This window comes from Xenopus laevis, chromosome 8S (genome assembly GCF_017654675.1).
Source record: "Xenopus laevis strain J_2021 chromosome 8S, Xenopus_laevis_v10.1, whole genome shotgun sequence".
Lineage (NCBI taxonomy): Eukaryota > Metazoa > Chordata > Amphibia > Anura > Pipidae > Xenopus > Xenopus laevis.
In genome coordinates, this window is record NC_054386.1 from 533,160 (window position 1) to 592,320 (window position 59,161).

Below are 59,161 nucleotides of genomic sequence, written 5' to 3' on the forward strand. Positions count from 1 at the left end.
TATATATATTTAAGTAAATATTTCCCTTTAGATCTCTTGCCTTAAACCACCATTTAGTGATGGTCTGTGTGCTGCCTCAGAGATCACCTGACCAGAAATACTGTAGCTCTAACTGTAACAGGAAGAGATCAGCTGATCAGAAATACTGCAGCTCTAACTGTAACAGGAAGAGATCACCTGACCAGAAATACTGCAGCTCTAACTGTAACAGGAAGAGATCACCTGACCAGAAATACTGCAGCTCTAACTGTAACAGGAAGAGATCACCTGACCAGAAATACTGCAGCTCTAACTGTAACAGGAAGAGGAAGAGATCACCTGACCAGAAATACTGCAGCTCTAACTGTAACAGGAAGAGATCACCTGACCAGAAATACTGCAGCTCTAACTGTAACAGGAAGGGATCACCTGACCAGAAATACTGCAGCTCTAACTGTAACAGGAAGAAGTGTATGAAATTGGTTTATTTACATGAAGCAAGGTTTTACATATGAGCTGTATATTTCTATAGAGACCTACATTGTTTGGGGGGTATAGTTTGAGGTGTATGTAAAGGCATAGCTTTAATTTTTATGTTAGAAGTGACTTCTTTCTGTTGCCAAATTTGGAGATTTACCAGTTCCTCTCTAACAGGCCTTTGAGTAGATAAGAAATAACCGCTGTCTCTGTTTGTCTTACTTTCTCTCATTACCTGTAATAATTTTCCTTTCTGTGCAGGTGGAGTTTCTGGGAGAAGAAGGAACAGGGTTGGGCCCTACCCTTGAGTTTTATGCCCTGGTGGCAGCAGAGTTCCAGAAAACAGATTTAGGAATCTGGTTATGTGATGATGAATTTCCCGATGACGAGTCACGGCAGGTAATAAGAACAAATACCAGTTCAACACCAGCATAGAATAATGAAGAATGCTGAGGGGTAGGTGGGATATAACATGTCCTGGGTACAAAACACAGCTCACATGAATACTAGTGGCTGTTGTGGGTTGTCCTGAGCATGAGGCAGTGGAAAAATCTTTGAATTATTTTCATGTCTGTGTTTGATTTTTTGATTGTAAATATTCTGCTTGCAAACACTTAACTGTGCTTTGTTTCACAGGTGGATCTAGGTGGTGGTTTGAAGCCCCCTGGTTACTATGTGCAGCGTTCCTGTGGCCTCTTCATTGCTCCCTACCCACAAGATAGTGAGGAACTAGACCGAGTCACTAGACTTTGCCATTTCCTTGGTGTTTTCCTTGCAAAGTGCATCCAGGACAATAGATTAGTGGACTTGCCCATTTCAAAGCCATTTTTTAAGCTTATGTGTATGGGCGATATTAAGAGCAACATGAGCAAGCTTTTGTATGCCTCTCTGGGGGAGGAGAGTGAGCACTGCACGGAGAGTCAGTCGGAGGCCTCTACGGAGGATGGGCACGATGCCCTTTCAGTAGGAAGCTTTGAGGAAGACTGCAAATCTGAATTCATCTTAGACCCACCCAAACCAAAACCGCCAGCCTGGTTTCAGGGTATTTTAACATGGGAGGACTTTGAGCTAATAAACCCACACCGTGCTCACTTCCTTAGGGACATTAGGGAGCTGGCAGTTAAAAGGAGACAGATTCTGGGGAACCGTTGCTTATCTGAGGATGAGAAGAACACTCAGCTTCAGGAACTTATGCTAAAGAATCCCTCTGGATCTGGGCCACCTGTCAGCATTGAGGATTTAGGGTAAGACTTGGCTGTTGCTTATGGTAAGTACAGTGGGTCACTTATTACTGACCCGGAGTTGGATTGCAGCCAGGGCACTATCTGCATACATTTGTGCATAAACTAAATACAATAATTTGAATATCGGTGAACAACCCTCTGAGCCCCAAGTTCACAAGGAACATGCCATGTATAATGAACAAGATGAGCCTATGTTAAAAGTATACCCCAAACCCTACTATCAATCAATCCAAATCAGCTTAAAATATCATGTGAATAATTACACTTACTAAAAATTAGAGAATAAACACCTTGTGAACAAAAAAACTCAAACGTTCCCGCATACACAATTGAACTGGCTACAAGAACACACCGATTCAGACTGTATCCCAGTATAAAAGTGCACCATACACTAGAAATATCATCCTGAAACTAAAATAATCATTACTGTCTCAATATTTCGAAAAATGGAATGAATGAGATCAATTCATTAAGTATTGACTGAAGTACAGCACCGCAAATCTTGATAAAAATGCCTTTATTGGAACACTGGTAGGACCTGGATAAGCTTTTATCTACAGAAAAGATTTGTGGAGCTGTACTTCAATCAATATTTGTAAGAGGATTGGAATGTGGCCAGTCAGGGTACCTGCACCGGGACCCACAAATTTAAACCATTTTGGGAGCTGATTTTACCAATTAATTCATGAAGTCCCTTAGGGCTCAAAGTGCCCAAACGATGGATCCAATGCAATTCAGTTTGTAATGAACTTAGGGTTCAGAGGGTTGATATTATTGAGACTAATATTCAAATTGTATTTAGTTATATATTTATGCACAGTATGCTGGGAGATTTTATCTGAAGTGTTTTCTCATTTCAGTGATTAGGTGTATGACTAGTGATCACTATTAGAGTTGTCAGTTAGTTTTGTATTGTAAGTTTAAACTTTTACATAGTGGGGAGTAAATATTACTTATTTATAGGGTCGCTATTCATTTTTTATGAATTTTGTAATATAGTTTTAAGGGATTGATGAATTGGTGTTTGTTTCACTTTTATGCACATGCACAAGCATCTATAGGTTGCAAGTTATCAGTTCATTTTAGGGATCTGGGACTTTGTATTTAAAATTTCTAGTATTATATTTTTGATCATTTAAATCAAAATATCACAGGGTTAAACAGTGCACAATATCTGACACAGCATTGTATTAAATCAGGATTTACTGGTAACATGTACTTGATATACAGAAATTGAAGGCGGAGTCATATTTAGAACAAACTTAAATTGAACGGTGGGGCTGAAGACAAAAATTCATGTTAGTTTATTTGTTGTCGTTATGGTAACCCGTGTAGTTAACTAATATGATCAAGGAAGTTCGGAGAAGTTTGTTAGCGTTAAAATGAGGAAAAGTATATATGTTACTGGTTATTTGAGTTTTTTATGGATCTATATGTATCGAGCCGTACATTCACAATGTTTATAGCTAGCTGTAATTGAGATTGCTACATTATTGCTAGGTAATTTATTTTTGTGATTCTTGTTATTTAGGTAATGTTATTTATGTGACTATTGTTATTTAGGTAATGTTATTTTTGTGATTCTTGTTATTTAGGTAATGTTATTTTTGTGATTCTTGTCACAATGGCAGCTCTGTGTAAGGTGTAAAGCTTTCATGGGAACACATAAGATCACTATTGTAACAAAGTCAGAGTTTGCTTTTATGTTTTTTGTGTATAGTTTTATCAGTATAGTTTAATAAAGTTTGTATAATAGTCGCTTTTTAGTGACACTTTAGTAACGTCATCCACTTTTCTTTTCCCGCCAGTGTGTATTTGGCATTTTTGTTGTGTGTAAGAGCACTTTGAGAAAAGCTACATTGCAACCCAAAACATTAGTCTCCCGGTAATGAACCAAAATATTTATACATTTTGCCCTTTAAGACCTGTAAATGTGGACCTTTTTTTGATATATCTTTATATCTTTTTTAGGCAGCTACATGTAGGAGCAATTTGCCTTCCCTTGTGCTTTAAGTCGTTCTTCATTTAGTGCATTTAATCATATTCTGGTTAGAGGATTTTAAAGGAACAGTTCAGTGTGAAAATAAAAACTGTGTAAATAAATAGGCTGTGCAAAATAAAAAATGTTTCTAATATAGTTAGTTAGACAAAAATGTAATGTATAAAGGCTGGAGTGAGTGGATGTGTAACATAATAGCCTGAACACTACTTCCTGCTTTTCAGCTCTCTAACTCTGAGTTAGTCAGTGACTATAACAACAGTTATGTCCCATGTGCCCCTCACTCAAGTCTCTGATTGGTTACTGCCTGTTAACCAATCAGTGGAAAGCAAGAGAGCTGAAAAGCAGGAAGTAGTGTTCTGGCTATTATGTTACACATCCACTCACGACAAGAAGTTCACCGGCACACAGGTAATGCAAGCAGGTTATACCTAGTGTTTATTGCAGCATGCTGATCTCTACCTTTCAGGAGGGCCAGGGTGTGCGAGTACTTCTTGGATTGTTCTATGATTGACACATCCACTCACTCCAGCCTTTATACATTACATTTTTGCCTAACTAACTATATTAGATACAGTTTTTATTTTGCACAACCTATTTATTTACACAGTTTTTATTTGTACACTGAACAATTATCTTAAAGGAGAAGGAAAGCTACGGAGGCATTTTATTGCCAATAGATTAGCTGCAATAGTACAAGCTAGAATGCTATATTTATTCTGTAGAAAGCTTTACCATACCTGAGTAAAAAGCTCTAGAAACTCTCTGTTTGTTTAGGATAGGAGCTGCAGTATTAATGTGGTGTGACATCACTTCCTGCCTGAGTCTCTCCCTGCTCTGGGCTCAGATTACAGTAGAGAAGGGAGGGGTGGGGGAAGAGGAGCAAACTGAGCATGCTCACGCCCGGGGCAATGAGGTTTAAGCTGAAAACAGGAAGTCTGATACAGAAGCCCATGAGTACACAATAGAAGGAAAGAAATGTGCTGTTTCTTTTGACAGAGGACTCAGAGCAACATTACTTTGGGGGTTTACTGGTATATTTAGATGGACCTTTCTGATAAGGCTTACTTAGTTTTAACCTTTCCTTCTGCTTTAAATGTGTAATCTTTGTGCTTTGTTATTAGACTCAATTTCCAGTTCTGTCCATCTTCACGGGTTTATGGTTTCTCTGCAGTTGATCTGAAGCCAAATGGAGAGGATGAGGTAAGCGGATATATTTTCTGCTGTGAGTTACATGGACACTGTCATTTGTTTTTGTTTCCCGTCCAGTCATGATATATAACACAGGCCCATAATTGCATTTATATGGATGTCGAATTTCTGAGCTTTGCCAATAGGTGGGTCATGCAGTAAATGTCAGCCCTGTCTAAGTTGGAAGATAAAGGTTGCAAGCTGTTTGTTTCAGGCTAGTTCAGGTATGGGATCCATTATCCAGAAAGCTTCAAATTACAGAAAGGCTGACTCCATTTTATTAAAATAATCCAAATTGGAAAAAACTATTTTCTTTTTCTGTGTAATAATAAAACAGTAGATTGTACTTGATCCCAACTAAGATATAATTAATCCTTATTGGAAGCAAAAGCAGCTTGTTTTTTTAGTAGATTTAAGGAATAAAGATCCCTTATCTGGAAAACCCCAGGTCCTGAGCATTGTGGATAACAGGTCCCATACCTGTAGTCAAATATAATCTCAACACCATAAGGTCCCAAATCCCTACAGTCCGCTTGATATCCATTGTTTGTTACCTTCAGACCCATACAACTTGCTTACTATATTCACTTCATACCGGACTTCCAAATGCCAGTTTTGGCAACTTGTCATAAACTAGGAATTATGGGGTTATGTAATTAAAGGCTGAAAGATCTAACAACTGATCAGCAGGTAGCATTTACTGTCTGACTGTTTAAAATCCAGCATCTTAATGGTTGCTATGGGTTAATGCTACTGTGCAATCTTTGTGTCTATATATATATATATATATATATATATATATATATATATATATATATATATATATATACATATACATATAAATATATAGCACAGAGGTTAGTTCTCATATAAACAAATGTCTTTTTCTGATTTACTGACTTGTATCATGTTGTTTGCAGATGGTGACAATAGACAATGCAGAGGAGTATGTTGATCTTATGTTTGATTTCTGCATGCAGACTGGTGTGCAAAAGCAAATGGAAGCATTTAGAAGTAAGTATTGAAGCGACACTAATAAACAGTTATAAACAGTGCTTCTTACTTTGATAATCACCTGACTAGTTAGTGCACCAGCAGAGTCCCGACCATTACAGAAGGCAACTCGGAACAATCTGCTGCCTGCCCACCTGCCCGCTGGTCTGGAAATCACTTGGGTTGTGAAATTGTGTCCAAGTGCTAGTCTTAAAGGAACAGTAACACCAAAAAATGAAAGTGCTTTAAAGTCATGAAAAGATCATGTACTGTTGCCCTGCACTGGTAAAACTGATGTGTTTGCTTCAGAAACACTACTATAGTTCATATAAACAAGCTGCTGTGGAGCAATGGCGGAAATTGAAAAACGGCTATATGGCACAGGTTAACTAATGGATAACAGATAACACCATTAGACAGACAGAGCTTATTTGCTATCTGCTGTGTAACCTGAGCCTTTTCTCCTTTAAATGGCTGTCCCCATGGCTACACAGTAGCTTATTTATATAAACAATAGTAGTGTTTCTTAAGCAAACACAGCAGCTTTACCAGTGCAGGGCAATTGCATTATTAATTACTTTAAAACACTTTTATTTTTTGACGTTACTGTTCCTTTAAAGAAGGCTAACTGCCATCTAATCAGATCTGGAAGATGAGTAAGCTGCCCTAGAAAGTACTGTAATAAGACAATATAACTTGTATATTAGTGTTTTACAGTCATTTTATTCTCCTTTAAAATTCATTTGTATAGGTAAATCTGCTTAGGGAATCCTATTTACCTGCATATCTTTATATATCATCAGTTCCTATAGGAACAGTCATCCTACTGTGAAAACCCTCTTCCACAAAATGTCTCTGCAACCCACAAAGATAGGAGTATTTGTAAGCAGTTTATTGTTTGGAAGTGCCACTACATATATTCTGTTTTCTTGACTTAGGTGGCTTTAATAAAGTGTTCCCTATGGAGAAATTAGGCTCCTTCAGCCCTGAAGAAGTCCAAATGATACTGTGTGGAAACCAGTCTCCCTCTTGGTCCGCTGAGGACATCATCAGTTACACAGAACCAAAGTTAGGGTATACGCGCGAGAGGTAAGGCATAACCACTGCACTGTTCAGTGTATATATCAGAAAGGCACAAGATGGGGCTTGGGGAACAATCCGTTGTGATCCAACTGTCATTTTACTGCTGTTACAGTCTTGGTTTCCTTCGATTTGTGAGAGTCCTGTGTGGCATGTCATCAGATGAGAGGAAAGCGTTCCTGCAGTTTACAACTGGGTGCTCCACGTTGCCTCCTGGAGGACTGGCCAATCTGCATCCACGTCTTACAGTCGTGCGCAAGGTACATGCTTACAAAGAAACCCAAGAGTCAAACACATATTCCTTATCATGGGAAACCTGTATATACTATATTTTCTTGGTTTCCACTATAATCTACCTAAACTGGCCTCTTTGTCTTTGGGTGCATGCACAGTACAGAACTAGACCTGACATTTCTCTACTCCGCATGCACTCAGCTACAATGTGTGGCACTTAAAGGGGAAGGAAACCTAGTCGGTGCAAACCCCCCACCCGCCCTCCCGTTTGTTGCCCACCCTCCAGGGGGGAGGAAGGAGGGTGGGCAACAAACGGGAGGGGGTTGGCGGTTTGCGCCGACAAGGTTTCCTTCCCCTTTAATATTCACATAATGTTAATGATAATGTTAACATTAAAAAAAAAACACCATTATTTGTCAGAGAAACACACTGGTCATATAATTGCTGAGGATGAAGAGAAACTGATGTCTGTCTCTAAAACTAGGGATGCACCAAATCCAGGGTTCAGTTCGGTTTTTAGCTTTTTTCAGCAGGATTCAGATTCGGTCAAATCCTTGTGGCTGGCTGAACCAAATCCGAATCCTAATTTGCATATGTAAATAAGATGCGGGAAGGGAAATCACATGACTTTTCATCAAAAAACAATTAAAATGTTTTCCCACTTTTTCCTTTCCCGCTCTTAGTATTAGATAAAGGCAATGCAAAAGCCCAATGATGCAGGAGCCAACTGTGTGGTTACTTTGCTGCAAATCATATATTGTTGTTGTTTGGCAGGTTGATGCCACAGATTGCAGCTACCCATCTGTAAATACATGCGTGCATTACCTGAAGCTGCCCGACTATTCCTCCGAGGAAATCATGAGAGACCGCCTGCTTGCTGCTACCATGGAGAAAGGATTCCACCTGAACTGAAGGCTGCCCAAGGCTTGTGGGACAAAATGGGTTTTTTTGTTTGTTTTTTTAAACTAGCGGCACTCCCTATGTCACTTGTGTTTGTGTGCTGAGACCTGGCCTTTCTTCTTCTTACTCCCTCTCGTGAGGATCTGAAGGAGGGAACGGGTGTAATGCCTTTTAATTTCTTTCTCTTAGCTGCTAATGATGAAATGGTCTCTTAAGGCATGAGTGACCCCCCAAAAAACCCCTTTGCCTCTAGACCCCTTCTGCCCATGAAAGCAGTTGGGCGCAGAACAGAGGCATCTTTCTGTTAGGGGTCCCGCTTGTTAAAGTGTAGCGTCTGTTGTAAGAACATAACACACTACGTCGCCATTCCCCCCCCCCCATCTCTTGCATCTGGCTCCTCATTTGGCTTTAAATGAACTCACCAGAAAGCTGGTTTCTTGGATTGTGGAGCATTAATGGATATCCCAATTCATTCCCTTAGCCTCGCCCTCATTTTGGTTTCCTTTTTATGGGGCTGCACTACTTCCTCTCCCTGTTATTTTTGCATTTCCCTCCTCCCTGAGTCCATTAATATACTCAAGCTGCTTATTTTAGTTCTAATGGATCTAATGATTCCTCCTCCTTCGTTTGGATTTGTTCCTTCTATGCATTTTGAAATGAAGTATTTGTGCAAAGTGCAAATAAAGCGATTATGATATGAGCCCCACATAAATGAATATATATATATATATATATATATATATATATATATATATATATATATATATATATATATATACACCAGTGCAAGGGGATTTAACCCTTCAGTGTCAAGGGTAACTTGCAGTGTAGGAAGCTGCACTTAAGGGGTTGAAAACAAGTTTTGCTCTCTGGTTGTATTTTCTTTGTATATTATAAACATTTATTTAACTTGTTGCAGTTTGAAGTAAAAAAAGAAAAGTAAAAAAAAACAATAATAAAGAAATTGAGAAACAAAGTTGTAGTTTTGAAATATTTACTCCTGACATAGTTATTGTAGCACTGATGGTACCAAATTGTGCCCCTTAAAGGGGGAATAAAGCCCCTCTTAACCTCCTGAGATTTCCCCCACCCCTCCATGATGCATTCATTTAAAAAAAAAAAAACCCTTTAAAAAATATCTGACCCTTAAATGCAGAGAAGTGCAGCGGAGCTCCCGGTCACCATCTTCTGTCGCTTCGTATTGTCTTCAAGTCTCTTCATCATCATGAAGCCTGAGAGAGCGTGTGCAATTCGGCCAAGTCAGGAATCTGTTGGCGTTGAGACCCGAAGACAATACGAAGCGACAGAAGATGGTGACCAGGAGCTCCGCTGCACTTCTCTGCATCTACGTTAAAGGGATCCTGTCATGTTTGAAAAACATGTTTTTTTCAAACACATCAGTTAATAGTGCTACTCCAGCAGAATTCTGCGCTGAAATCCATTTCTCAAAAGAGCAAACAGATTTTTTTATATTCAATTTTGAAATCTGACATGGGGCTAGACATATTGTCAGTTTCCCAGCTTCCCCCAGTCATGTGACTTGTGCCTGCACTTTAGGAGAGAAATGCTTTCTCTAGACTGGCCCTCCCTGTCAGTGCAGAACGCCTGGGTTAAGTATCCACCTCCGGAGGCAGGACAGAAGAATAGAAAAAACTTCAGCTCCACCCTCCCTATATATAGCCATGCTCCTCCTGTATCCTACAGTTTTTTTCTTCTGTCCTGCTGGAGGTTAGGACAGTCGTTTTTTTTTTTTTTTTTTTTTTTCTTCATTTGTTTTTTTGTTATGATTGTCTTTTTTTCTCAGGCAAGAAGGGTAATTCTGTCCATAGACAGTTCCAAATCACCACAAACTACTCTAACAGCAGTGAGTAGGATGGTGCATTCAGGCGCAGTCAAATCTCTCAGAGATGAATACTGTCTGCCTGCATCAGGGGCAATGCAGGAAGAGAAGGGCGCACTGCATACTACACACCTCAAGGACTGTGCTCAGCACAAACTTGGGACCGCGCCAAAAAACTCTAAGTCCCCACGAGTCTTACCGGATTAGCAGGCACGTACACCGCAGCCGCATTTCCGGATTGTAATTGGCGCCAAAGCGTCTTGCGCAGCAGACGCGGCCGCCATCTTGGATTCACTGGGCGCGCTGATCACAGCAGCGGATCACTTTGGGCCACATTCAGGCGAATATTCAGGTTAGAGGCTCTATTAAGAGCGCTACTGATAATTAACGGGGGCATTTGGAGGAAATGAGGGGTAAATAACCCATCTCACCCTCCTATTAACCGTATGTGTTTTCCCTTATCTCAGGCCTCTATGTATACTAGGGCACAGGCCTTCACATACTAGGCTGGATCTGGAGGGGATACTTGGGTCATTATACGGCATAACAGCGCTAGGTGACCATGTATAATTTCATGATACTTAGTTTTCAGTCACTAAGTAGTTTTTGTTTTTCTCATACAGATAACACAAATACCTTAAAATGGATATAAATACAGCGCTTGAGGACATTAGAAAGGACATGTCCAGTACAGCAACACCTAAAACTAGAAAGCCTACTGAGCGGAAAGCTCACACCCAAAGCAGAAAATGCAAAGTCTGCAAACATACATTACGGAAAGGGGAACAAGGTACATGCTTGGATTGTTTACAACCACCACTTTCGGCTCCAACATTATCTCCACAAATACTGTCTCAAGATATACAAGATAGTCCTCATATAGATCAGCAAATCCTTCCACATCCTCCAAACCTCCTCAGTTAGAGGAGCTATTTGACTGGATTAAATCTACTATCCAATCATCCATCAGTCAGACTTCTCTGCCTAGTAAGAAACGCAAAGCGCAATTATCTCTAGACACTGACTCATCAGAGTCACATGAGAACACTGACCAAGATAGCGAACCAGAACTGGGAGAGCTTTCGATTAGTGATAGATCATCCGATGACTCAGACTCGGAACATCAGTACCGCTCTATCGCAGGCCCAGACATAGCTAAGCGTCTGTTACGAGAAATGTTAGCCACACTCGAAATTAAAGATGAGACGACCACCGCATCAAAAGCAGATAGAGTTTTGGGTGTTCAGCCTCGGAAGTCGAGAGCTTTCCCTGTGTTTAAATCCGTGTCTCAAGTCATCGAAAATGAATGGTCAAGACCAGGTCACCGTTTTTCACTAACTCAGAGGTTCCAAAGTACTTATCCCATACCAGAAGAACAACAGAAGCTTTGGGACAAAGCTCCCAAGGTAGATTCTGCTATTGCTCGCCTCTCCAGAAATACCACACTTCCAACTGAGGAAGCTGCATTTAAGGAACCCATGGATAAAAAAATGGAGGTCTCCTTGAGGAAGGGTTTCACACATTCTACCGCATTGCTTCGACCAGCAATAGCGGCCGCTGGACTAGCACGCACATCTAGGTTCTGGTGTCAGGAACTGCTCAAAACTCCCAAATCGCAGGAGGAACTGCAGGAAGAACTATTTCGTATCAGTTCAGCACTAGCTTTTTTGTCAGACGCTGCAATGGATACAGTGAAACTAGCAGCCAAGGCCAGCATGGACAACGTTGTTGCCAGGAGGGCCCTGTGGTTACGCCATTGGTATGGTGACACAGCATCCAAAACTAAATTACTTTATCTACGTTTCACGGGAGATACACTTTTTGGACCGGATCTCAAGCAGATCATAACGGAGGTTACGGGAGGGAAGAGCACTTTCCTACCATCTGGGAAAAGACCTAGGCCTGACCAACAAGGTAGACCATACAATAGGCAATGGGGGTCCCACAGTCGCTCCTTTCACCCCTTTAGAAACACTTCGTTTCGCCCCAACCAAACCAGTGGAGAATCCAAAAAAGGCAGACCATCCTGGTCCAACCAATCCAGGCAGACCAGAAAGCCAGGTCCCCCAAAAACAACTTCCACCTGACTCACACACCACTCGCACAGGAGGGGTAGGAGGTCGCCTTCAAACATTCTTACCAATCTGGCAAACTCACACTCAGGACAGTTGGGTACTAACTATCATCAAAGAAGGCTATCGCATTCCATTCAACGACCTCCCTCCTCGCTCATTCAAACGGTCCACCAACACCAACTGCGGGCTCTCATCTCTGTCGTCACAGACTTGCTCGATCAAGGAGTCATCACCAAAATTCCTCCTCCAGAGAGGTTCAAAGGTTTTTACTCCAATTTGTTTCTGGTCACAAAAAAAGAAGGAACTTTCCGACCAGTCCTCAATTTGAAACCTCTCAACATTTTCATATCCAAGCAAAAATTCCGCATGGAATCAATTCGTTCAGTTCTGATGTCAATGACAGCAAACTGTTACATGACAAAAATAGACCTTCGAGACGCCTACTTACACATCCCCATCAGGGAACAATCTCAACAGTACTTAAGATTCACGATCCTAGAAGACCATTACCAGTTCAGGGCACTTCCATTCGGACTGTGCACAGCACCAAGGGTGTTCACCAAAATACTCAGTCCCCTCGTGGCACACCTCAGGCGCATGGGGATTACACTTACCGTGTATCTGGACGATCTTCTCATCCGCTCCACGTTATACAAACAAAGTCAGAAGGACACCCTTCTATGTGTCAGCGTACTCCAGCAACACGGTTGGCTCATACATCAGACAAAGAGCCAGCTCATTCCAACACAACGCATTCAATTTTTGGGGATGTGGCTGGACTCCTCGTCACAGACAATCTCTCTCACGGAGGAGAAGATCCATACCATCATTTCCAATGCACAACAAGTCTGCTGTCAGCAGACGGTCACGTCAAAGTGTTGCCTGACATTGTTGGGGTACATGGTAGCAGCCCTGGAAGCACTTCCTTTCGGCAGATTCCACATGAGGGAGTTCCAAAATCATTTCCTCCGCTGTTGGAACAAGGATCACTTCGATCTCACACAGCAGATTCCTGTGACCAGTCCTGTCAGACAGTCCTTACGATGGTGGACATCACCTCAGACCCTCAGCAAAGGGAGATCCTGGGTCTTACACCAATGGACTGTAGTGACCACCGATGCCAGCCTCAAGGGCTGGGGTGCAACTCTTCCACCCCACAATTGCCAAGGTGTCTGGTCTCCAAGGGAGACCGCCCTCCCAATAAATGTGCTAGAAATAAGAGCGATAAGAAATGCTGTCCAACATTGGTCAAACGAGCTGCATGGCCTCCCTCTCAGGATCCAATCAGACAATGCCACGGCCGTGGCCTACCTAAACAAACAAGGGGGCACACGCAGCGACAGAGCCATGCGCGAGATATCTCACATACTCGCGTGGGCGGAACTGAATGTTCCAGCCATATCAGCAGTCTTCATTCCGGGAGTTCTCAACTGGGAAGCGGAGTACCTCAGCCGCCAACGGATAGACCAGGGAGAGTGGGCCCTACACCCAGAGGTGTTCGAGGTAGTCACATCCCGATGGGGCCGACCAGACATAGACATTTTGGCGTCAAAACACAATTTCAAGGTACCTACTTACTGCGCCAGGTCTCACGATCCGGGAGCAGCGTTTGTGGACGCCTTAGTCATTCCTTGGAATTTCAGGATAGTCTATGCATTCCCCCCAATTGTACTGTTGCCAAGGGTAATCCAGAAAATCAGAAGGGAGGGCGCATTGACGATCCTCATTGCTCCAGACTGGCCGAGGAGAGCGTGGTATTCAGAACATGTCAAAATGTCAGTAGCTCCTCCTTGGAGACTACCTCTTCGGCCAGACCTTCTCCTTCAAGGTCCAATCAGACACGAAAACCTATCCATTCTGCATTTAACGGCATGGCTATTGAATCCGAGATTTGGAGGGCTAAAGGGTTTTCACAACGGGCCACGGACATTTTCATGAAGGCCAGAAAGCCAGCCACCACTAAAGCCTACTATAAGACTTGGAGGAGGTTCATGTTGTGGTGTGATTCTAAAACTTTACACTGGCACCAGACTTCCATTCAGATGATAGTGAAATTTCTGACTCAAGGTTTTCAGTTAGGGTTATCGCTAGCAACTCTAAAAGGCCAGATTTCAGCCCTTTCCTTACTTCTCCAACACCAGTGGGCAAAGGAACCTGACATCATTCAGTTTCTGCAGGGGGTTTGCAAGGTCAGGCCAGCCTACAGGGACCCCACACCACCCTGGGACCTTACTACTGTACTTACTGCACTTCAGGGTCCCCCTTTTGAGCCACTGGCATCCTGCCCACTGAAGTTCCTTACTTGGAAAATGACATTTTTGTTGGCCGTTACATCAGCAAAGCGGGTATCGGACATGGCAGCCCTTTCCCGTAAAGAACCATGGTTAATCTTGCATCAGGATAGGGCAGTGTTCAGGACGATTCCTTCATTCACTCCAAAAGTGGTATCTGCTTTCCATATTAATGAAGAAATTAATTTACCATCCCTTTGCCCCAACCCGGCTAATGCCAAAGAGAAAGCCCTGCACAAGTTGGACGTGGTTAGGGCAATCCGATACTACTTAGACAGATCAAAGGCATATAGGAAGGCCGATAGTTTTCTAGTCACTCATGGGGTCAACAAGGGATCTCCGGCCACGAAACGCACTATAGCTAGATGGCTAGTGGAGACCATAAATTGTGCATATGATCTTAGTAACAAGCCTAGGCCATTTCGAGTTAGGGCTCATTCTACTAGAGCCTTGAGTACTTCCTGGGCTCTGTTTAATTCTGCTTCCCCGGAACAAATTTGTAAAGCAGCCACTTGGGCCTCATTGTCCACGTTTGCTAAATTTTACAGACCACATGTCTTCCATTCTGCACCTGCTGCCTTTGGTAGAAAAGTTTTACAGGCAGCAGTACAGCAGTAGTGATTTTTTCCCGCCCTAGTTATGGGACAGCTTTTGAACGTCCCCAGGCGTTCTGCACTGACAGGGAGGGCCAGTCTAGAGAAAGAGGGATTTTACTTACCGAAAAATCTTTTTCTAGCTGGCCCGAACTGTCAGTGCAGTAAGCCCCACCCTTCTGTTAAGGTTACACAAGTGCATAGTTCTGGTGTAGTTTTTTCTATTGATACGTTATTACGTTCTGTTGTATGTGTTCTTGTATGTTGCATGCATCTCCTCTGTTTATTCCTAACTAAGCTGACCGACGAAACTGCAGGATACAGGAGGAGCATGGCTATATATAGGGAGGGTGGAGCTGAAGATTTTTCTATTCTTCTGTCCTGCCTCCGGAGGTGGATACTTAACCCAGGCGTTCTGCACTGACAGTTCGGGCCAGCTAGAAAACGATTTTTCGGTAAGTAAAATCCCACTTTCTGGCAGGCTGCTGTTTTTCCTTCTCGATGTAACTGAATGTGTCTCAGTGGGACATGGGATTTTACTATTGAGTGTTGTTCTTAGATCTACCAGGCAGCTGTTATCTTGTGTTAGGGAGCTGCTATCTGGTTACCTTCCCATTGTTCTTTTGTTTGGCTGCTGGGGGGGGGGGAAAAGGGAGGTGGTGATATCACTCCAACTTGCAGTACAGCAGTAAAGAGTGATTGAAGTTTATCAGAGCACAAGTCACATGACTTAGGGCAGCTGGGAAATTGACAATATGTCTAGCCCCATGTCAGATTTCAAAATTGAATATAGTGCTTCAAAGCTGCACATTGTACTTGTCAGTGGGCTCTGATTGGCTGTTGAGAAGCTAAGCTTAGGGCTCGTCACTAATTATCCAGCAGCACAAAATGAGCTTCCCTGGCTGTAATATAAGCTGATGCTACAGGTTTGCTGATTATTCAATTCTGATGCTAATTGCACTGGTTTCTGTGCTGCCATGTAGTAATTATGTGTATTAATGACTAATCAGCCTTATATTGTGACATTTCTATTCTATGTGTACTGTATATTGTGAGTGGCTCCCTAAGCTCAGTAAGTGACAGCAGCACAGAGCATGTGAATCAGTGAATCAGCAGAAAAGAAGATGGGGAGCTACTGGGGCATCTTTGGAGACACAGATCTTTACTGCTAAAGGGCTGTGGTTGCCTTGGGCTGGTACAGAAGCACAAAACATCATGTACAACATTTCTGGCTACTTCTTTAGTTAAGCCACATTCACTTTTAGGGTTTAGTTCTCCTTTAATAGTATCTCATCCCAAATGATTTGCACTTTGTCCAGGTTAAACAAAATCTGTAAGGCCCAACGAGTGAAGGAGTTGATGAATGACAGGCAGATATACATCATATCACTGCAGAAAGCTTTTGTCCGACATGTACTGATAGAACCGTTAATAAAAGAAAAGAGGGTTTAGTATGATTTTTGGTATACAGTGTGTGTCTGGTATTGTTTGTGCAATTTGGCCCAACGAGTGGAAGAAAAGAACGGCAGCCGCGCTCCTATTTCCCTCTGCACAATCACTGCATCAAACACTGAGCTAAGGCTCAGGCTAGAACTCACTGCAGCTCCGTGCAGGAAAAATCCATATTCACTAAAGGATTCATCCATTTGACACTTATTTAATTAAAGTTGAATACTAAATTAAAGTTGAATACTAAATTAAAGTTGAATACTAAATTAACTTTTACTATGACATACAGAGGGATATTCTGAGACCATGTGCAACTGTCTTCTGTCATTTGCTTTTTATTCAGCAGCTCTCCAGTTTGTCTGCTTGCTGGGGTCCAAATTACTTGGACCATGAATAGAAGAGGACCTAAACAGAAAGAGGAGTAATAAAAAGTAACACTATTAATATATTTGTAGTTGGAAAGAGTAAAAAAAAAAAAAAGCAAATAATTAAAAATCTATAAAAAAAATAATAAAGACCAATTAAAAAGTTCCTTAAAATTAGCCATTCTACTAAAACAGAAGCACAACTTGCAATTGGTCACCTTAAATACCTTTTCTCATGATTGGACACAGCTGCCTATGAAGTTCAAGGCTTAACGAACTTATCCAACCAATTTGGCGTTGCCAGCAGGGTTGCTTCGCCAATCAGGTGAGTTGAGGCTGTCGTCTCAGGCGGCAGCGCCCCACTAGGTACCAGAGGTGGCAAAAATGCTGCTCCTGATACTTTAAGAGGGAATTTCCGGGGGAGGGGCCAGGATCGCCCCTGGTTGCCAGTAATCAGTATTGAGCAGTTACATGAATTCAAATTAGCAAAATGACAAGGGTTCCCACATTTTTGCAAAGCCAGTTTTTCACATTTGATTTAATTTCATACAACTGAATTCTGCTTCACAAAAATCTTTGTTCAGAAAACAGCCCAGTTCTCAGATGTCCCTGGGAAATGAAAGACATATATCACTGATATCTTTTTTGTTGAGAGTGGAGTCAATTGTTATGCAGCTGAGAGGGGTTCCCAAACTTTTTCACATGACTGGATGTTAGAACAACTGAACTGAAAAGAAGTGTTTGAAGGTGAACATCCCCTTTACATCAACTAAAAAGTAATTGAAAGAGGAAATAAAGGAAAAAGAATTGTTTTGCCTCCAGTAAAGTTTCATTTTAAAGGAGACATTTGGTGTAAAGAAATACGAATGTGTAAATAAAAAGGAATGTACCAGTGCGTTATACTCCTTTTAGATATAGAAGAATTGTGCTTGAAAAGGTAGTGTTTCAGGCTGATTTATTGAATATTTCTGCTAAAAATCCTAATAATTCCTTCTCTTCCACTTGCTGCTCCCTGAATTCCCAGGCTGTGCACTCGGCTCACTGCACTGTAGGACAGGAACCAATCAGCAGCTAGCAGGACCTGATAGGGAACTGAAGCCTGTCTGTGCTTGTGTGACTGCAGGGCTGTGATTGGCTGTGCTTGTGCCAGGGACACGCCCACCCCTCATTTGAAACCCAGACAGGGACCAGAGAAGATGTATAGGGAGCTCCAATAAAGGGGCTAATATTAATGTTCAGCTCAATGTAAAAGCAACTCCGTATATTACTTATAATTGGCTACACAATGAGGCTTTTTTCATTGACCCTATAAATGCCAGTTGGGATGAAACACAAGGAACTGATTATTATTATTACAGAGGAAAAAAGTGTAAAACGTTGAATTATGGGATTAAAGTGGAGCCAATGGGGGAGATGATTGTGGATATGAAGAGCATTGGGTGGGGAAGGAGCTGTAGGATAATAGGATGTAACTGATGCTGCTCCTCACGAATGGCTTTTCCCTCTGAATTGGAATGTCAAGCGATTACCCGTTAAACCGTCAGTGGAGCCGCTAGTGAGGGCGGAAGTCATCTGACCAGAGATCGTTTCCTGTAGGCGCTCAACTGTCACCATTTCACGCGGAACTCCGTCACTGCTAAAGTTGTAGGCGGGGCGGGGGTCACGTGACGCACATTGCCTTTGTGACGTCAGCTCGCGAGGCCCGCGCATGCGTCCTGGCGCTGTCAGTAGGAGGCGGTGTGTGAGGCCGGTGTTTCCCAGAGTGCCCCGCGGAGCTTACCGGACCCCGGGGGGAAGTTCAGAAATAAAACAAAATGGCGACCGGCAGGAGGAGACTTGTGATCAATTAATAGAAGGGACGGTGGCGGAGGGCTCCCTCCGGGGGGCCGAGAATTAGCGGCCGCTTCTCTCCTGACTGACCCGCCGCGCAGTCTCGTGTCCCAGAGGGAAGGGCAATTTGTAGCGCGCGGGATGGAGGAGGTACCGGCGGCCTCTCCGGCCCAGGAGTCTGATGTTTCCCCCGGCCGCCCCCCTCACTACACCGTCCCGGGGATCCTGCACTACATCCAGCACGAGTGGGCCCGCTTCGACATGGACAGAGCCCACTGGGACGTGGAGAAGGCCGAGCTGCAGGTAACCGAGCCCGGAGCGACTGTAGCGACTACTGGGCGGCGTCTCCTACACTTCCGCCTCCTCATTCACCGACTCATTCCCTCTGCTCTCTCTCCTGGACTACTCACTCCTCTACTCACTCCTCTCTACTCACTCCTCTCTACTCACTCCTCTCTACTCACTCCTCTCTACTCACTCCTCTACTCACTCCTCTACTCACTCCTCTACTCACTCCTCTACTCACTCCTCTACTCACTCCTCTACTCACTCCTCTACTCACTCCTCTACTCACTTCTCTACTCACTCCTCTCTACTCACTCCTCTCTACTCACTCCTCTCTACTCACTCCTCTCTACTCACTCCTCTCATGTCACCATCTTGTCTGGGGCGAGGGGCTGGGAGTGAGGTGTGTGAGGGGACTGACTGAGTGAGTGAGGGAGGGGAGAGTGTGAGTGAGTGAGCGGAGAGTGAGGGGAGGGGACTGAGTGTGAGGGGTCTGAGTGAGTGAGGGGAGAGAGTGAGGGAGGGGTGTGTGTGATGGGAGAGTGTGAGTGAGGGGACTGAGTGAGTGAGGGGACTGAGTGAGGTGAGGGGACTGAGTGAGGGAGGGGAGAGGTGTGAGTGTGAGGGGAGGGGTGTGAGTGAGGGGACTGAGTGAGGGGAGAGTGTGAGTGAGCTGAACTACTCCCAGCAGAAGTACAGGGCGACTGACTGTAAAGACTGTGACTCGTGTCATTCCCAATTGCTGTTCATTCTCTGAGCTGCCATTTATTTGCCTCATTCCAGCAGCTGCCAGTGCTCCCAGTATTAGTGGGCTTGTAGGGTGACAGAGAAGAGTGTGAGCTCTGCAGGGGCAGAGTGGTAAATAAATGCACCTGCTGTTTGATCTCTGCTACAGGCAGACGTTGTACATATAAGTATTTATATTAGTCTAAGGTGCAACTTTATTCACTTGATACAACTATTGTTACACTGCTAAACACACACACACATATATATATATAAACTGATTGACTTGTATCCACCCGTTAGCATTAACTCATCTCATTGTATCCGTTCCTGCATCTTCTGCCCTTCCTTTTATTAAACACAAAGTCATTACGTTCTGTCAATACAAATTCTATTCCAATTTTATCTAGTGACCTGAATAGAAGTGTGTGATTGTGAAAAACACATATAATGTGCTTCTTTCTCTCCCACTTGCTAATATCATAGTATTGATTGCTGCCAATATGCCTTTTATTGTGCTTCCTAATAGTGTCTGTGTGTGTGTGTGTGTGTGTGTGTGTGTGTCTGTGTCTGTGTGTGTGTGTGTGTGTGTGTCTGTGTGTGTGTGTGTGTGGAGCTGCCACTATGTTTCCAATGGTATATAAAGCAACATTAGGTTTGTTTGTGGAATCTGAAATAGCCTGATGGTATTTAGCCAATGTGACTGACACATTAACACACAGCTTGGCAGAATTTCTATCAATCTAGAATTTGTCATATTTTACATTATATAATGCAACCTGTTTTATGTAGGAGCTGGCCTCATGCTCTGAGCTTCTTAAGTCTTCCCATAGTTTGGCTAATATGGAGCAATTGTGTTCTAACCACAATCTCCTCACTTTGTGTCACTTTGTGTCACTTTGTGTCACTTTGTGTCACTTTGTGTCACTTTGTGTCACTTTGTGTCACTTTGTGTCACTTTGTGTCACTTTGTGTCACTTTGTGTCACTTTGTGTTCTTTTGATACTACAAAGATTCATTTGCAAAAGGTGACCACTTCTGATCAAGCCTTAAAGAGGTGGTTCACCTTTAAGTTAACTTTTAGTATGTTATAGAATGGCCAATTCTAAGCAACTTTTCAATTGGTCTTCGTTATTTATTTTTAATTATTTGCCACCTTATTCTGACTCTTTCCAACTTTTAAATGTGTATCACTGACCCATCTTAAACTACTTTCTATTACTCCTCTTTCTCTTCAGGCCTCTCCTATTCATATTCCAGTTTCTTATTCAAACAATGCATGGTTACTAGGGGAATTACAACCATAGCAACTAGATTGATGCAATGGCAAAACAGAGTTGCTGAATAAAAAGCTAAATAGCTCAAAAACCACATTTTAAATCATGAAAACCAATTGCAAATTGTCTCAGAATATCACTCTCTACGTCATACTAAAAATAAACTTGGCTGAACAACTCCTTTAAAGGGATCCTGTCATGGGAAACATTTTTTTTGAAAATGAATCAGTTAATAGTGCTGCTCCAGCAGAATTCTGCACTGAAATCCATTTCTCAAAAGAGCAAACAGATTTTTTTATATTCAATTTTGAAATCTGACATGGGGCTAGACATATTGTCAATTTCCCAGCTGCCCCTGGTCATGTGACTTGTGCTCTGATAAACTTCAGTCACTCTTTACTGCTGTACTGCAAGTTGGACTGATATCACCCCCTCCCTTTCCCCCCAGCAGCCAAATAAAAGAACAATGGGAAGGTAACCAGATAACAGCTCCCTAACACAAGATAACAGCTGCCTGGTAGATCTAAGAACAACACTCAATAGTAAAATCCAGGTCCCACTGAGACACATTCAGTTACATTGAGAAGGAAAAACAGCAGCCTGCCAGAAAGCATTTCTCTCCTAAAGTGCAGGCACAAGTCACATGACCAGGGGCAGCTGGGAAATTGACAAAATGTCTAGCCCCATGTCAGATTTTAAAACTGAATATAAAAAAATCTGTTTGCTCTTTTGAGAAATGGATTTCAGTGCAGAATTCTGCTGGAGCAGCACTATTAACTGATGTGTTTTGAAAAAAACATGTTTTCCGATGACAGGATCCCTGTAAGCAATTCTAGCTTTGACTTCCACCTGAATCTCTAATAACTTTGTATGTAAATTTCCCTGAGGCTCCGACAAGAAACCACTGTAGTTGTTGCCATTTTGTGATGAAGTGAAAGTGTTGACCAGGAGGCCAGTGATATAGACCAGTAACACTTGTGTTATAATGTGATACGGGGCAGTCACAAGAGCTGCAGCGAAACCTTCCCCTGCTCCCGACTTGTAGGGAAAGAACTGGTCAACAAGAAGGTTTTGTACGTTTATCTCCGTCAGGCAAGTTCGATTGAGTTTCTTGACTGACAGTTGATGAAATGGTTATTCAGAGAGGCATATTTAAAAAACACAAGGTTTCATCTTTTTGTGCAATCCAGTCAGCATTAACTTTAAATGCATTGCTTTAATATGCGCTAGTGCTTCCCCCCCCCATTGCATTGTTTGGTTGCAATAGTTTTCATAGATGTAAGTGTTTTATCTCTGCAGACACTGGTGCATTTCTCTGAATTATTCACTCATTGGCTGCAAAGGTCTCTTGTCTGACGACACTTACGGCTTCTCCCACTATTTACTGGATATCACATTGCAGAAATACACGGCCCTAACTAGTGTCATCTCCTGAAATTAATTGTAACATCAGCAAGTGAGATCCCCTCGCTCAACTACTAGTGGCTCAGGCTTCAGTCCTCCCTAACAAACTAGATCACCTTCCATGTCTGAATGAAATAAATATCCAGGAGACTGAAATGATCTATAAAGCCATGTCTGTACTGTACGGAAACTCACAGGTACACTCACCAACCTCCTCTTTATTTCTCCCCACAATCATCACCTTTATGAATTATATACATTATATACAATGACAACATTTTGATGCTGTGAGAAAACCCAGAGCAAATGATTTTATTTACACACAAGCACATTTAAATATCTTTCAAGCACAGGATACACAGTAGATAACAGATAAGTACTACTATAGTTTATATAAACAAGCTGCTGTGTAGCCATGGGGACAGCCATTCAAGCACAGGATACACAGTAGATAACAGATAAGTACTACTATAGTTTATAGAAACAAGCTGCTGTGTAGTCATGGGGGCAGCCATTCAAGCACAGGATACACAGTAGATAACAGATAAGTACTACTATAGTTTATATAAACACTCTGCTGTGTAGCCATGGGGGCAGCCATTCAAGCACAGGATACACAGTAGATAACAGATAAGTACTACTATAGGTTATATAAACAAGCTGATGTGTAGCCATGGGGGCAGCCATTCAAGCACAGGATACACAGTAGATAACAGATAAGTACTGCTATAGTTTATATAAACAAGCTGCTGTGTAGCCATGGGGGCAGCTATTCAAGCACGGGATACACAGTAGATAACAGATAAGTACTGCTATAGTTTATATAAACACTCTGCTGTGTAGCCATGGGGGCAGCCATTCAAGCACAGGATACACAGTAGATAACAGATAAGTACTACTATAGGTTATATAAACAAGCTGATGTGTAGCCATGGGGGCAGCCATTCAAGCACAGGATACACAGTAGATAACAGATAAGTACTGCTATAGTTTATATAAACAAGCTGCTGTGTAGCCATGGGGGCAGCCATTCAAGCACAGGATACACAGTAGATAACAGATAAGTACTGCTATAGTTTATATAAACACTCTGCTGTGTAGCCATGGGGGCAGCCATTCAAGCACAGGATACACAGTAGATAACAGATAAGTACTACTATAGTTTATATAAACAAGCTGCTGTGTAGCCATGGGGGCAGCCATTCAAGCACAGGATACACAGTAGATAACAGATAAGTACTACTATAGTTTATAGAAACAAGCTGATGTGTAGCCATGGGGGCAGCCATTCATGCACAGGATGCACAATCAATTACAGATGAGCTCTGCAGTATGTAATGTGATTCTTCAGAACATGTTATCGGCCGTGTACCCTGGGCCTTTTCTCCTTTTCCAGCTTTGAATGGCTGCCCCCCTGGCAACACAGCAGCTTGTGTTTATAAAGTATAGTTGTTTTTCTGAAGCAAACACAACCGTTTTACAAGTGCACCACAACAGTACTTTATATTTTCATTACTTTAAAAGACTTACATTTTTTTGGAGTTACTGTTCCTTTAAATATTTTTCATTGTGGAGTAATCTCAGCATATAGGTTTTCATCCCAGAAGCGGCAGTTGCTTTGGCAGTAAAAGAACTGTTGTTTCTTGACAAACTCAAATCCCCTTGCTGCCAGATACCATTACAAAACCCTATTCACACGTTCGGAACGGTATAAGCTGAGCCTGTGCTCAGGGCCGATTTGTAGAGCCGGAACATATGGCTTGTTTTGTTTCCCAACATTCCTGCAACGTTGGAATCATCATGGCGGACGTGCTGTAGCTCTTACACTGCTTCATTTCTGCGCTGCCAGCAATACATGTGTAGAACTCTCGCAGAGAACTGCACAAGTTCATATACCAATACACCAGCTGTAAATTCAGTGTATATGGCAGTAACTGGCAGTACGCCGCTGACTGAGGAACATCACTGATACAAACCTCCATTGCAGAAACATTCCCTTCCAATATAAACTATAGGCATTGCTTTCATTTAATGCACATCTGAAGCAACAACTGGAGTACGTTAAACATATTAAATGGAGGCTGTGACTTGAGATACAACTAGATCTTCTTACAGACAACCTGTTGTAATTGTTGCACATTAAAAAAAAAAAATGGAGGTGTCTTCACTACACTGGAATAAGTCGCCACCGTAATGACATGAATAAAGCAATACATATAATTGTGAACGTTCTCATTCATCCAGGTCATGGTATATCTATAGAAATAAGTCCAATCACAGCAAGTCCAGTTGATTTATTTCTATAGATAAAGTAATATTATACTTTGTTTTTCTATATTCAAGAACTTCATTGACATTCATTCATGTGTGTGTCGTTTAGCAATGAAAGCAGAAATGGCAGTGTATACTGCTCTCTTGTGTTACACTCCTCTTCACTGCTTTATATTAAATCATTTATATGTCCACTCATTATATCTGCTACATGTCCATGTTTGAAATCTTTTAGAAATCGTCTGGCCCATTATACAGGCTCATTTCCAAATGCAAGTACACGTATGGGACCTGTTATCCAGAATACTTGGCACCTGGGGTTTTCCAGATAGCAGATCTTTCTATAAGTCTGCTAGAAAAACATTTAAATATTAAATACACACAATAATATTGTTTTGCTTTAAATAAGGGTGCATTTTACCTTCATTTGGATCAAGTACAAGCTACTGATTTATTATTACAGAGATAAAGGAAATCATTTTGAGAAATCTGTATTATTTGAATAAAATGAAGTCTATGGAAGACTGCCTTTATGTAATTTGGAGCTTTCTGGATAATGGATCCCATACCTGTACTTACTATTAAATCTAGTATCTCTGTGAGACCTGAGTGCCACCAGCCGCACAGTGGCCTTTCCTCATGGCAGTTGTCTTTCTCACTCATAAGCCAAACAGGCTGGAGCTGCTGTAGGTGGCAGTTGTGTTACGGCAATATGGCAGTTATGAAGGCAGCAGCTGGGAGCCAAGATGACATGAGATGACATGAATGGCGACTGAGGGGAGGAACACAGCTGTTATAGGACAGCTCTACTTGTGAGAATTTACACAAGCTGTAAGCAAGCAAACGCTGGCCATACCTTAAAGGACAACTGCATTATTTGTGCAGCAAAGCAGACACACTGATGGGCCCAGGCTAAACAATCTTGTATGTGTTCCACTACACCAGTCTCACTTTGCTCTAATCTGTGTTAGGGGCCTGGGAGAGGCTGCGTTTAATAGCCTATAGCAGTTACACTACTCCTTCTTTACTGGGAGCCCTGGTCAAATATTCTTTTTGCCAATTGATTGAAGCATCTGTGCTGTAAGTTCCTACAGCAGACACTCCAATTTATGTTTTCAAGGAAAACATAGTATAGTGGGACTGCCTTACAGAAACAGTGTAAAAATAAAAACTGTGTAAATAAATAGGCTGTGCAAAATAAAAAATGTTTCTAATATAGTTAGTTAGGCAAAAATGTAATGTATAAAGGCTGGAGTGAGTGGATGTGTAACATAATAGCCAGAACACTACTTCCTGCTTTTCAGCTCTCTAACTCTGAGTTAGTCAGTGACTATAAGGGGGGCCACATGGGACATAACTGTTCAGTGAGTTTGTAATTGATCCTCAGCATTCAGCTCAGATTCAAAAGCAACAGTTATGTCCCATGTGCCCGTCCCTCAAGTCTCTGATTGGTTACTGCCTGGTAACCAATCAGTGGAAAGCAAGAGAGCTGAAAAGCAGAAAGTAGTGTTCTGGCTATTATGTTAGTTAGGCAAAAATGTAATGTATAAAGGCTGGAGTAAGTGAATGTGTAACATAATAGCCAGAACACTACTTCCTGTTTTTCAGCTCTCTTGCTTTCCACTGATTGGTTACCAGGCAGTAACCAATCAGAGACTTGAGGGGGGGCACATGGGACATAACTGTTGCTTTTGAATCTGAGCTGAATGCTGAGGATCAATTACAAACTCACTGAACAGTTATGTCCCATGTGGCTTCCCTTATAGTCGCTGACTAACTCAGAGTTAGAGAGCTGAAAAGCAGGAAGTAGTGTTCTGGCTATTATGTTACACATCCACTCACTCCAGCCTTTATACATTACATTTTTGCCTAACTAACTATATTAGATACATTATCTATTTACCCATTTTTTATTTTTACACTGAACTGTTCCTTTAAGGCAGTGGTCCCCAACCAGTAGCTCGCGAGCAACATGTTGCTCTCCAACCCCTTGGATGTTGCTCTCAGTGGCCTCAAAGCAGATGCTTATTTTTGAATTCCAGACTTCTAGGCAAGTTTTAGTTGTATAAAAACCAGGTGTACTGCCAAACAGATCCTCAATGTAGGTTGATATTCCACATAGGGGCTACTAAATGGCCAATCACAGCCCTTATTTAGCATCCAGGAACATTTTTCATGCTTGCGTTGCTCCCCAACTCCTTTTACTTCTGAATGTTGCTCACGGGTTCTAAAGGTTGGGGATCCCTGCTTTAAGGCATAAGCTGGTATTTGAGAAATGAAATGTTTGGCCTGTGTATGCACTACTCTTGCATTCCTTTGCAATTGACTTTACTATGAACTGTTAATGATAAACCACAAACACAACAGCTTAGTCTTTTTAAGATCAATAGGTCGGCAGTTGTATTTGCTTGTAAGAGGAATGTTACAGCCAAGGCTATACACACACATATAAAAATATGGCAAAAAGGAATAACCTATAAACCCGGAAGGCTGTACTCCTCCTTTATGTGTGGCTTATAAGGGAAAACCTATTGTAAACATAGTATATATTTTGCCTTTACTGTTCTAGCATTCTTTCATAATATTCCTATAATAATAATAATAATAATATTCCTGTAAGTCTGGTTTGTGACTGTTGTTGCAGTGATGTATGTGGGAGGCATGTACCTCTGCTTCTGCCGTCTGATCATCTTTATCATCTTTGTGTTGAGGTCAGTGTTGGGGCCTGTTTGTGCAAGTGTTGCCTACTGCGTTTCATGCATGCACTCATGCAAACTGTATACTTTTCTTCTATTTCTAAGTAAATAAGCACAAAACAAAAACGGTGGTACCGTGTTAGCCAGTAGGAAAAATAACAAATAAAAAAACAAACTAATACAAAAAGTATTGTAGAAGTGATACCTATAGCATTGCCTGACGAAGGGGCCTTGGTGCTCTGAAAGCTTGCAATGTATTTTTATTGTTAGCCAATATAGATATCACTTCTACAATACTTTTTGTTTGTTTTTTTATTTGTAATAAAATAAGGAATAGGTTTAGTGTGTGCATGTTGTTTATAGAAGTGAGCTACTGTGTAACCATGCAGCTCAGCCATGATACTCTGACTGTTTGCATTCTCCCCTCTTATTTTTTTCCCCAGTTAAGGTGTTGACCAAGCATTGTTTGGTGTGTTGAAATATTGATTGGATATTTAATAGGACGTTACTAAGTTATCTGTTCATTTACGGCTACATGATGGGGAAATGGTCCAACCATGCGATTGCCCTGTTGCGTGTCCAGGACTGCATGCATGTGCAGTATAGTCAGGTGATCATACACACGTGCATACATACATTGCATACGTACCTGTATTACATGTGTGCATGAGTCAATATTTTTTCTATCTGCTCTGATGTTTTATATGATTTGTCACGGGATACTGTACTAGGGCAGCTTTAGCTTCTTCTTTAAAAGGGTGGTTAACCTTAAGGTCACTTTTAATATGTTCTACAATAGCCAATTCTACAATAGCCAATTCTAAGCATCTTTTCAAGTTGTCTTCATTATCTATTTTTTAAAGTTTGTGAATTATTTGCGTTCTTCTAACTCTTTCCAGCTTTCAAATGGGGGTCACCGACCCTATCTAAAAACAAATGCCCTGTAAAGCTACAAATGTATTGTTATTGCTAATTGTATTGCTCATCTTCCCTCTTGTTCCTATTCCAGTCTCTTATTCAAGTCAGTTCAGGGTTGCTAGCATTATTCAGACCCTAGCAATCCGATTGCTGAAATTACAAACTGGAGAGATGTTGAATAAATGGCTAAATAACTCAAAAACCACAAAGAATAAAAATAAAAACCAAGTGTAAATTGTCTCACAATATCACAATGTTCATGTGCATCACACTAAAGGTGAAACCAACCCATTTAAAGGAGCAGCAGAAAAATAACAAGTAGTGGGCTAGAAATGACACCCCTTATTAGATACAGTATGTGCTTTATTGTACTAGCCCAAGGCTACAACCGCCCTTTCAGCAGTTAAGAACTGTGCTTTCCAAGTGTATCCTCTTATTGGCCATTTTATACATTTACAGTAGATAAATGCATGTTGCATTTGGAATTTTCAAATATGTAGAAGGTTAAAGGTAAAATAAAGACTTTTATTGAATTATTAAGACGTCTGTTGTTCACACTTTCTGTGTGCTGTATATTTTGTTGTTGTTTTTGCAATGGGTAGAATCTTGTAACAAGGGTATATAGTAGTAGCCACTGTTGTTCAGCTACAGTTCCATATCAGCTTGAAGCAACTCCCATCTCACCCTAATTACACAACTGACTTGCCCACAGTAACGAGGTTATAGAGAGAACGTTCCTGATGTATTCAGGAAAAATTCTGAATCCTAATGTAGCCAGAGGAGCCTTTAAATAGAGCAGCAGTCACCAAGTGGCAGCCCTGAGGATAGTTTTCAGTATTGGCTTGACACATGGAATCCAACATTCCTCTTCTAATTTCTGACCTGGTTGCCTCTGGGGAACCTTCTTTCATTTTCTTGCTGCCTTTTTTTAGCATTGTCATCCGAAGCTGCATTTCTGTCCCAAGCTTATCCCTGGCTCTGTATGTCTTGTGCCTGATCCCTACATTTGTCAATGGTGCATTAGTGCCCTGCAAATAATCGCTCCACCACTCGAGCAGCTTTCAGTGCAGTCACCATTATTTTACTGATGCTATTTAATGGGGCTTTGTTTTTTTTGTTTTTTTAAATGTCAATTTTTGTCAAACCAAATATAACAATACACATTTATCAGGTTGGTTATGTTGTCAAAAGCCTTTACACAGAGTTACAGCTAGGTTAGTTGTTAAAGGGATACTGTCATGGGAAAAAAATTTTTTTTCAAAATGAATCAGTTAATAGTGCTGCTCCAGCAGAATTCTGCACTGAAATCCATTTCTCAAAAGAGCAAACAGATTTTTTTATATTCAATTTTGAAATCTGACATGGGGCTAGACATTTTGTCAATTTCCCAGCTGCCCCTGGTCATGTGACTTGTGCCTGCACTTTAGGAGAGAACTGCTTTCTGGCAGCCTGTTGTTTCTCCTACTCAATGTAACTGAATGTGTCTCAGTGGGACATGGGTTTTTACTATTGAGTGTTGTTCTTAGATCTACCAGGCAGCTGTTATCTTGTGTTAGGGAGCTGTTATCTGGTTACCTTCCCATTGTTCTTTTGTTTGGCTGCTGGGGTGGAAAGGGAGGGGGTGATATCAGTCCAACCTGCAGTACAGCAGTAAAGAGTGTTTGAAGTTTATCAGAGCACAAGTCACATGACTGGGGGCAGCTGGGAAACTGACAAAATGTCTAGCCCCATGTCAGATTTCAAAATTGAATATAAAAAAATCTGTTTGCTCTTTTGAGAAATGGATTTCAGTGCAGAATTCTGCTGGAGCAGCACTATTAATGGATTCATTTTGAAAAATTTTTTTTTCCCCATGACAGTATCCCTTTAAATACATTTCTAATTAACATTCAAGCATACACAGTGGGTTTTTATTATTTGGAGGTGTAGGGAGCCAAGGGTCCAATGGTTGAAGGGCCTCTGGGAGTATGTGACACCAAGGAGCCCGTACCTTATGGAATTTCTCAGGAGAACCTCTCTCCTCGTATGTGAGACCGTGGTATTTACCATCTTCAGCCAGACCTCGATGGAGGAGGGGTGCGCTCTCACCCAGTGGGTAGCTATTGGATGAATAGTAGTATGCGGTATAGTTGCCATTGATTATTATTAACACATATTTATAAAGCACCAACATTAAACATACCCTTTACATACAGACATACAGCGGATACAGGAGGTATAGAGGACCCTGCTCAGGAGTATCAATTTGTTCCATTCAGGCTCCTCCAATGAAATGGAAAATATTTTGGGAGCCTTCAATTTTTAGCAGGCATGGACTGTGAATATATCTCTCTCTACAATATATCCTTATAAATGGTGCTTAGTGATGTATCATTAAACCATGTGGCACCTGTTAAAAATAATGTACCTACGATTGTAAAATGAGGGTATTATAAGCCACCTTGGAGTTACTTGAGGTGTTAAGCGTCTTGCCTTTATATGATCAAGCATTGTTTGTTAACCTCTGGTATCCTTATAACTTACAGTAGTACATTATTCTCTATATAATACACAATAATCATGAATATCCTGTAAGTTATATCCTTTGTAGCGGTGCTGATATCAGTTGTGTTCTTCGTAACTTGTATTGCATGATTTATTAAAACTTATATAATATATATGTAAGTGCCTCCTGTTCATTCACCTGCCAGTATATGACCATTAATTATGTACATGTAAAAAAGCTGTTGGCATCCCATAGTTACTTGTTTTAGTAATCAGCAAAGGGTAGGAAGGGGCACACAAGCCTCTGTCTCAGCTGCAAATCTTTTATTTAACACATGTTTCAGACCACATGGATCTCAAGTGACAAATGTCTTAATAATCCCATTTATCAGTTACACAGCCTTGTATTTGTTGTCACAATACTGGTGCAGGTATGGAATCCATTGTCTGGAAGCTCCGAAATTACAAAAACGCCATCATCTATCGGCTCCATTATAATCATCCAATTTTTTAAAATTTCCTTTTTCCATGTATTATGTACATGATCCAAACTAAGATATAATTAATCCTCATTGGAAGTAAAACCAGCCTATCGGGTTTATTTAATGTTTAAATGATTTTCTTGTAGATTTAACGTATGAAGATCCAAATTACAGAAAGATCCATTATCCAGAAAACCCCAAGTCTGAGCATTCTGCATAACAGATCCCATAGCTGTACAGATATCAAATATTTGGTAGTGGCTATTTTCTGTACGTTATTTAAGCTTCCTTGATATTTCACTCTCATGGTGACCTTACATGGGGCAATAAAATATAAATAAATAAAAGCAGCTTATTGGGCCATATATTGAGGCCTCTAGACGGCCTGGCCAATTTGTGAATTATTTCCCATGGTCCCGATGTGTGTGAATAAGGCTGCTTTTTGTACCTGTGGTGAATACATGTTACCCCTGTTTTTGACCATGTATTCAGTCATTTGCTACTAAGAGCTTTAACAAATGGTGTCATATTTTGTTACAGGCACGGATAGCCTTCTTACAAGGAGAAAGAAAAGGTCAGGAAAATTTGAAGAAAGATTTAGTAAGAAGAATAAAGATGTTAGAGTATGCCTTAAAACAAGAGAGGTAAGATCAGTCGTTGTGCATCGAGCATTATACCAGGGCTTTTATCTGACGACTGTTTAGCTGTTCACTTTTATAGCAGCATTTCAATTCCTTAGCCCCTGTACAACCCCAATTTAAAGGTAATAAAGTATAAAACTGTTGCCTGTGTCTGCTGGATAAACATTCATACTAAACCTTATCCTACTTGGTCTTCAGACTTCTGGCCTTCTGGCCTTTTGAGGTTTTTAGTATGATTGGAAATTATTCTCAGTGGCAAAGTACCTGAAATTACCTTTCTCTCTTTATTCATATTGTTACATGTAAAACTGGCATAATCATGTGAAAATACAGAACAAGGCGACAAAGCAGCTTCATCTTTATAATTTTTCACTCACACTAAATTGATATTTCTTAGTATGTTTAAATATTTTTTAAGTTTTTTTCTAAGCTTATCTTTTAATAACTCATACTTTATATCTTAGGGCAAAGTACCATAAATTAAAATATGGAACAGAGTTGAATCAAGGAGACTTGAAGACACCAACATTTGAATCAGGTAGGTCTAAGAATTCGGCTGATTTGTTCAATAGTCCTATGCCCTTTAATTGAATCACATGGGACAGGTGCCGAGCCTTTTGTAGCAGACTGCATGGGCTGATGCATTACTGCCATCGTTTTTTTTAAGAGTCAAGAGTGAGTTTGTCATTTCATCTATATACGTTTATACAGTACATAGTGAAATGAAACAACGTTCCTCTAGGACCATGGTGCTACACACAACATAGATGTACCGGACAACAGACAAAAAGTGCAAAAAGATGCAACTCATGCAACACGGGACAGCACAAGACAGTGCACACTCAGCAGATCCAGCCTTGGCAAATAAGTTAACATTCAAATCAGTTGACAGTCAGTATTAGTCAGTGTATGAGCATCTCTTATCAGACTACAGAGATAGTAATCTGCTCATTTGGCCTTGGACCAGTGTATTTACACAAATGTGGACTTGCAAAGCGTCTTACTGGCTATAGAAACACTCCTAGACACGCATAGTAAAAGGCAGATTAACTAAACTGTCCGTATAAGTGTATATGTATACAGCCACTGTTTGGGAGAAGCTATGGAGCAGGGGTGTCCAAACTTTTGGCTCGCCGGGCCACATTGGAAAAATAAAAATTGTCTGGGGCCACACATGAAATACACAAACACGTTTGATTTGTAAAATTAAAGGAAATACACAGAAAAGAACTACAATGGCAGTTGGATAACCAGATGGAGCTCTACACTGGAATATAGGACACCTGGATATTAAATAGACGTATTATTACTAACTGGGCAATGGGGCGAGTCCCCCCTCCTCCTATTTCCTCGGGAACCAAGCGTTTCAAACTGGGCCACATTCATATGCATCCTGGGCCGCATATGGCCCTCGGGCCGTAGTTTGGACACCCCTGGTATGGAGGATTTTGAAAGGGCAAAAGAACATTGATGTTCTAGCGAAGCCAAAATGAAAATCTGAAACAGGGAAAGTTCAGGTAAAGACAAGAGTACTGTAAAGCATTCTATTAAAGGATAAGGAAAGGCTTTTAATCATTTTGATACAGTGTAATCGAGTGTACATGATCGCTGAAATAATTTTTCAAAAAAACGTTCCTGACTCCAGTACTGACCTCCCAAAGTCAACACTAGTTCTCGTTTTTCCCGTGATGTATGCAAGATGGTGCCGGCGAACGCAACACACATGCGCCAAAGATATTCCTCCTCCTGGGCTGAGTTGCTATTGGTGTGGACAGTTATAGATGATCTGTGGGTGACTGCTCCTTGTACTTTCTATGGAAGCTCGGTCAAGAGCAGTTTTAAATGCGCATGTGCTGCCTTCTGGTCCCAACAACTATGCAGACTTGACAGTCTTGGTGCAGGAGCATGGAATTGTGGGAATAACTCTCTCTTCACTTAAAAATCAGCAAAAGCATGACACCAGCAGTGTTATACCTCTCAATGGAGACACATTCTTTTTTGCTCTTTCCTTGTCCTTTAAATGTATTTATTATCTAACAGGTTTATTGTAGCAATGCAAATAAAAGTGGTTAAAATGATGAGAGTGCAAGAAACAGTAATACAAGCAATTTGCAGTAAAAACTGTAGGGATTATGCACATCTCTTGGTGTTGCCGTTGGTTGTTTATATTTACTTTTATGTTTCAGAAGAAACCAAAGATTCAGAGGTTTCCCCTGGGCCTCAGAATAGTCAGCTGACCTGGAAACAAGGCCGTCAGCTGTTAAGACAGTAAGTAAATAAGTGAGTGCCTGTGCGGGAGATCCGATTACCATTTTGTAACACTCCTGCTCGCATATTGCCTATTAAAGCTTGACAATATTGCATATCCATTTCAGTTGCTGCTCCTAGCTTGTAGTGAGAGAGAGAAGGGTTAATTGCTTATGCTGTTCTATATAGCTTAAATGCAATCTTTAAAAACCTGATCCATAAACTCCAGCTTAGTTCATTCCAGCAATGTGACCGCAGCATGCAGGGCCCGCAGTTGCTGCTGAGCTCTAACAAATGCTTTCACAGCCAACAGGGCGGCACCTTTTTGGGTTATGTGTAGACACATGTAGTAGTAGTAAGTCTGGGAGACTATGAAGTCCAACTGATATATTTATGGTAGTTGTTAGGGGTTGTAATCTTAGACACAAAAGCTATAATCTGTGCATCTTCCATATCTGATGTTACACATTTTAAGTTATATTTACTTAAAAGGCCAAGCTGTGGAATTACACTACATATACCCTAAACTAAGACCCACCCTCAAAGCTTTCAGGTACCTAAAGTGATGAATATCACCACATTTAAATAATTTTAAGTCATGCTATGGTGCCATTCCCAGCATACGGTCCCTTAAAAGACTAATGAATTCTAGACTTTGTCATTTCTGCCAAAATCTATCATTGGCACAACTTTATTGCTCAATTTTATTACAGATTGTCCATATATCTTTAACCCAGTTGTGAACTGCCACAGAGTGTGACTAAACTGTTAACATTTTAGGGTCTGGCAAAGGGAGGTTAACCTCCACAAAACGGTATAATAAAACTTGTTAGTTAATAAATTGGTTAAGGACCCAGCTGAACCTATTGTTCATGTGTGACTCCTGTCTGCATTAGCATTAGTATATTCAATGCTGATGGCAAGTAAGGTTTAGGTTGTGCTTTGGGACTAAAAATGTGCTGGAGAAAGGGTTAAGCTCAGATACACAGTGATGTCCTCTCATGTCTATGGGACACCACTTATAACTAGTCTGTACATTGTGTGCGTAGGGTTGCCACCTTTTCTGGAAAAAAATACCTTTCTATATATTTATCTTTTTTCCCTATTAATAACATTGGGATCACTGACCTTCCTATATATTTATCTTTATTCCCTATTAATAACATTGGGATCACTGACCTTCCTATATATTTATCTTTATTCCCTATTAATAACATTGGGATGACTGACCTTCCTATATATTTATCTTTATTCCCTATTAATAACATTGGGATCACTGGCCTTCCTTTATATTTATCTTTATTCCCTATTAATAACATTGGGATCACTGACCTTCCTATATATTTATCTCTATTCCCTATTAATAACATTGGGATCACTGACCTTCCTATATATTTATCTTTATTCCCTATTAATAACATTGGGATCACTGACCTTCCTATATATTTATCTTTATTCCCTATTAATAACATTGGGATCACTGACCTTCCTATATATTTATCTCTATTCCCTATTAATAACATTGGGATCACTGACCTTCCTATATATTTCTTTATTCCCTATTAATAACATTGGGATCACTGACCTTCCTATATATTTATCTTTATTCCCTATTAATAACATTGGGATCACTGACCTTCCTATATATTTATCTTTATTCCCTATTAATAACATTGGGATCACTGACCTTCCTATATATTTATCTTTATTCCCTATTAATAACATTGGGATCACTGACCTTCCTATATATTTATCTTTATTCCCTATTAATAACATTGGGATCACTGACCTTCCTATATATTTATCTCTATTCCCTATTAATAACATTGGGATCACTGACCTTCCTATATATTTATCTTTATTCCCTATTAATAACATTGGGATCACTGACCTTCCTATATATTTATCTTTATTCCCTATTAATAACATTGGGATCACTGACCTTCCTATATATTTATCTCTATTCCCTATTAATAACATTGGGATCACTGACCTTCCTATATATTTATCTTTATTCCCTATTAATAACATTGGGATCACTGACCTTCCTATATATTTATCTTTATTCCCTATTAATAACATTGGGATCACTGACCTTCCTATATATTTATCTCTATTCCCTATTAATAACATTGGGATCACTGACCTTCCTGTATATTTATCTTTATTCCCTATTAATAACATTGGGATCAACCGGCATTTTTACCGGCCAGGCTGGTAAAATAGCCTATGTGTGTTTGACCTGTATTCTTCCCTGGCACACAATTATTGTGTTACCGTTTTACAGTTATAGAACTGTGTGCAGTCATTTTGGTGCTTCTTGTTTCCCCACCTAATCTGACTTTCCTCTCTCCTTTTTTGAACAGGTACCTTCAGGAGGTTGGGTACACAGATACGATATTGGATGTGCGGTCACAAAGGGTACGCTCTTTACTGGGACTTTCAGGCTCAGAGCCAAATGGCTCGGTGGAAACAAAGAACCTGGAACAGATTCTCAATGGTGGGGACTCTCTTTCACTTAAACTAAAGGGACAAACAAACAAAAGGTATGTGCAAATATTCCATGCTGCTGTGTTTACTTGTTAATTTCATCAGTCGTAATTAGTCCCTAACCTTTATGTTGAACAAGGCTTGTCTCATATGGTGGAGTATTCATGCTCTTTGTACTTTTTTCACATGTAGACTGTATTTTAAATGAGCAATGGCAGGGAACATACTCTTTATCTAGACATTGACTGAAAAAATGGAGTAGCCAAGTCAGAAAAGCAAACAGGTTTGTGAATGTTAATGACAACCTTTTGCCTGGGCCCTTCAGCAATCCTCCTAGGAAAGAAGCTTGTTTGGATTTCAAAATAACTAATACTGATATTGTCTCTAACACTTGTCTGGGTGAACACTTGGTAAATAGTGATTGTAACTTGGTCTCCAAGTGATTAAGATGGTAAATTTTAGGCGTGCAAGCATTGGCATTATAAGGCCATATCTGTACCATACGGCAGTCTTTTCACAGGTTTAAGCACAGAATGCAAATGGAATGGGTTAATGATGAAATGTTTATTAGCTACAAAAGCCATTCATGCTTGCAAAAATTGAAATTGCAAAGGGCTATTGAGTGAAGAGGGGGGCACTTCATATCAGAAGGAGTTAACTAGTTGACGGAAGCAGAGAGAAAGCAGAGGTTTTAAACCACTGCTAAAAAAAAGAGTAAAAACATTTGCTTCGTCATCGGAAATCCAGAACTCGCAGCTCTGTGTGTTTGACTGTTTTATTAAAGTACAGTGAAGATTTACTGTCAGAGGAATATTTTAAGGCATATATATAAATAAATAAAATAAACTGGCCTGGGGTTTGTGTTGCTAGGACACAATTCTCTATCTGTAATTCCAGTGTTTATTTGTTCTGCATGTTTAAATGATCAGTAACATCAAAAAATGAAAGTGTTTAAAGTAATAAAACCTGTGTTTGCTTCAGAAACACTTCTATTGTTTATATAAATAAGCTGCTGTGTAGCAATAGAGGCAGCCATTCAGGTTACACAGCAGATAAGCTCTGTGGAACATAATGGTGTTCTCATTTATCCATTATTTAACCTGTGCCATATAGTCTTTTTTCAATTTCCACCATTGCTACACAGCAGCTTGTTTATATGAACTACAGTAGAGTTTCTGAAGCAAACACATCCGTTTTACCAGTGGAGGGCAATAGTGCATTATATTTCCATTAATATAAAAAACTTTCATTCTTTGGTGTTACTGTTCCTTTACATTTGCACAATAACTATGCTGCTGTTGCACTGGCCCCTGGCAGCACGAGGAAACAGGAATACAGACAAAGATGGCGGCACAGCTGTTTTCTGTACCATTAGCCAGTGCCAGTTGTTTTTGTGCCAACAAAGGCTACAATTCTTAATGCTTAACAGCTGCCATTTCATTGTCCTTTAAATGGATTACAGAGCAAACCTCCATTGAGGCACAACTAGTAGGGCTGACAATAATGAAATGTTTTCCTCCCCCACAGGAACTCTGGGGATGTTCTTGAAACATTTAATTTCTTAGAAAGTGCTGATGACAGCGACGAAGAAGATGAAGGGGACCTAATTGAGGATGTCCCTGACAGAAGGGAGAAGCAGCAGATAAACAAGAAGCATAAAGTAAGATGTGCTACATTTGAAGGGAGCCCTACCCAAAAACTTATTTTTGCATAATGATCTAATTCATTGGTTTTGAAAGGTGAACAAAATAAATGTCCACTTTACCTCATTATCAGCTGATAATATGATTGGCAGACACTGAGCTTTGTTTTGTATGGATGCACAGGGCAATGGGGCTGGACCAATGACCTTTCCTTGTTCCTTAAAGGGATACTGTCATGGGGAAAAAAATTATTTTTTTCAAAACTCATCAGTTAATAATGCTGCTCCAGCAGAATTCTGCACTGAAATCCATTTCTCAAAAGAGCAAACTGATTTTTTTATATTTCATTTTGAAATCTGACATGGGGCTAGACATATTGTCAATTTCCCAGCTGCCCCAAGTCATGTGACTTGTGCTCTGATAAACTTCAATCACTCTTTACTGCTGTACTGCAAGTTGGACTGATAACACCCCCCTCCCTTTTCCCCCAGCAGCCAAACAAAAGAACAATGGGAAGGTAACCAGATAACAGCTCCCTAACACAAGATAACAGCTCAACCATGTCTCACTGAGACACATTGTTACATTAAGACGTAAATACAGCAGCCTGCCAGAAAGCATTTCTCTCCTAAAGTGCAGGCACAAGTCACATGACCAGGGGCAGCTGGGAAATTGACAAAAAAAATCTGTTTGCTCTTTTGAGAAATGGATTTCAGTGCAGAATTCTGCTGGAGTAGCACTATTAACTGATGCGTTTAGAAAAAAAACGTTTTCCGATGACAGGATCCCTTTAAAGTTACTTAATGTCGTTTGTCTGCACTTCTGGTTCTCACCCCTTAAACCATGTATCAAACAGTTGACTGCTGTTCATTGCATTATTTCAAGAGTCAAAACCAGACAACAGAATGGAATAAACAAGTACGGCTTCCATCTTCAATTATGTCTCTTGAAAAGTTGCCTAAAATTATATTTTCTTTTATTATATAAAATTGTATTTCTTCATAGAAAACAGCATGCACTTTATTTACAAAACACCCTCATAGAAAATACATAAATAAATTTTTCTATAGTCACAATGTCAATCTATGTATCTGTGTCTGTATTGGCAAGATGTGATGGAGACGTGTGGAGTGATGCTGGAGGCCTATGGAGGATTTCTGTAAGAAAAGAAAAAGTACAACACTGCTGAGATGACTGAGCCATTTGCTTCTTGCAAGTCGTCTACAGAATCGGTGTTGGGATGTTTCCTCTTCACAAAGATCATTTTAAATATCCACGTTTGATTTACAGATTGGCAATGAAGGTTTAGCAGCGGAACTTGCTGATGATACAGAGGAGGCACTGAAGGAGTTTGATTTCCTAGTAACAGCAGAAGATGGAGAAGGAGCAGGAGAAGCGAGGAGTTCAGGGGATGGGACAGAATGGGGTAAGCAGCATCTGGCTCATGATGACTACATGGGGTTTTATTAGGATGCTCCTTACATTGTACCTGCTGTTAGATTTTAACAAACTAAACCGATTTATAAAACTAGAGGTTCTGTTTTTTTAAGATGCGTCATAATGCTCCTACTTAAAGGAGAATTCAAGCTGTAATTAAAAAAAATCCCCCCACCCTGGGTAGACCCTCCTCCCCCGCCTACCTGCCCCCCCCCGGCAAATGCCCCTAATTTTTTATTCACCCCTCAGATTGCAGATTCTGGCCTCTGAGTTCACGGCAGCCATCTTCTGCTTCTTCTTCTCTGCTAATCTTTGTGTCTTGATGGACGTTTCGGCGCATGCAAAGTTGGAGTAAATTTCCGGTCCCGAACAACTGCGCATGTGCCGGAAGTCACGAAAATTTCCGAAATGTATTTTAAAAATTTAACACAGTGAAAGAAACAATGTGCCTAACGGTTTCTAAACCAGTTTTTCATCATAAACTTGATTCTTCAGTGCAAATAATGTTTGTTACTACTACAGGTATTAGACATGTTATCCAGTATGCTTGGAACCTGGGGTTTTCCAGATAACCGATATTTCTGTAATTTGGATCTACATATGTCTACTAGAAAATCCTGTAAACATTAAATAAAGCCAATAGGCTGGTTTTGCCTCCAATAAGGATTAATTATATCTTAGTTGGGATCAAGTACAAGCGACTGTTTTATTATTACACAGAAAAGGGTAAAAAATGTAATTATTTAGATAAAATGGAGTCTAGGTGACATTCTTTGTGTAATTCTGAGCTTTCTGGATAAAGGGTTTCCAGATAACCGATCCCATACTTGTATAAAAAAAGTCAGAAAAACTGTTCTTTTTGATTTATCAATAGCACTTGCCAATGAATCTGGCTTTAGAGCTACATTTAAAAAAAAGGCAGCTATTTAGAGGTACAGGTATGGAGTCCGTTAACTGGAAACCTGTTAACCAGAAATCTCCTAATTACAAAAAGACTGTCTACCATAGACTCCATTTTATTTAAATATAATTTTATTTCTGTGTGATAACAAAACACCACCATCTACTTGATCCAAAGACACAATTTATCCTTATTTGAGGCAGAACCAGCCGATTTTCTAGTAGACTTAAGGTATGAAGATCCAAATTGCAGAAAGATCTGTTATGCAGAAAGCCCCAGGTCCCGAGCATTCTGGATAACAGGTCCCACACCTGTATTGTCACGCAATATGAAGACTAGTTTCAATATGCCTACTTATAGCTATGTAGGTTCTACTTTGAACCTTGACAAGTTCTCGGGCTGTAGAGAAAACCTTCCAGAACTCTGGGACTGGCCTCTATGGATTATATGGACTCGATTACTCAATGGTATTGGTTGAATGGGGATTTGCTTTTCTTTATGGTCTTTAAGTGAATCCAGTGTACAACAATACATGTGTAAGTGTATCTGTGAACTTCTTATGATCTAACCTTATAACAAGTTTTAGCAGAACACATGCCTAGATCTGACAGTTTTTAGATGAATGAGCAGTACAGAACATATGACAGTTTGTTTTGATGTTCAGCTAGTTCTTCTGATGCGTTACGGAAAGTTTTTCCAAAGCACCAAAACAGAGGGAATTAATTTGCCATTCAGTGTTGTCAATTGCTGTTGTCTCTGCTTGCGGAATTGAAAGAGTTAATTGGGTACAGACTTTGTCGTCCATTTGAGACGGCTGTTTCCATTCCCTTTATAGGCAAACTGTTTATTCAGCAGTGATTCCAGTAGGTGCTTTCCATGGATTGATGCCATTGTTACAGTCTCCTACTCTGCCTGGCATATAGGGAATATTGTATTGCTCTCAATGCTGCATGACGCTAGAGCTTTCTTTTCTATTGGAAACTTCTGTTGCAGTTCAATACGTGGGGTTTTTCCAATTCTTATATGAACATTTTATACGTTTAGTACCAACCTAAATTGTGCCCCATGTGTGGCTGCCATACACAGTGAAGTCCGGCCAAACAGGAGTGGGACACTTGGTTTTAGTTAAACTTATTTCAATTTATTATTATTATTATGCTATTGCCAGTGTATATTGCAAGAGAGATGATATTACCCTCCGTGCAGTTCAAGAGCGAGTGCAACTAAATTACTCCCTCCATAAAAATTATAGTAGCAGCTGTGTGGTTTTACTAATACATTTAGTAGTTGTTATTGGATAGGCTAAAACCTTCATTCTGGCCGTACTGAGACTTTTACATTATTTTTAAAGGGATACTGTCATCGGAAAACATGTTTTTTTCAAAACACATCAGTTAATAGTGCTACTCCAGCAGAATTCTGCACTGAAATCCATTTCTCAAAAGAGCAAACAGATTTTTTTTATATTCAATTTTGAAATCTGACATGGGGCTAGACATTTTGTCAATTTCCCAGCTGCCCCTGGTCATGTGACTTGTGCCTGCACTTTAGGAGAGAAATGCTTTCTGGCAGGCTGCTGTTTTTCCTTCTCAATGTAACTGAATGTGTCCCAGTGGGACCTGGATTTTACTATTGAGTGTTGTTCTTAGATCTACCAGGCAGCTGTTATCTTGTGTTAGGGAGCTGCTATCTGGTTACCTTCCCATTGTTCTTTTGTTTGGCTGCTGGGGGGGGAAGGGAGGGGGTGATATCACTCCAACTTGCAGTACAGCAGTAAAGAGTGACTGAAGTTTATCAGAGCACAAGTCACATGACTTGGGGCAGCTGGGAAATTGACAATATGTCTAGCCCCATGTCAGATTTCAAAATTGAATATAAAAAAATCTGTTTGCTCTTTTGAGAAATGGACTTCAGTGCTGGAGCAGAACTATTAACTGATTCATTTTGAAAAAAAATTTTTTTTTCCCATGACCGTATCCCTTTAAATAGTCCATGGTTGACTATTCGGTAGTAATAATAATGTTATACATCAGGCTGCACTCGCAAACTTGTCAGAAGAATAAATAATAAGAATAAATAATAAGAATAAGCCTTGGTGCTACTGCTGCATCTGCACTTGTTGCTTCTCTTTCTCACACTGTTTTATCTGTGACTAACAAATAAGTGAAGTGGCTACTAATGTGCCTGCTCATGTGCTGTCTTTCTCTTACTAACATGCTGCATGCAGAAACAGACGTGCTCTCCCCAACAACACAGCTTTGGCATGTAGACCAGGGACTAATAAATAAACTGAAGGAGGAATACACCAAGGAGCGCAAGGGAACTAAAGGGGCCAAGAGTAAGTCTCGTGCAGCTCATTCTATGCTTTTACTCATCTCCCTTCTGGATTCAACTGTTGAAAAAAATGGTTCTTTTACGGCGATATATACGGGCCAGTATTGACCCATATATGGGAACTTCCAACAGCAGGCCTTGTATATAACAGCATGCCTTATATATAAATATATGTTGGACAGATATAAGATAATCTCATCAGACAAGATAATACTCTCCCAATGGGCTTAGGCCTCTAGTAGTATTTTATTGTTATCCCACGACAACTGCTGATCACCTTTATTAGTACTTGTCCATATAAATATAAATATATATAGCTATAGCTCAGGCTTTTATCAGCAATATATATATATACGCTATTATGGAAGTGCTTCCACTGGGAACATCACACATGGAATAAGGAGACCACCCAGTCCTGGTATGGAAGTTGAACACACTGGCTTTGCTTTAGCCTATAGAGTATTCCATAACTATGGAACCAAAACAAGACTTTCCTTCCCCGTGAGCTGCAAAAGTTATTTTTGGAAATGACCGTTTGTTCTTCAGAATGGCGGCTTGAAGGTGCATAGAGCCGCGTATAGAGCCGCCTATAAAAGCCGCGTATATATTACAATCTTTGATCTCCTGAGCTGTTTGGCTAAATGAAAATGACATCACACTAGTCCGTTGCCCACGCACTTCATTAATGTAATTAAACACAGTTGTTCAGTGATCACAAACTACCCCTGTAGGATGTGTCCGTTTAAGTACTATATTTATTCTTTTATTTGCACAGCTAGTGGTCTTACTGCAAAAGAATGAAATGTAGTTTATAGTTGGTCCTACTAGGAAAGGCCAAATTGAATTTGATGTATGTAAATGAAATTGCATTATTATTCCATAGACAATTCGACGACATTAGGCCAGGGCACTTGTATCATGTCATGTCTTGCCCTGGATAGTCTGAAATCTGTAGTTTCCTCAGATCTAAAGGATATGTGGCTCACGATAACCCAAATAATAACTATTGGGGATGCACCAAATCTACTTTGCGAAACATTCGGCCGAATCCAAATCTTAATTTACATATGCAAATTAGGGGTGGGAAGGGGAAAAACATTTTTGACTTCATTGTTTTGTGACAAAAAATCATGCGATTTCCCTCCCCGTCCTAATTTGCATATGCAAATTCAGTTCAGCTGGGCAGAAGGATTCAGCCGAATCCAAATCCTGTTTAAAAAGACAGAATCCTGGCCAAATCCCAAACTGAACCCTGGATTGGGTGCATCCTAATCAATATGTACACATGATGTGATGTTCGTTGGATTTTTATGCATTACATCTTGGCATCCCCACAATCCAGGAATTCCGCATTTGCACCGCGTCAGTGATTTTTGCATGAATTCTCATACTAAATCCAGAACTGTCACTTTAAAGCTTTAACAAATGAAAGTGAAACATTTGAACAATAATTTGACATTATTGTCCAGGTATTTTGTGTAGGATTCTGAATGTAGTCGCACAACAAGTGTTAATTGATCTTTTGTGTCACACCAGTGAGATTGGATATTAACATTAACTGCAAAATGAAATGGATTGAGGTTTTTTTTACTGCATTTGTGGCTTAGACCTTCAGCCAAACTGAGATCAGTTAACATATTACTTGGATTTGGAAAGCTTGAAAATACACTTCTGGGGTTAATTATCAAAATCCAAATTTTTTTGATATTTTATTGAAAAAAAAGTTCACCCAAACTAGAATCCACAGTTTACCCTTAATTCGCATTTAAAAACCACGGAAAAAATCAGATCGGCAAAAACTGCAACTTGAGTGGATTGTCGCTTGAAATCTTTTTCAGGTTTTCACGTGGAAAAGGGAACGGGGAGTGGCCAGAAATGTTCGGATCATTGTATGAAACCCAGTGCAGACCATAATATCTTCCAGTTGCTAATAGGACCTCTGCCATTGACTTCTACAGGACCTCGACAGTTTAAAAATTGTCAATTTCCCAGCTGCCCCAAGTCATGTGACTTGTGTTCTGATAAACTTCAATCACTCTTTACTGCTGTACTGCAAGTTGGAGTGATATCACCCCCCTCCCTATTCCCCCCCCCCAGCAGCCAAACAAAAGAACAATGGGAAGGTAACAGCTGCCTGGTAGATCTAAGAACAACATTCAATAGTAGAATCCAGGTCCCACTGAGACACATTCAGTTACATTGAGAAGGAGAAACAGCAGCCTGCCAGAAAGCATTTCTCTCCTAAAGTGCAGGGACACGTCACATGACCAGGGGCAGCTGGGAAATTGACAATATGTCTAGCCCCATGTCAGATTTCAAAATTGAAAATAAAAAAATCTGTTTGCTCTTTTGAGAAATGGATTTCAGTGCAGAATTCTGCTGGAGCAGCACTATTAACTGAAAGATGGAGTATTTTCGGATTCTGACTTTTTGCATCCTCTGGCTATAATAAATCTCACATAATACATTCCCCCGAATATACAACTTTATTATTTTTTCCCCTGAAGAACATAAAATGGGGGTTCTACTGTAGTAGAAATGTTTCCATGTAATGGGCTGTAATAGACTTCTGTTATTGTTTGAGTACATGTTGATAATGGGTTGTATCATCCACTTCTCCAGCACCACCTAAGCTCTCCAAACCAGTAGCTTGTGAGTAACATGTCGCTCCCCAACCCCTTGGATTTTGCTCCCAGTGGCTTATTTTTGAATTTCAGGTTTTAATTACATAAAAACAAAGTATACTGCCAATAGAGTCTCCTGTAGGCTGCCAGTCCACAAAGGGTTACCAAATAGCCAATCACAGCCCTAATTTGTTACCCCAAGGGACTGTTTCATGTTTGGTTTTTCTCCCCAAATCTTTTTACATTTGAATGTGGCTCACAGATAAATAAAGGTTGGGGGCCGCTGCACTACATAATACATCTTGCCACTTTATTATACTCCTATCAGATGTGGAACATGTAAACAGGTGATTCTGGGGCTGGTGTGATAAGTACAATAACACTGTGTGCAGGAGCAGCTGAACCCACAGAACTTACAGCAATGCTACTGCAAACATACCTAGGACTTCTATGGTTTTCCCTGTACAGAGTAGAAAAGCATATTTCAAATGTATTGACAATAATATATGATGATATGTTAATATATAACTATTGGTGAATGTATTAAAGGAACAGTAACATCAGTTGCCTTGTCCTGCACTGTTAAATTTGGTGTGTTTGCTTCAGAAACTCTACTATAGTTTATATAAATAAGCTGCTGTGTAGCCATGGGGGCAGCCATTCAAGCACAGGATACACAGTAAATAACAGATAAGTACTACTATAGTTTATATAAACAAGCTGCTGTGTAGCTATGGGGGCAGCCATTCAAGCACAGGATACACAGTAGATAACAGATAAGTACTACTATAGTTTATATAAACAAGCTGCTGTGTAGCCATGGGGGCAGCTATTCAAAGGAGAAAGGCTCGGGTTGCACAGCAGATAGCAGATAAGCTCTGTAGAACATAATGTTATCTGTTATCCACTATTTAACCTGTGCCATATATCCTTTTTTTTAGTTTCCACCATTGCTACACAGCAGCTTGTTTATATGAATTATAGTAGTAATTCTGAAGCAAACCCATCAGTTTTACCAGTGCAGGGCAACTGTACATGATCTTTTCATGACTTTAAAACACTTTGATGTTTTATTGTTACTATTCCTTTAAGTCCTGGCTGCCACGTCACTGATGAAAGCAGGGGAAATCCACTATGTATATATTCATTCATTCATTTATTTATTCATTCATTCATTTATTCATTCAGTCAACTTCTTCTACTTTCCAGGGGTAAACAGGACGAAACTGCATGACATGATTGCAGACCTAGGGGACGAAGATCTTTCTCACATCCCAGCAGAAGTCTTGAGCCCAGCCAACACACCCTCCTCAATAATTACTGATCATGAAGGTGGAAGAGCAGAGGAAGGTGCTGAAAAATTTGCTTATAGATTTATTCTTTGTTAAAGTGATAGTGGCACGTCTCTATACAAATCATAGGAACGTGTCCGTATCAGTGAAGAGATGTTGCACACTAAATATTTGCAGCCAAAAGCAAATATTTGTCATACAGGTATTGGACCTATTATCCGGAATCATCGGGACCTGGGGCTTTCCGGATAACAGATCTTTCTGTAATTTGGATCTTCATACCTTAAGTCTACTAGAAAATCATGTAAACATTAAATAAATCCAATAGGCTGGTTTTGCTTCCAATAAGGATTAATTATATCTTAGTTGGGATCAAGTACAAGTGACAGTTTTATTATTACACAGAAAAAGGAAATCAGTTTTAACATTTTGGATTATATGATTATAATGGAGTCTATGGGAGACTGCCTTTCCGTAATTCGGAACTTTCTGGATAACGGGTTTCCGGATAACTGATCCCATACCTGTACTGCATCTCTTCCCTGATACGGACACGTTCCTATGATTTTTATAGAGACGTGCCAGTATCGCATTAAGAAGTCGTTGCTGCAGTGGAGCTTACAATGTCTCTATCGCATTCACAAACTATACTTCTTGTGACTGGTACCCATAGGATTCTGGTTACTTACAGGTGCACGTCCCAAGCCACGTCACGTAATTTTAGCGAGAATGAGTAAAGAAAGAGACTGCACCCCAAGGTGCAAAAAGCCTCTAGATGGAGTGGTGTCCCTTTTTCTATAGAATATTATAACAATAATGATTAGCCTTGTAGCAGTTCATTTGGAGCTAGCCATTGTGTTACCACAGTATGAGTGGATCTTTCCCAATTAGAACAGGACTGGTCTTGGATCACAAGCTAAAGTCCGAAATCACTCAAAATACAGGTCAACGTTGTCCAAGAACATTTAATATTCCACTTTCATTTTTAATTGTTAATTGACCACAAGGAAATTCCTTGTGAAGTTTACTAAATCGACATTGTATTGCAGCTGAGCCGATCGCATTTCCTCCTGGATCTGGTAAATCCTTTATAATGGGATCCGAAGATGTTCTGGAAAGCGCCTTGGGACTCGGCGACTTGGCGGACCTCACCGTCACAAATGATGCGGATTTCACTTACGATGTACGTGGTACAAACTGTGTATCCTGTGCTTGAATGGCTGCCCCCATGGCTACACAGCAGCTTGTTTATATAAACTATAGTAGTACTTATCTGTTATCTACTGTGTATCCTGTGCTTGAATGGCTGCCCCCATGGCTACACAGCAGCTTGTTTATATAAACTATAGTAGTACTTATCTGTTATCTACTGTGTATCCTGTGCTTGAATGGCTGCCCCCATGGCTACACAGCAGCTTGTTTATATAAACTATAGTAGTACTTATCTGTTATCTACTGTGTATCCTGTGCTTGAATGGCTGCCCCCATGGCTACACAGCAGCTTGTTTATATAAACTATAGTAGTACTTATCTGTTATCTACTGTGTATCCTGTGCTTGAATGGCTGCCCCCATGGCTACACAGCAGCTTGTTTATATAAACTATAGTAGTACTTATCTGTTATCTACTGTGTATCCTGTGCTTGAATGGCTGCCCCCATGGCTACACAGCAGCTTGTTTATATAAACTATAGTAGTACTTATCTGTTATCTACTGTGTATCCTGTGCTTGAATGGCTGCCCCCATGGCTACACAGCAGCTTGTTTATATAAACTATAGTAGTACTTATCTGTTATCTACTGTGTATCCTGTGCTTGAATGGCTGCCCCCATGGCTACACAGCAGCTTGTTTATATAAACTATAGTAGTACTTATCTGTTATCTACTGTGTACCCTGTGCTTGAATGGCTGCCCCCATGGCTACACAGCAGCTTGTTTATATAAACTATAGCAGTACTTATCTGTTATCTACTGTGTTTGAATGGCTGCCCCCATGGCTACACAGCAGCTTGTTTATATAACCTATAGTAGTACTTATCTGTTATCTACTGTGTATCCTGTGCTTGAATGGCTGCCCCCATGGCTACACAGCAGTTGTTAACATAAACTATAGTAGTGTTTCTGAATCAAACACACCAATTTTACAAGTACAGGGCAACCCTACATTAAATATTCATTTCTTAAAAACACTTTCACTTTTTGATGTTACTGTTTCTTTAAGGGTGTAGACACACAAAACTACTAGTAGCAGCTACTTGTCACAGCTACAAAAATAGATAATAGTGATAATTGGCTTTGCTAAGACACTATGCGTGTATAAGTCATTGTCTATGACAGGGTACTTTTTTAAATTTTTTTTGCCATTTTGTAGCCACAAAATGTAGCTGCTTATAGTAGCTCCAACTTCTATTAGCAGCTACTTTTTTTGTGGTCTAGATAAATACTTTGCTATAGATTCCCTGTCATATTCTGTAGCTACAACAAGTAGCAGCTGTTAGTAGCTCTGTCTGTCTTTACCCTTATGGTGAACTTGCCTTTTCTTTATGCCTGAAGTTGGTTTTTCTCTTCTGAAGCTTCCATCCAACAAGGATGCCTTTAGGAAGACATGGAACCCAAAGTATACCCTTCGCAGCCACTTTGATGGAGTCCGGGCTTTAGCCTTTCACCCGCTGGAGCCTGTTCTGGTCACTGCTTCTGAGGACCACACCCTGAAACTATGGAATTTGCAGAAAACTGTTCCCACCAAAAAGTAAGTCATTTACTTGATGTCCTTGTATCACCGTTGCCATGGCAGGACATTTCTTGACTGCTAGTAAGCTAGAAACACGTTTAACACAAGTCTTCTTCTCTTGATTTAGGAGTGCCTCCTTAGATGTGGAACCCATCTACACGTTTAGAGCTCACATGTAAGTAGTTGGAAGACTTGATCATTTTGTAGCTGTCTGCTTCAAAAACAAACTTGTGCTATGACATTTCAGTTACATACACTGAAGGTATGTGGGCTCACTGGTCTTATTTCCAAACAGTTGACTATTCTGCATCACCAAATATATTTGCCTCTATTGGCCACAGGTCCATTTTTTTGATAGAAAGATTGATTGGCTAGTTCTGGCACAGAATGCAAAGCTGTGATAATTGATGATAACTTTGTTTCTTTGGAACTATAGAAGCCAACGTTTAGATGGCTTGTTCCATTGATGTCGCCGGGCTGCTAAAACTGGCAGTTGTGTCAGTAGCAATTTGCATGACCTTGCCTCTGGGCAAACCTTTATCTCGGTCAAAATAAATGGGATTTGTTATCTTCATATGTCTATAAATATGTTTTATAGCTTTTGATACATTTAACTGTTTTATTCCTCTGAAGGAGTCTATGGGACATGGGAACCTGAGGTATAACATCCACCAGTAGGAGGCGGAACACTAGAGAAGAGACTCCTCCTCCCTGCTGCTATACCCCTCACTACTTCCTGCTTCATTCTGTTTCTTTAGTCTCCTCAAGGAGACAGGATTACTTCATGATTTGTGCGGGCAGGGTACACTGGCACCAGGGGTTGTTCAAGAGATCTCCGTATAAGTGTCCTTCTGGCATAGCCTCTCCCTCCGTAGGATAATTGGTGCAGGGGCCAGTAAGTCTGCTTTGAAGCCGGCCACACACATGCCTGTCTCTGCCAATATCAGAGCAGAAGCTGTCCAGCACGAAGATGCAGCATAAGGGTCAGTATGATTCTCACCACTATTTTCCCCTGTGCATTGGCCAGCCTTGCCCCCCCCCCCATAGTCCGGTTGCATTGCCACCAGATCAGGAGAATTATTTTTCTGTTAAGCCACCTTGTGTTCCACTGTGAACCACTATGCACGGGACTGGAAACTGAAGTCTCGCGCTGACATCATTTCATCCACTTCATGGTCTATGCACGTCTATATTCTGCCCTCTATCCAGACACACACTTCAAGCACTCGCCACCCTGAACAAGGATCACCATCCTGATGTGAGCTGCGGCACTAGGGGGGGCTCAGGCATCCGCTCCCATCCGGAATCCAGATGGCAGAGGGCAATCAAGAGGGACCCTTTTCTAGGGGGGCCACACAAGGTACAAAAGCTCCTCCTATCCTAGAACTAAAACTGCTCAAAAACTTTTCCTGTTTCAAAATGGAGTCCCTCTGCTCTGTCATTGCATCAATGAATCCCTCAGAGTTTCTCGTAGTGTCCACGCAGCTCCATATATCCATTTTCTTCCCACAACAAAAATTTCAAAGCCGCCATTTCCAATTTACCGTTCCTTCATTCAGCCTTACTTCGGCCCCAAGATGATGGCCACCACAGTGGTATATAGAAACCATCAAGGGGGCATGAGGAGCTGAAAAGCCTATAAAGAAGTCAGTCACATCCTTCTCATGGTGGAATCCAACAATGCAATGATCTCCAAAACTGGCAGGCTGACTACCTCAGTCGTCCAAGGATTGACCCAGGGGAATGGTCACTGGAGCAGGACATCTTCGTAACCATCACCAATCGGTGGGGTCTACCAGAGGTGAACCTCACGACAGAACCGCCAAGTGCCTCTATTCATGGCACGTTGTCGGGACCCACTGGTGGCAGATGCTCTAGCGGTCCCTTGGGACTTTGACCTGGTATATGTGTTCCCATCCCTGCCTCTATTGGCCCAGGTCCTCAAGAAAATCAAGCGGGAACGAGCTATAGTAATTCTGATTGCACCTTACTGGCCACAACAGCCTGGTTCACCGATCTGGTAAACCTCAGCAAATCAGAGCCCTGGCATCTCCCACAGATTCCAGACCTTCTCTCTCAAAGTCCTAATTTACCATCCAAACCCGAGCTTTCTCAATTTGATGGCGTGGCTATTAAGAAGTTAATTCTTCAGCAAAAAGGGTTCTCATTGGTCGTTTCTACGATGCTAGCGGCCCACAAAATGTGTTTGCACATACCTACCACCTGCAGAGAACTCCATTAGACACGTTTTCTGTTCCACAAATTCTGACCTTCTTGCAGACATGGACAAAGATCTGTCCATTGGTTCCTTTAAGTCACAACTTTCGGCTCTTTCAGTTATTTTTCAGATGGATGTCCACATGTACCTACAGGGAGCTACTTGTCTTCGCCCACCTTATAGGGATCCCATACTACCTTAACCTGGTCCTCGCTACACTTCAGACGCCTCCCTTCAAGCCCTTTGCATCCGTACCTTTGGCTAGGCTTACCTGGAAGTCTTCCTGCACTTTATTGCCTCAGCATGCCGAGTCTTTTAACTCGGGCTCTTTCAAGTCAGCGTTCCTACCTGGTGTTTCATTCTGACCAAGCGGTACTTTGTAATGTTTCGTCATTTGTTCCCAATGTGGTTAGTTCCTTCAACATTAATTGGGACATTACTATTCCAACCTTCTGTCCCAACCCACTCACCCCTAAAGAGGTGGCACGCCATTCTCTAGGCCATATCCGGGCTCTCAAATTTTACCTTGACCGTACAAAAGAGATCAGATCCTGCCAGACTCTTTGTCCTTCCATCAGACCATAAGAAGGCAATGGCTGCATCCAAGGCCCCCATCTCTAGCTGGATTAGAGAAGCCATTTGCAGAGTTTATGTGGCACTGGAAAGTCTCCACCTCTGAGGATAACGGCTCACTCTACCAGGGGGGTCAGTACATTCTGGGCTTTTCAACATCAAACCTTAGCAGAGAAAATGTGTCGAGCTGCTACCTGGTCATCCATTCACTAAACTCTATCGCTATGAGGTCTTTGCAGCATCTGGCAGAAAGGTACTACAGGCCGCAGTTGTGTAAAAGTCATGGCGTCACTAGAGTAATAGGACAGCTTTGGTATGTCCTCAGGGTCCCTGTGTCCCACAGACTCCTTCAGAGAAAAACGGTTTTTCTGATACTCGCCGTTAAATTCTTTTCTCTTGGGAGGTCTCGCATTGTTAGACAAAACTGAATGAAGCAGGAAGTGTTGTTGGGTAAAGCAGAAGGGAGGAGTCTCTTCTTCTTCTCTAGTGTCCTGCTGGTGGATGCTGTATCCCAGGGTCCCTGTGTCCCACAGACATCCCAAGAGAAAAGGATTTGATGGTGAGTATCACAAATTCCCCTTTGTATGATCTCACAAGCTCAGCTCATTTGTGTATGTTTGTTTTTTTCCCCCAGTGGGCCTGTCCTTTCTCTTGTGGTCGGCTGCAGCGGAGAACACTGCTACAGTGGAGGGCTAGACTCAACAATACAGTGGTGGAAAATGCCAAGCCCCAACGTTGATCCATATGATACATATGGTAAGAAAGGCAGTAGTTTGCGCTAGTAGACTTAGTGCCAATGACTGTATGAGGAAGGTTCTGAAACATTCCAATACTGCAGGGGTCCTTGACCTGTTTCTCAGGGGCCTCTGGTTAAGTCTGAGTTAGCTTTGCATCCCACCAATCCATGTAGACTTAAGGGTGAAGTTCATGTTTGACCAATAAAGACCAACGGAAAATTGTCAAGGAATGTCCTAGTCTAGAGCATGTAAAAACTGCACAAACCCTCCAATTTAATGTTGTTTGTAAGAATTATGGAGCTTAAACTACACAACATTGCTGATCCTTGTTGGGTCCTGACCTATTAATTTAAAACTTACACTGCTGGAACTGGTTATCTTCACTAGATTTGGCGCATGCATCTCGCCAGGCATTCCAGCATGATGGACACCAGACCTCTGCTTAAAGGGCTTGGAGCATATTTTAGTAGCTTATTCTGTCTCCCGCAGAGTCTGATTCAGGGATATTCCGCACACTTTATTTTGTTATTGACCCAAAAAAGATCTTGGGATGGGGCATGAAACTTGGTCCCTAGAGAGCCTAGTGACAAAATGTTGAACTTACCATATGTGTTGCTTTTGGGGTTTGCACCCTGATACACTTGATATTTGCGCAGAACTGTGTAAATATGAATCTGACTGCAGCTTTTTTATACTGTCTTTGCATTGCCCTTAACTAGTGTTTCTTTCCCTTCAGAGCCAAGTGTTCTGGCTGGAACTCTAGTTGGGCACACAGATGCCGTGTGGGGCCTGTCACATAGTGGAGTTAAAGATAACTTGCTTTCCTGTTCTGCTGACGGTACCGTACGGTTATGGAGTCCACCAACAGGCACCCAGTGTATTGGCACCTACAATGGAAACAGAGGTGAGGGCACAGCTTTCTGTCCTGAGCACAATTAGGGGTATTGAAATGTCTTTATTCCTCCAGCATAAGTCGGCAGCACTGGGCCTCTTTTTTGAATTAGAGTTGAATAAAGTCATCTCTTTTAATATTACGAGCACAATTGCAAGACCCAATAATGAATGCAGCTTTCTATACATTAAACATATACAATTCAGTTGCACCTAAGACTATACATGTGAATAAGATCCTGCACCCACAGACCAAGGGAGACCAGTGTATAAATGGGTGTGTTCTCTTTGTGTGTGGCATTGGGAAAATGCTCTGGCTATTGCCCCCTTTTCTGCAGTTTGTTTTATAAAATGAGCCTATGTGTCCTTCTGTTCTGTGATTGGTCATAACATGCTGCATTTGCATTTTTTCCTCAGAACATGGGATCCCCACGTCTGTTGATTTTATTGGCTGTGACCCTGCCCATGCTGTAGCCTCTTTTACAAGTGGTTGCATTGTTGTTTATGACTTAGAAACTTCACAGTCTGTAGTACAGCTTTCCTCACCCTCTGACTCTAGTAAGTAAGAATCCAACTAATGCGTTTAATTGCTGTTATACAAGTAATCGGACCCCCTTTTTCATTTGATGTGAATTTGTTTTTTATTACAGGTGCTCCCTTTTCAAACCATATTAATAAAATTGTGAGTCACCCGACGCTCCCTGTTACTATTGCAGCATATGAAGACAGGCACATCAAGTTTTTTGACAATAAATCAGGTATGAATTGTGCAGCCAACTGAGTTCTAACCTGGCTGAAATATTTTTCAAAGGAATTGTTCCGTATAAAAAAACTCAATTTGCAAACACACCAACTGCATTTGTAACACAAATAAAATGTATTTGTAAAGGTTGTTTTAATTCAGAGGGAACATTCTGTTTGGATCCCCTCAACTGTTTGCCAAGGGAATTTACCCTGTTTATTATGTAGAGATTCAATTTTGAAATCACTGCATATCATCAATTCATTCCCCTTTAGCATTGCTGTTTTCTTCATGCTGAGCTGCACTTGGATTTTAGAACTGAGCCCCCCTAGTCTTGCATGTGACAAACTATGGAGATGTAAAGATGTTTTATCATTGCCATCATATCTCTGACTGTTCGTAACACGAATATATGTTACCTCTTAGGAAAAACTATCCACTTGATGGTGGCTCACTTGGATGCTGTGACGAGTCTTGCCGTGGATCCAAATGGAATCTACTTGATGTCTGGAAGTGAGTAAGAGCCGGGTGGGAGCTTTTTCCTCTGGGCAGCGTATCATGTGATCTGAATAATAATAATAATGATATGAGTGTGTTCCCTACAGGTATTCTGTGAGTGAGCCCCTCTGTGTCCTTACTCTTTGCTTCAGGACTTCCAGTTACTTAGGGCCAATGTTCCCTCTAAGCTCTGCACTTGTTCTGAGGATAAATGTGGCCACAAAATAACTTTTTCTCACATATTGGAGAAGGAATTAGTGGGAACATTGCTTAGGATATATGGAAAAGACATGATGATTTATACTATGTCCATGAATCAAGGGAGGCCAGTGGCATAACTAGTTACTGGGCCCCATAGCAAATTCAATTTAGGGCCCCAAAATATTTATAAGTTGGCCTATTTTACCAAGATATATTAAAATTGCTTTAAAATTAATTAGGGTCTCACTGGGCCCCCCTGCAACTGCAGGGTCTGCTTCCTCTATAGTTACGCCCCTGAGGGAGGCAGCTGTTGAGACCTGGTTGCTTCAGAGTGACCCTATCACTGCAGTAAAGTACAACTATAGGGGACACACTATGCTTTCAGTGGGAGCAGTTTATGGTGCACCCTAGTGCTGCACATTTGCCCTCTGCTGCTAATTGTTGCCTTTGCTCACATTGCACGGGAGCAGCATTTTCCCTAGTTTGCTTTATATCTCTGGTTTGATTTAACATGAATAACCATAAATATGTAGGAGATGATATGAGGCAGAACATGTAACACAGGGGTGAGTTGTCTAGTTACTTTCTCTATCTAGCGCCAATCCTTGATTGTAAGTGCATTATATGCTGCAATAGCATTGGATACTTGTTGGCATTGCTGCTGTTCATAAGAAGAGTTTGGAAGCCATGCCCAATGACCTGTGTTCTCCCTTCAGGCCATGATTGCTCCATCAGGCTGTGGAACCTGGACAGCAAGACCTGCGTGCAGGAGATAACGGCCCACCGCAAAAAGTTAGACGAATCTATTTACGATGTTGCCTTTCATCCAACCAAAGCATTTATTGCTAGCGCTGGAGCAGACGCCCTGGCTAAGGTCTTTGTGTGACCCCATGTTCAACGTTCCTTTTCAAGTGCATTTGGGACAAAACCTCGAGGCAAAAGAGGCAAATGGCTGCTGAGCAAAACCTTGAGATATCACTGCCATGTGCAGCCACTTCAACACTACAACGCGGAGCTCCCTCTGCTGCAGGACAGTCACATACTGGTTACACCCCCCCCCATTACCCTTCTCTTTTTATTATCAGGACGGCTTTTTCTAGAGCTGTAATTACTGTCATTTATACCCTTTGTTTCCCTCGCAGTAACCAGTATTTGCAGCCCCTGCACAGGGTGTCTGTCCTATATAAATATATATATAATATAATATATATTTCTTTTTTAGCGCTCTTTAGAAAATATATTTTGTTCAAGGTGTTTTTCCCAGTCTACTTGTAACCTCCACCATGTGCAGGAGGAACGAACACAAGGAATGGGGGGGGGGTTGTTGCCAACTTCTCTGCCATGATGCAGCCGCGCAGCACAGTCTAGTCCCCGTCGCATCACGTCCTCATATAATGCATTCGACTTTCAGCATTTCTCCCGACATTTCTTTTTCAGCCTCATTTTAAAGGAGCAGCAGCCAACTTCACACTGGTTTGACACCCAGAGAGGTTTCAGAGAGCCATGAATTCACTAATGGCTTGTCTCGCACTCACGCTCGGGACACTGCAGAGATCTCAATGAGGTGCTGGGTTTAACCCTGTCCGTGCCTGGCTGCCAAAGAGAGGATTTTAAAAGCAACTTTTTCTTGACAAAAGTTTTTTTTTCTGGCATTGAAAGCAAGTGTGTAACTCTATTTTTTAACATTAGCGTTGCATAAACACACACGTTTTTTGGGTCTAACTGTAGTTTTTACTTTTTATATATATATATATATATATTTAAGCTGTCGCAGAATTGCAGTGTTTTTATCAGCCGTATTAAAAGGTAAAAAAACAGGAATTTTACAGCTTTTTATACTGCCATCCTTCCTCCCCTACACACAACGTGAATGTTTCTTTATTGCCTTCCCTTTCTCCTCCCACTCTTTGCATCCCTGTAATGCCATTGGTCGGCCATGCTGCCAATAACTCAGGGGTTACTGTTTGGAAAGAGACTAACCAATTAGCTACTGCGTTTTTCCTGCTAATACTAAACGGGCAACAAAGTGGGAGCACTGCCCGTCTGGCACCCCTAGAATTCCCCCTTTTTAACCAATCGCAGCATTCTATCACTGTGTGATATATTGTATGTTTACTTTATTTACGAGTTAATTTATCCGAAGGGTTCCTCGCTTAATTACAACCGCTTATTGTTATTTATTTCTGCTTTTTATTCATTGTTTTATTTGTGTAAGTGGGGGGGAAAGAACTTTTACGGTTTTTGGAGCCTGGCACATAAGCAAGTAAATGAGGAGAATCACGGACAGTCGAGAGATTCGTGATCAGGAACAAAACAACAGACATTGCCGGTTTAGCCATTTCCACATGCAAAATGGGGCTGAAATCCCCCCACGTTTCTATTTCAGCTTCCTCTTGCACGTTGGATTTGCCGCCATCTTTAACCCTCCGTCTAGATTTCCTCTCGCCATTCTTTTGCCGACACTCAGTATCTGCTGTTGAGAGATGCCGGGTCTCTGTGATGTGCATGACTAAGACAATTCCACAGAACTCTTTTCTAGTCTTCCACAAAAACAAGGGAAAACCAATAATGATCAGTTTGCAAGTTTTGTAAGGTTTTTGTTTTACAGACTGCAAGTCGGCACATTTTTATGATTGTATCGCAGAAAAACAGTTGTTGAAAAATAATGTATATAAAATGCCTATAATAAATATTAAATGGTGTACCTAAACCCCCCTTGCCTTGATTCTTCTACACGATTGGTGCAAGGACACCGGCCAGTCAGGTGTGGAGTAAGACACAGCTCGGCCACTCATGCAGTTAGTCCTTTTTTATTTTATTAGCTCATAGCGGCCGCTAGGGCTCAGGCAAAACAGTTCCACACATATACGGTTCATACATTTTGTGCTACTGAAAAATTAAAAGTCATCCCATATCTGGCCAGTCCTACGCTTAATTTACATCTGATTCATTAAGAATTCTATTGCTTCATTATACATTTTACACAGGGACTAAGTTTTACCTGCAACTTACTTGCTGCTTTCAAAGTAAAACTCCCAAACTTGGCTGCCCTTTTATTGGCCACCAGTGGGATCACCTGACTGTAACTGGGAAGGGTGTTCCCTATGTAAGATCTAAACCGAGGCAATAGAATTCTTAAAATGAATCAGTTAATAGTGCTGCTCCAGCAGAATTCTGCACTGAAATCCATTTCTCAAAAGAGCAAACAGATTTTTTTATATTCAATTTTGAAATCTGACATGGGGCTAGACATATTGTCAATTTCCCAGCTGCCCCTGGTCATGTGACTTGTGCCTGCACTTTAGGAGAGAAATGCTTTCTGGCAGGCTGCTGTTTTTCCTTCTCAATGTAACTGAATGTGTCTCAGTGGGACCTGGATTTTACTATTGAGTGCTGTTCTTAGATCTACCAGGCAGCTGTTATCTTGTGTTAGGGAGCTGCTATCTGCTTACCTTCCCATTGTTCTGTTGTTAGGCTGCCGGGGGGAAGGGAGGGGTTGATATCACTCCAACTTGCAGTACAGCAGTAAAGAGTGACTGAAGTTTATCAGAGCACAAGTCACATGACTTGGGGCAGCTGGGAAATTGACAATATGTCTAGCCCCATGTCAGATTTCAAAATTGAATATAAAAAAATCTGTTTGGATTTCAGTGCAGATTTCTGCTGGAGCAGCACTATTAACTGATTCATTTTGAAAAAAAAATGTTTATCCCATGACAGGATCCCTTTAATGAATCAGATGCAAGTTGAAAGTAGGACTGGCCCCTTAAACAAAAGTCCCATGTGCAGACTAATTAGCTGAGTATTTTGTAACCATGCTCCAGGGTCTTGTCCTGCAGATTTAAAGGAGCCAATACCTCAGCCTGGGTGCTTTACAT

At 41.0% G+C, this 59,161-nt stretch overlaps 2 protein-coding genes across 6 annotated transcripts in view; both read left to right on the forward strand.

Annotated features, from left to right (window-relative positions):
- hectd1.S (HECT domain containing E3 ubiquitin protein ligase 1 S homeolog) overlaps positions 1-9,036 on the forward strand; it is a 65,590-nt gene extending 56,554 nt beyond the window's left edge. For all 3 annotated transcript variants that reach the window (XM_018232184.2, XM_018232182.2, XM_018232183.2), the window contains exons 36-42: positions 718-855; positions 1,093-1,700; positions 4,824-4,902; positions 5,811-5,904; positions 6,822-6,972; positions 7,079-7,223; positions 7,972-9,036. In XM_018232184.2, the coding sequence (XP_018087673.1) occupies positions 718-855; positions 1,093-1,700; positions 4,824-4,902; positions 5,811-5,904; positions 6,822-6,972; positions 7,079-7,223; positions 7,972-8,109 (1,353 nt within the window). In that variant the 3' untranslated portion in view covers positions 8,110-9,036. The remainder of the gene's footprint in view (positions 1-717; positions 856-1,092; positions 1,701-4,823; positions 4,903-5,810; positions 5,905-6,821; positions 6,973-7,078; positions 7,224-7,971) is intronic.
- Positions 9,037-18,350: 9,314 nt separating this feature from the next.
- On the forward strand, positions 18,351-57,993 carry strn3.S (striatin 3 S homeolog). Of its 3 annotated transcripts, none has more exons than XM_018232186.2 (18): positions 18,351-18,843; positions 31,624-31,727; positions 32,189-32,262; positions 33,914-33,992; positions 36,338-36,517; positions 37,989-38,121; positions 39,395-39,530; positions 42,670-42,780; positions 46,610-46,750; positions 47,742-47,875; positions 49,266-49,441; positions 49,551-49,598; positions 52,849-52,970; positions 53,688-53,855; positions 54,260-54,400; positions 54,493-54,600; positions 55,011-55,097; positions 56,000-57,993. In XM_018232186.2, exons 1-18 carry the CDS (start codon positions 18,682-18,684, stop codon positions 56,167-56,169), a joined length of 2,274 nt encoding a protein of 757 aa, XP_018087675.1. In that variant the 5' UTR covers positions 18,351-18,681; the 3' UTR covers positions 56,170-57,993. The 3 variants fall into 3 exon arrangements, with proteins under 3 accessions (XP_018087675.1, XP_018087674.1, XP_018087676.1); XM_018232185.2 differs by having other exon boundaries at positions 18,356-18,843; positions 33,911-33,992; XM_018232187.2 differs by lacking the exon at positions 42,670-42,780 and having other exon boundaries at positions 18,364-18,843; positions 33,911-33,992.
- Positions 57,994-59,161: the final 1,168 nt, after the last annotated feature.

What these genes read in the sequence shown, in the direction of transcription:
- strn3.S (XM_018232185.2), top strand. Translation starts at nt 18,682, where the DNA reads ATGGAGGAGGTACCGGCGGCCTCTCCGGCCCAGGAGTCTGATGTTTCC. An exon ending in ATGCGGATTTCACTTACGAT is followed by an intron (nt 47,876 to 49,265) that starts GTACGTGGTACA and finishes TCTCTTCTGAAG; the next exon opens with CTTCCATCCAACAAGGATGC. An exon ending in AAAACTGTTCCCACCAAAAA is followed by an intron (nt 49,442 to 49,550) that starts GTAAGTCATTTA and finishes CTCTTGATTTAG; the next exon opens with GAGTGCCTCCTTAGATGTGG.